This window comes from Scyliorhinus canicula, chromosome 7, assembly GCF_902713615.1.
Source record: "Scyliorhinus canicula chromosome 7, sScyCan1.1, whole genome shotgun sequence".
Lineage (NCBI taxonomy): Eukaryota > Metazoa > Chordata > Chondrichthyes > Carcharhiniformes > Scyliorhinidae > Scyliorhinus > Scyliorhinus canicula.
Window position 1 is genome coordinate 14,942,192 of NC_052152.1, and position 72,089 is coordinate 15,014,280.

The following is a 72,089-nucleotide window of genomic DNA, read 5'->3' on the forward strand; positions in this document are numbered from 1 at the left end:
CAAGCCCTTCATTCCAGGGATCATTTTTGTGAAACTTCTCTGGACCCCCTCCAAGGCCAGCACATCCTTAGATATGGGGCCGAAAACTGCTCACGCTATGCCAAATGGCATCTGACCAGAGCCATATACAACCTCAACAGTACATCCCTGCTCTGGTGCTCTAGCCCTCGCAAGAGAATCCTGAGCTAGTACTCCCAAGTCTCTTTGTGCTTCATATTTCCAAAGCATTTCCCCATTTAGAAAATATTCTTCCTACCAAAGTGCATAATCTCACATTTTTCCATATTGCATTCCATCTGCGACTTCTTTGCCCACTCTGTCCATGTCTTTCTGAAGCCTCTGTTTCCTCAACACTACCTGTCTCCTGACATATCTTTATCATCTGCAAACGTAGCAACAATGCCCTCAGTTCCTTCTTCCAGATCGTTCATGTATATCGTGAATAGCTCTGGTCCCAATACAGACTTCTGCGGAACACCACTAGTCACCAGCTGACATCGTGAAAAAGACCCCTTATCTCCACTCTTTGCTTCTGCCAACCCTCTATCCATGCCAGTACCGCACCCCAAGCACCATGGGCTCTTAGCTTATTTAGCAGTCACCTGTACAGCACCTTGTTAAACATCATCTGGAAATCCAATTAGATCACAGTCACTGGCTCTCCTTTGTCGAACTTCTATATTTCTAGCTAGCTAACACTCGTATGTCATCTTCTCCCCCCTTATTGTTTTTTTAGTTGTCCTCTGCTTGCTTTTAAAGATTTCTCAATCCTCTGGCTTCCCACTAATCCTTGCCAAATTGCATGCCTTTTATTTTGCTTTTTTGCTGTCCTTGACTTCCCTAGTCAGCCGTGGTTGCCGCGTCTTCCCCTTAGCATGTTTCCTCTTCTGTGGGGTGCATTTCTGTTTTGCCTCCTGAATAGCCCCCCCAAAACACCTGCCATTGCTGTTCCACGGTCTTTCCTGCTACACTTCCCTTCCAATCAACTCTGGCCAGTTCCTTCCTTATGTCTTTGTAGTTACCCTTATTTAATTGTAATACCGTTACATCTGATTGCAGCTTCTCCCTATCAAACTACAGGGTGAATTCTATCATATTGTGGTCACTGCCCCTAAGGGTTCCTTCACCTTAAGTTCCCTAATCAGGTCTGCCTCATTACACGTTGCTAAATCCAGTATTTTCTGTTCCCTGCGGGGTCTGTCACAAGGTGCTCAAAAAAATAACAGGCAACCCCATCTCCTCTGCCCAATAATACTGGCGCCTATGTCCCATGAATTCAACCCCATTTGTCCCACACCAACCCTTGAGCCATACATTTATCTCTTTCATCTTATTGATCCTGTGCCAATTAGCTCATGGCTCACGTAGTAATCCAGAGATTATTGCCTTTTTAATTCTGCTTTTTAAATTTAGCCCCAAGCTGCTCATATTCCTTTAGCAGAACCTCTATCCTTGTTCTACCTATGTTGGTGGTGCCTCTGGACCACGGCAACTGGATCTTTACGTTCCACTTCAGTTCCTCCGCAGTCCAGATGAGATATCCTTAAACCGAGCACCAGGTAGGCAACACAACCTTTGGCACTCTCAATCCTAGTCAGAGACCTGTCTATGCGGGTAACTATACTGTCCCCGATTAAAAATCTTTTCTCTCCCTCACTTGAATGGCTCCCTGTACCACGGTGCTGTGGTCAGTTTGTTTATCCGCCCCAGAGTCCCCGTTCTCATCCACACAGGGAACAAGAATCTCAAACTTATTGTACAACAGGGGCTGAGGTTCCTGCAACCCTACCTCCTGGATCCCTCTACCTCACTCATAATCACACCCTCCTTCCCCGATCACTGTCCAAATTCAAGGTAGTTAGTCTAAGGGGTGTGACAGCCTCTTGAAACACAGCGTTCAGCTAGCGCTCCACCTCCCAGATGTATATGAGTCTGAAGCTCAGACTCCACCTCATCAACTCTGAGCTGAAGTTCCTCAAGAAATCACCACTTGCTATAGTTATGTTCACTAGGAACCACAGTGGAGTTCACCAACTCCCACATCATGAGGCATATAATTTATAACTCATCCAGCATCGATACATTATGCTCTCAAAAGTTCCACCTTGATTTTAACCTGCTCTCTTCTTCCTTCATGACCCTTAACAAGACTAAGAACGAAGCAAATTCAATTATTGCCCTTTCATTGGTTGTGCACATGCACCATTGAAGATGAGCATTCTGAATACTCCAAGTGGAAGGTAAAATGCTGACATTTTCTCGAAAATGAACAAATTGCCCTCTTAGTGTCATGTGGAGTATTAGACACATTATTTCATGCATCAAGCAAAAGTCAACAGATGTGCGTGGGAGTCGCTGAAGCTTTGACATTTTCAATTTGCATAGCCATCCTGAGTAGGTAGTCAAGGTTCTGAAACCTCCACTGTAGGTTGGCAAACTGCCAACACTACTGGAGGGCCTCAGCCCAAATTCAGCCCTGGGGCCGAAGGGGCAAAAATTGACAGCAACACCAACTGCAAGTGCTGCATCGGATGGAATAGAAAAGTGATTATTAGTTACCACTTGGTCCCATACTGAATGCATGGAATTGAGTCTGGTGTCCAATGTTACCCTTACTGTGTGGAAATTTCAGATATAGGTTCAAGAGAACCAGCTAATGCACATGCTTAAAAGGGCAGCACGGTGACACAGTGAGTTAGCCCTGTTGCCTCACGGCGCTGAAGTCCCAGGTTCGATCCCGGCTCTGGGTCCGTGTGGACTTTGCACATTCTCCCCGTGTTTGCGTGGGTTTCGCCCTCACAACCCAAAAGATGTGCAGAGTAGGTGAATTGGCCACACTAAATTGCCCCTTAGTTGGAAAAAATGAATTGGGTACTCTAAATTTTTTTTTAATATGTATGTGCTTATTATCATGGCCAATCCACCTAACCTGCACATCTTTGGACTGTGGGAGGGAACCGGAGCACCCGGAGGAAACCCACACACACACGGGGAGGATGTGCAGACTCCGCATAGACAGTGATCCAAGCCGGAATTGAACCTGGGATCCTGGAGCTGTGAAGCCATTGTGCTATCCACAATGCTATCGTGCTGCCCCAAATGAAAATCGCTTATTGTCACGAGTAGGCTTCAATAATAATAAGAATGGGGATTGAGAGAAATACTGGAGGTCTTTCAGAAAGTGGTGAAAAGCGCTCTAATAATCAATGCTTTCAAGGGGCAAAACTCATTTAGAAAGGCAAGGTTGTCTTAGCTTAATACAACACGTACATTGAGCCAAAAATCCATGGCAGCACAGTGGTTAGCATTGTTGCTTCACAGCGTCAAGGTTCGATTCCTGGCTTGGGTCACATTCCGGCTGAGTCGGCACGTTCTCCCATGTCTGCGTGGGTTTCCTCCGGGTGCTCCAGTTTCCTCCCACAAGTCACAAAAGGTGTGCGGTTAGGTGAATTGCACATTCTGAATTCTCCCTCAAGTGTAACCGAACAGGCGCCGGAGTGTGGCGACTAGGGGCTTTTCACAGTGGCTTCATTGCAGTGTTAATGTAAGCCTACTTGTGACACTAATAAAGATTATTATTCAGAGACATCAACAACTGCTTGGCTGAATGGCGAAGACAACGGTTAAAAGACCATCTTGCCAAACTCACCAGGGGCTGGTTTAGCACACTGGGCTAAATCGCAGGCTTTTAAAGCAGACCAAGGCAGGCCAGCAGCACGGTTCAATTCCCGTACCAGCCTCCCCGAACAGGCACCGGAGTGTGGCGACTAGGGGCTTTTCACAGTAACTTCATTGAAGCCTACTCGTGACAATAAGCGATTTTCATTTCATTTCATTTTCAGATAGGGGCTGGTTTAGCATATTGGGTTGAGGAGCTGGCTTGTAATGCAGAACAAGGCAGCAGCGCGGGTTCAATGCCCGAACGGGCACTGGAATGTGGCGACTAGGGCTTTTCACAGTAACTTCATTGAAGCCTACGCATGACAATAAGCGATTATTATTATTATATAATGGAACACTACCAGGTACATCTATAGACCACCCAAAACTACACATTTCCTACCACGTGTACTTAATTTACATGAAATACTGCCCAGACTCACTGGGAGTAAGATCATACTTCGATAGGGATATAAAACAGAACTGAAGCACATTTTCCACTAGTCACACATCCTGTCCAAATTAAACATATTGCATGGGTGTGGATGCAAATTTGCCCATTTTGCAATCTCACCCTCGTTAAATTTCACCGCTACTCAATCTGCAAAACAATCCTGCAAACTCTCAAGTCCTATTTTTGCTGGTTTGTTCTTCTATTGAAGCCAGCCTTCCACACCGGACCACTTTTCACATTATTACTTCAAATCCTTCAGGCCTCTGTTACAGACGTGCCGTAATTCTTCAGGGACCAGCTGCACTTTAGCATCTCCCTCAGCTGGCCTACCTCCGTGTCTAGGTGGAGGCAGCATGTGCCATGAGGTCTTACCCTCACCAAACGTACTTACCAGCTCGGAATGTTGATTGAGGTCAGCGATCTGAAGGAAGAACCTAAATAATATCCCCTCCCCATTTTTATTCTCAACAGGACAGATCCAACTATAGCACCCTTACCTGTATTCTGACGAAGATCAACCGACAGCAGGTGTCAGGAATTAAATGTGACACTCTGGTCCGGAAACCTCCTGATTTGCACGATGGCACAGAAATATTTCAACGATAGCCTTTTATATGAATGGGAATTTTTGATTATGATAATAATCTTTATTGTCACAGGTAGGTGTACATCAACACCACAATGACATTACGGTGAAAAGCCCCTAGTCGCCACATTCCGACTCCTGTTCCACACAGTAACCCAAGCCGGGAATCGAACCTGGGACACTGGCGCTGTGAAGCAACAGTGCTAACCACTGTGCTACCATGCCGCCAACTAAAGATCTGATGTGGGAGCAGGTAAGATGAGGATCTTCTGAATTATGATTGGAAACACGAGAGGAGGTACACTGCGACAAACCATTAAATCAGTAGCAGGGATCAGACCGAGTACCTTGTATTCAAATAAGAATAGGGTGCCATGAAGGATCAGATAGATTCTTCTGTGCTGTAAATTCCTACAGCAAAGCTTTAAAGGGTGAAATAATCGATAAACTGCAATAGGCAAGCAATAGGGCCATTGCATCCGGAGGTGGGGAGCAGGTTGGAGTCAGATAACAGCATGACAAGAGTGACAATGATATTCTGCAAAAGAGAACTTCAACATTCAACTTTAGAAAGGTTGTTTCTCTTAAATCTTCCCAAGGGCAACAGTTCTGTTGGGAAAAGTGGATCATGTTAATAAATACAGCTTAAAACTGATGGATACCAGAAGAAAAATAGGAAGAAAGCAATTGCAGGCAACATTGCAAGTTAAGCAGGTGTGCGCACAAAAACAAAATGTTCCCATGTGCAGTTTTGGTCCTTTTCCCTTCGGAAGGATATTACTGGCAGCATGGTGGCACAGTGGGTAGCACTGCTGCCTCACGGCGCTGAGGCCCCAGGTTCGATCCCAGCTGGGTCACTGTCAGTGTGGAGTTTCCACATTCTCCCCCTGTTTGCGTGGGTTCCACTCCCGCAACCCAAAAATGTGCAGGGTAGGTGGACTGGCCACGCTAAATTGCCCCTTAATTGGAAAAATTGGGAAATTGGGTACTCTAAATTTATTTTTTAAAAACAGGAAGGAAATTATTGCCATAGAGGGAGCGCAACGAACGATCACCAGGATGGTGGAGCTGTCCTATGAAGAGATTGGGGAAAATGGATCTGTATTGGAAGAGCAATGTAAAGGTCCTTCCTCCTTATTTCCCCTTTCTTTCATTTAGCCTTTATTATTTTGATCCCTGGATGATTGATGAATATTAATCTTTAAGGCAAGCAGCAACATTCAGAAGTTAAAGGAGAGAACACTCTGCTAGTTTGAACAGGAGTGGCAGACTTGTCAGCACCAGAGAGAAATTGGGTAGGACTCAGTTTGATTGATTGGCTGGTGGCCAATGAATTGGCTTAAAAGGCCATACTCGGCCCGGTAACAGGTGGTGTTTGGATCCTATCCAATGGAATTAATTTCAGAGTCCCAAGGAGTTTCAGTGTGATCCTGGCAGCACAGAGAGAAGGTCCTGTTACCCTCTCTCCTCCGTGTTCTCTCCAGAAAAGCTGTGAGTGCTGTATTTCTGAACTTGCAGTGAACATGAATGAATCTATCTACAGGAAACTAATTACAAGCTGCAAACAAAGACCAGAACCTGCTATCTCTCTCCAGAAAGACTGAATGCTGTATGGTGGGGCAAATTAGAGTGGGGAATTAGGAATTAGATAATAGTTAACCAGTTGTATTTGCTACATCTTTCATTATAGTTCTTGCTATAAATAAACAACAACTGTGTTTACATTTACAAACCTGGTGACTGTAATGATTGGACAGCCAAGGGCCAAAAACCTGGTATATTTTTCTAAGAATTATTGGTTATTCGCTTGTGTTGGGACTCCGGGTCAAGTGGGGCTGGAATTGACCGCGCACAAGCCCAGGGTGGCACAACAACAGAAACAGGTATTTTGGCCGAAGAACATGCATTTAAAGATTTGATTAAGATGCTACCCAGGAAAAAGCAGAGCATGAAATTAGCAAAGCAAGGGAATATTAAAATAAATATAGTGTAATTCTAGGTCTTCACAACAATCAAGTAAAATAAAGAAATGGTGGGATCAAATGGTAAGGGATAGCAAACGTACTACTTTCTTTCTAGGCTGTGACACCAGTATAGCAGGTGAACTTCCAACACAGACGTGGGTACAAGTAGAGGAAGCACTGAAACAAACAAAATATTTGGATAAGCTGAGGGGTGTTAAAGAGAGAGAAGATCAAAACTTGGTGGACGTCACACAAAGGTTATTATCAGAGCCAGCAGAATAAATGAAGTCTTGGTTTCTAATCTTTAGGAAGTCATTAAAAATTTTCTGGTCTGGTAGAGGGCACCCAAGTGAGAAAGCAAAGAAGAACCAATGTCTAAGGAACCATGGCTCCGCAAGAGTTGACTCCTTCAGGACAGGAGGGGGGAAAGGTGGGTTTGAGATTCCCCTCCTTCCCATCATGGTGTAATGATAGAATATTTGTACTCTGACGGTTTATGTCATGAATTACAGTGGATATTATTTACTCTGGCCCAGAACGAAAGGCTTCAGCTTTGACCAAAGTCACATCAATATCAAACATGCCTGGAATATCATTTAGTCTCAAAATGTATTGTGTAATTACTGCAAATGTGTGAGGGTTACACTAAATCCTGTTTCCTGACTTATTTCTATTTCTACGCTTGCTTTATTCAACTCAAACAAAAACTTCTACCTAGCCTCGGGGAGTCTGGCAGCATACTATACAACATTAATATCCTGCAATCCCTCAGTTGGTAAATCAAACCAAAGGGCTTGGCATTTATATAGCACCTATCACATCACCTCAGGGCTCCAAATGACAATGGATAAATTGTTTTGAAGTGTGGTGACTTTTGGCATCAGCACCAAAATGGCAGCTATTTCACACAGCAAGAGGCTGAGGTTCTTTCTCCAATAAAGCAAATGTCAGCTTAAAGTTAAAGGGGTTTGACAGGGTAAACAGAGAAAAAAAAAATTCTCTTGTGGGGGAGCCCAAAACCAGGGGGCAATAAAATAGCCACTCGTAAATCCATAAGAATTTCAGGGAAAAATTCTTTAGACAGAGAATGGATCGAATGTGGAGCTTGCTACCACAAAGAACAGTTGAGATGAATTTCACAGGTGAATTTAAGTGAAAACTAAATAAATAGCTGAAGGAGAAGGAACATGAGGATATGGCGATAAGACAGTATTGTGGGAGGCTTATGCGGAACATAAACACTTTATTATAGGCCGGTTTTTGTAATTCCCCGGTCAGAAATGAGATGGACAACTAGTTAATATGGTGATGGTGCTGGTTGATAAGTAGCCTTTTTGGTATCTTCTTGAACGCTTTTTGGAAATCCATGTATATTACATCTACTGGTTCCCCTTCATCGGTCCTGCTCGATACCCCCTCAAAGAATTCTAATAATGTTGTTGGGCATGATTTCCCCTTCATGAAGCCATTCTGACTCTGCATGATTATATTATGCATTTCTAAATGCTCTGCTTTACATCCTGTATAATGGACTGGAACATTTCCTCAATGACAAATGTCAAGCTAACTGGCCTATAGTTACCATTTTTGTTGTCCAGCTGCCTTTCTGAATAAAGAAGTTGCAATGGCAGTTTTCTAATCCTCTAACTTTTCCAGAATTTTTTTTTTAAAATTTAGAGTAGCCAATTATTTTTTCCAATTAAGGGGCAATTTAGCGTGGCCAATTCACCTAATCTGCACATCTTTGGGTTGTGGGGGCGAAACCCACGCAGACACGGGGAGAATGTGCAAACTCCACACGGACAGTGACCCAGGGCCGGGATTCGAACCCGTGTCCTCAGCGCCGTAGGCAGCAATGCTAACCACTGTGCCACCGTGCTGCCCACTTTTCCAGAACTTAAGAATTATTCAAAGATTACTACCAGTGCATCCTGTATCTCTATAGCTACTTCCTTTCATATCCTGGAATGCAACCCATCAGGTGCAGGGGACGTATCGGCCCTTATCCTTTAGTTTCCCCAATGATTGTTATTGTATTTATTTCCCCTCCCCCCCCCTTCTGCCCCTTGATTATTTAACATTTTTGTAATGTTATTAGTGTCTTCCACTGAAAAGATTGACACAAAATATTTGGTTAACTCCTCTGTCATTTCCTGATTCCCCATTATTATTTCTCCACTCTCATTTTCTAAGTGGCCTAGGTTCACTTTGGCCCCTCACTTTTTATATATTTAACAATGGCCTGTTTTTATGTTACTGGCTAGTTTACCCTCCTACCCGAACAGGTGCCGGAATGTGGCGACTAGGGGCTTTTCACAGTAACGTAATTGTAGTGTTAATGTAAGCCTACTTGTGACGATAAAAATTATTATTATTGTTATTATTAGAAGAATGTTGCCCAGGGCAGGAGTTCTTGTTCAAATTACATTGTGACATCTTTAAGGGATAAGGGTGTAACACAGATTTACCAGAGTTATTCCTGAACTCCAAGGATGAAACTACAAGGAGGGACTACCTAACTGGTGATTTGATCGAAGTTTTCAAGATACTAAGGGAAACAGATAGGGTGGACAGAGAAAGTATTCCTGCTCGTTGGGGAGTTTAAAACAAAGGAGGTACAGTTTCAAAATCAGAGCCCATCCTTTTACAAGTCTAATCAGGAAACACCCCAATTCACAATTGGTGGTAGAACCTTGGAACACTTGCCTGCAAATGGTAATTGATGCTAGATCAGTTGTCAATTATTAACGGGGTTGAGATTTTTATCAACCAAAAGATATTGAGGAATATGGAACAGAGGCAGGCATATATAGTTACACCACAGAACTGGCTTAATAGAACAGGGCTTTAGGGGCTAAATGACCCACTCCTGTTTCCATCTTAACATCCACTTGAATCAAGAGAGCAGGTGGATAGGATGTCAGTTTAATGCCTCATGACCTCTTGACAATGTGGTGGTGTGCTTGGCATGCTGCACTGGTGAATCATCCTGGAACATATGCCGAAGTTCTGCTTAAATCCACTGAGTCAAGATGACAACTCTCACTATCAGTTAACCTAGGGGCAGAGACTGTCCCTGTAATGCTGCAACCATTCAGATCACAGGATATAGAACATCACATCTTCCCCGGGATTAATGGATTAAAAAGTCTATTTTTTTTTAAACTTTTGATTTAGCCAAAGCACCTGTGAAGAAATTAACTTTTCATAAATACCGAAAATAGGAGGATTAAAAAAAGCTCTGATGGCTTAATGGCAGATTTCTGTCTCTGACTCAGATTAACACAGGGTTGCTCGCGGTTACTTTTATGCCTTAAATAAAGATAAGGTCAGACCTGGCTATGATGCCTTCCTACGTTGAGCAGCCAGCTCACACATTCAGATTTTCCACCTTGGAGAGCACAGAGAGTTCACATCGGGCGATTTCACACTCAACGGCATGTGCTTTTTCAGGGCTGGGTACCCAAGAACTACCAGCCCCATGGAAACATAACCCAAAGGATCAGTGTCTTCAATAAAGTAGAGAAAACCTAATGCAGGCCTGACAGTTGTTGTCTTAATCATAGAATAACACAGGAGGCCATTCACCCCATTATGCATATGTCTGCTAACAAGTTAGTCCCAGTCTCTATTCTACCCCTGTAGCCTGCAAATTTCTCTCTTTTCAAATATATATCCGCTTTCCTTTTGAAACGCTACTATAGAATCTGCTTCCACCACTCTTTACACAGTGCATCCCAGATCACAACAACTTGCTGCATACAAACCTCTGTAACACAAGCTCATGAAGGGTATTTGATATTTTACTGTGTACATAATTAGCACATTTACTTATATTACAATCAATTTTTTTTTAAAAAGCAAGCTGGTTTATGTTCCCTGCCCCGTCTCTCTGTGCAATTTGCTCACGATGCTCTTGCTTTCACTGTCTCGCTTTGAACTTTGGTCTTCTGTAATCTGCGGGGCACAGAGAAAATGGGGAAATACAAAGTGTTTTTTCAACAGCACATCAAATAGCACCAACATAATAATAATTAACACTGCAATGAAGTTACTGTGAAAAGCCCCGAGTCGCCACATTCCGGCGCCTGTTCGGATACACTAAGGGAGAATTCAGAATGTCCAAATTACTTAACAGCACGTCTTTCGGGACTTGTGGGAGGAAACCGGAGCACCCGGAGGAAACCCAAGCAGACACGGGGAGAAGGTGCAGACTCCACACAGACAGTGACCCAAGCGGGAATCAAACCTGGCGCTGCAAAGCAACAGCACCAACCACCGTGCCACCTTGGTAAGGTTACAGGTATAGGGCGGAATGGATTGGTTCAGACTTGATGGGTCGGGTGGCCTCCTTCTGCACTGTAGAGATTCTATGATTCTAATTTTACGGGATGTGGGCGTCACCATCCCGAATGAATTGCGAACCAGTGTCTGCTTCAAATAAAAACAACTGCCTCAGTAATCCTGACAAAAGCCAATCAGGTTTACATTAGGTACAAAACAAACCCATCTATATTAATCAGCTGTGTGAAAGCTGAAAATAATACACAATTAAGGGAATTAATAGAATTTTTTCTAACTCACCAGTTTTTGGGATCTCTGCCTTAATCTTTCCCACACAGCGAAAAGGGCCTATGGAAAGGGATGGGAATAAAGAGTGATTGTTACATTGCAAGGAATTGAAGAGGAAATAAAGACCGATTCGTTTTTTTGACATTCAGCAAAGTGCAACTATCTACAATGAAGGACTGCTCAACAAAGAACTAATCCCTGCAGCTTTATCAGTATGTCATGTGAGAGTCCCTTTAAGAAATGGGTTTTTATAAATGGGCATGTATATAAATATCTGCAGTGAGAGAGTACCTTTAAAAAATGGGTGTTTACTACTGCAGCGATGTCAGGGTGTGGGTGGAGATGGGCTGTCTGTCAGCTTTTTACTTTTGTTTTAGGCTGTTTGCTGCAGGGTGTGTTTTAGTTTTGTTTTCAGTGTTGGAGCTGAAGCCAGACAGAGCAGATTTACTGCTGTTCTCTCAGCCATGAAAAGACTATCTCTTGATCATTTGATGAATTCAGAATTATAAATGTCCTCAGTAGTGAATGTAAACCTGATGTGCTTCTGTTAAAAGGTGTTTCTTTTCTCTTCTGGATGTTGTTTGGGAAGTTATTAAGCATTAAGTAGTGTTGCATTCTTTAGGGGTGTTTTTGAATTGATGGTTGCTAAGATGTATGTTTTAAAAGGTTAACTTGAGTTCATAGAATAACATTGTTTTGCTTCCAAAAATACTTTTCCACTTCTGCTGTACCACACTTGTAAAGTGGGCCGTGTGCTCCCCATACCACAATCTATTAAACGTTGTGGGTCAGGTGAACTCCATGATACACTTTGGGGTTCTCTAAACCCTGGCCCATAACAAGTAACACTGGAACGTAATAACTAGAGGGTTATTTATTGCCGATGAACCAAGTGCAGTTTAAAATCCATTTTACTGTCAACAGAGCTGTTCACCTTCTGTTGTAGAGGCCACTTGTTCCTTCCCCCCTATCACTGTCGCTCTGCAAGCTGTCCATGTGCGGACCAGGAGACTGACCCTTCTCCACTAGTCCCTAACGGGGATAGGGCCACCCTGCTCTTATCTCCCGAGTCAGCATGTAGCTAATACTGGGATGTTTCAGTCACTGACACCTCACCATTCTATAGATGAGCTGTCACTGATTTTACCTCCTTCCTTAGCGATTGGTGGCATCCAAATACCTGCCCTGATAAAGATCAAGTGAATCAGCAGAGACCAATTATTGAAGCTGGACATGCTAATCTACACGATTCAGAATACCAAACAAAGCCACAGCACCAGGAGAGAGGTCATATGACTAATCATAAGAGACTAAATAAGGTATAGTGCTCCCATTGAAATTGAGCTCTCATTTACGAGCGATTCAAACACCTTGCGTGTATTCGTGTCAGCTTACCTTCAGGTGAAGGGGCAGAGATATTCCCTGGAATCTCCGCACCAGTCCAGACTGGCTTGTGTCCAAGTTGTGGGTGGCAGTAATCTCGTACTGCGAGCAAACACTGGTCCTGGAAATGTGTGGTCCATTACTGATATCTACAAAGTCACCACACCTACAGAGACAGGTAGAGATTGAGAGGCTTATACTTGGGTCTCTGAAAAGTCTGTACCCATTCAAATGCAAGGTAAAGAATAGTCGACAAGATTTAGGCCATTCAAAATACATTGTCAGTAGGCTGCAAGGTGGCACAGTGGTTAGCACTGCTGTCTCACAGCACCGAGGTCCCAGGTTCGATCCCGGCTCTGGGTCACTGTCCGTGTGGAGTTTGCACATTCTCCCCGCGTATGTGTGGGTTTTGCCCCCACAATCTAAAGATGTGCAGGGTAGGTGGATTGGCCACGCTAAGTTACCCCTTAAATTGTAAAAAATGAATTGGGTGCTCTAAATTTATTTATTTTTAAACTACATTGCCAGTGTTATCACCAGGCTTATTTTGTGAACACCTATCAATACCACAAGTGGGTGGCACAGTGGCAGTGATTAGCACTGCTGTCTCACAACGCCAGGGACCCAGGTTCGATTCCGACCTGTGTGGAGTTTGCACTGTCTCCCCGTGTCTGCGTGGGTTACCTCCGGGTTTCCACCACAGTTCAAAGGTGTGCAGGCCATGTCGATTGGCCATGCTTAAAAAATGCCCCTCAGTGTCCAGGGATATGCAGGCTAAGCGTGGTTACAGGGATAGGGTGGGAGCCTGGTTAAGGTGCACTTTTAGTGGGTAGGTGCAGACTCGAAGGGCTGAATGGTCTCCTTCTGCAGGGGTGCTGTGATTCAATAAATTTTAAGCAAAAGCTCTTTTAAGCCTTTATTGCTGGGCACTTAGTCAGATCAAATCACTTGCACACTTCTACAGTAGGCTGATTAGTTTACATCCATGCACATGTTACACAATCTGTAATTGTTTTGTGGGTGGTTTTTCAGATCAAAATGTGAAAATGAGATGAAAATTTCACACCCATTAAACCTTACTGAAATCCTAATAATCGCATTGCACCTCATCATCCAATTCAACAGTTGGCTGTCCCGATAATAATAACCTACATAACGGTTCAACACAGGAATTACTGTAGTCCTAAATTAAATGTTAAACAACTGTGAGATTCCAGAATAATGTAACTCAGGAGCCCAAGAAAAAGGGAATCACAAGACACGTGTCAGGAGTGTGATAGAATGCTCCCCACTTGACTTGACTGATTACAGCTACAACAATGCTCGAGAAGCGAAGCATCATCTTGACTCACAACCCATCCCCCGGCTTGGCATGGCTGCAGCATGTAACACCTACAGGATGCACTGCAGCAACTCACCATTACATCTTCACCAGCACTTTCCATGTTCACAGTAGAAGGCATTATCACATTACAATCTATGGGGAACAAGGAATAGATAATAACTGCTGCCCGTGACCATAAGACCATAAGATATAGGAGCAGAATTAGGCCATGCGGCTCATAAAGTCAGCTCCGCCATTCAATCACGGCTGATATGATCGTCATCGTCATTCTCCTGTCTTCTCTCCATAACCCCTGATCTCCTTATTGATTAAGAAATCCCGTTATTAATCAGGATCCCCATATTTGTGCTCGAGATGCTGTTACCAACAAGACTACATACCAAGAACTGGAAGGTAGAATTATACAGAATAGTTCTTTCTAAGGAACATAAGAATGAGGAGCAGAGGTAGGCAATTTAGCCTCTCTAGCCTGATCCCCTGTTCATGGCTGATCTCATCATGGTCTCAACTACACCCATCCTGCGCATTCTCTGTATCCCTTCAACCCATTACTAATTTAAAAATCTAACTGCTCCTTAAATCTACTCACTGTCCCAGCATCCACCACACTCTGAGGTAGCGAATTCCACAGATTGAGGACTCTTTGGGAGATATAGTTTCTCCTCAACTCTGTTTTAAGTTTGCTACTCCTTCTCCTGAGACTATGACCTCTCGTTCTAGAATGGCCCACAAGAGGAAGCATCCACTCCACGTCTACTTTATCCGTACCTATCATCATCTTGTATACCTCAACTTGATCTCCACTCATTCTTCTAAACTCCAGCGAGTATAGGCCTAAACTGTTCAATCTCTCTTCACAAGACAAGCCCCTCATCTCTGGAATTAATCTAGCGAACATCCTCTGAACGTCCTCCAATACATCGAGGTGGGGTCTCACCAATGCCTTGTATAGTTGCAACAACACTTCCTTACCTTTATACTCAATTCCTTTAGTTATAAATACCAACATTCCATTCACTGCTGCACCTGCATGCTAGTTTTCTGCGACTCACAAGAATAATGTTTTCTAAATGAAGTATTATGCATGTATATAAAATTCACAAGCTGATGAGTGTCAGTGCAGGAGAATGGAGTCATTCTCCATAATTGACAGTAAGCTCTCACAGCTCACATTCGATGCAGAGGAAAGGGGGATTTAGGAGTGTCCAAATTGCAGCGACCTGGAGAGAAACAAAGGGACTTTTGTACACATCCTTATGAGAAAAGAAAATCCAAAATCATGCCTTTTAATTGAGAACATAATTGAGAACAAGAAATTAGAGTACAACAGGCCTTTGGCTCCTTGATCCTGCGCCACCAATTAATAAGATAACACATCTTTCCCACTCAATCCTCATATTCCTCGATTCCTTCATCATCCAAAACTCTTAACAATCTTGGCATCAACCTCAACGACAATGCATCCAGAGTCCTCTGGGTAGAAAATCCCAAAGATTCACAACCTTCTGAGTGTTGAAATTTCTGCTGACCACTGATCCTGAGATTACGGCCTCCATTTCTAGACTTTGCAACCAGGGGAATAACCTCATTTAATTAAATCGCTTCATGCTTCTCCCACCACCGGTGTTTTATCCTAGTTTAACAGCTCTAAATGCACAGTCCAGATCCAATATTCAAGTTCGGATGGGCAGACTCTATTACACCAACAACTCTTCAAAGATTTTGAGGACTTACTACAAGTGAATTCCTCACACTCACCTTTGCTGGGATTGTAGGGATACCTCAGAAGACTGTTCTCCCCATTCCCTATATGTTCCACAGTTGTATGAAACATATTATCACTGCACCGAGGTAGACATTAACTGGAATCCTCCTGCCGTTTGCTGCCGGCGGGATTCTCTGTTCCCACCAGCAGTGCACCCATCCCCGCCCAGGGGTTTCCCGGTGGAGTAGGGTCGCTTCAATGGGAATCCGTATCAACAGCGATGGGAGCAGAGAACGGCACACTGCCTCCTGCCACCTAGAAACACGTGGCTAGGAGGTTGGAGACTCACACCTAGTATCCTGCAGATTCCACATCTGTATAAAACAGTTTGATTACTGTACTGAGGTAGACAGTATCGCAGAATAATTGAAGCAATTCTCACCTGTACAGCTTTACAAGTTTATTAGGGTGAAGGGAAGCCTGCTCCTCAATCGCAGCTAACTTGTGCCTGTGAAGAGATTCAGGCATATTAAGCAGTCCGTGTACATTGGCGGTGCATACACACTGAAGTCACATCCATCACAATCTTACAAATTGTCATATATGCACATTCACACCCACGAAGCCACAGAGGCACAGAAATCGAGCATATTCGTTGACTCCTTGTGCACAGAGAGACAATCACTAAATGTACACACCAATACCAGTGTAGTGCAGAGGCATGAACCACAATTAATTAACTCATGAAAACCATCAGAAACATGAATATATCAACATACCTATACAATGCACAACAAAGTAGTTATCGCAGCTTCCCAATCACCATTCCAGAACCCAGTACCTAAGTCAGTAGGTGATCACACGTCCCAGCTGGCAGATGGAGCCCTCTCTGAATTGGAACACCAGGCATTTTGGGCAGCACAGTAGCAATGGGCAATGGTGGTTATCATAAATGCTTCACAGCTCCAGGGTCCCAGGTTCGATTCCCGGCTGGGTCACTGTCTGTGTGGAGTCTGCACGTCCTCCCCGTGTGTGCGTGGGTTTCCTCCGGGTGCTCCGGTTTCCTCCCACAGTCCAAAGATGTGCGGGTTAGGTGGATTGGCCATGCTAAATTGCCCGTAGTGTCCTAAAAAGTAAGGTTAAGGGGGGGGTTGTTGGGTTACGGGTATAGGGTGGATACGTGGGTTTGAGTAGGGTGATCATTGCTCGGCACAACATTGAGGGCCGAAGGGCCTGTTCTGTGCTGTACTGTTCTATGTTCTATGTTCTATTTCCTGAAAGCCAAGGTGCAAGAACACCTCTTTGGACTTCAATTCCCCAAAGTGAAACTGGGGATTCCTCAATGTGCACATGCCCCGGGACGATCTGACACACTGATAGCCTTCTTGGAAGGAGGAGCATTGAGCCAGCTTATTTATGGAACAGCAGGTGCACAGTTGAGCCCTAGAGGTCAGTCAGGGATGCTGAATGAAACCTGAACACATTTCAAACAGGCTGGTGAGGCTATCAGCCCAGACCAGAGGTCAAATGCTTCCCCACAATAAACATGGAAGTGTATTAAGTCTAAAAGTGAAGTGTAGTAGAATATCTGTGGGATACTGGGGTGCCTGCCTGAGCAGTTGGTCAAGACAGCACTTGGCCAACCTATAGGCCACTCCACCTTCCTTCCTCCACCTTGTGTGTAATGGAACTAAGTAATTTAGAAAATAAATGCACATTGAAAGCAGAAATATGAATGTTCTCTGACACGCAGTGAAATAAATTACTCCATCTCAAAGAATATACCAGATATGATCCCAGTTAATTTTAGCTATTCACACCAGAAGGCTAGTAGGGGTGTCACTAGTGGTGCTATGTCTTTTCGTCCGACATCATTTCGTCCAACGATACTTCGTCCACGTCTTTTGGTCCAACGTCTTTTTGTCCGCACGTCTTTTGGTCCAACGTCTTTTTGTCCAATGATTTCTTTCGTCAAAGACTTTTTGTGACTTGTTACGTTTTTTTGTCGGATGATTTTTTTTGTCAAAGACTTTTTGTAACTTGTCTTTTTGTAACTTGTAGCACTCCACTCCACTCCCCACATTAACTTTTTGTAAATAGAAATCTTCTCTAATGCACATAGCAAGGTATAATATGCAATAAAGGATTTTTATTACCGGTCTCTTTCCTTTAACGAGCCTCGTTAAAGGATAGTTATTATCGTTCTCTTTCCTTTAACGAGCCTCGTTAAAGGATAGATATTATCGTTCTCTTTCTTAATTCGCCCATCCCGAAATGGCAAAGTTCATTGTGTCAACGAAGAGTAAACGGAAAGTAGCTGATGGAAATAACTATATCTACGATTTTCTTTCGAGCAGTCCAAACCTAGGAAAAGAATACTGGAGATGTGAGAAAAGAAGCGTTCAGCAGGTGGAGCTCATTTGAATATCTGGAATTTAATCAAAACTCTGAAGGAAGAGGAAGGGTTCATAATAGGCAAAAAGGCTCAAATTCTTCAGGGAGATCAGTCGACTTCATGTACGCGATATAAGAAAATAACTGAACGCATCAAAAGATTGGTCGTTGAATATGATTCTACAACAAAAATTGATTTCTTGAGGAATGATGCTTAGAATTTACATCAATTTTAAGTAATTTCGGGAATTTTAAGTAATTAGTAAACTTTTAGATTTTTTAACTGCATTTTTAGATTTTTAAACTGCATTTTTCAACTTGCATTTTACTTGCATTTTATCAATTAATTTTAGATTTTTTAACTGCATTTTTAGATTTTTAAACTGCATTTTTCAACTTGCATTTTACTTGCATTTTATCAATTACTTGCATTTTAGCAATTAAATTCACTTGCTGTATTGTACTTGCATTTTATCAATTAAATGGTTTTATACGGAGCTAATTTGTAATTGGATAATTGGACGAAGTGACGTTGGACCAAAAGACGGGCGGACAAAAAGACGTTGGACCAAAAGACGTGGACGAAGTGTCGTTGGACGAAGTGATGTCGGACGAAAAGACGCGACACGGTCACTAGTGACCCATCTTGCTGGGTAGTGAAATCAGGGCTCCCACTCCTGATCAGTAACATTTGATGGAACGAGAGAGAAAGAAACTGTGTGGCTGAATAACACGTCGTTCTCTATCCAGAATTCACAAAGCAAAAGATGGCCATGGGCCACGGTGCTGTAAGACTGTCAGAACCAATAGAACTGATTCCCAACAACAATCTTCAGGGCAGGAGAGAAACTCAAGGATGCTGGTTGAGAGGGAGGGGAAATAGGGGCCAGTATTAAACTGTAATGCCGGGAGTACATGAACTGCAGTGTGAGACAGCAGCTGTCTAAGTTGTACAGACGCGGACGCTCAGATACCGTCATGCTTACTTGTTATCCGGAAATATTTCCACTGCAACCTTGGGTGCCACCTCCAAAGATTCAAAGGGCAAGTCTTTATGAATAAGCTGGTGAGCCTCTTTAGTGAGGGAACGCAAGTTCTCCTGCAACATATAAGACAGAAACACAAGGCTGAGAACACAGCTTACACACAAATAAATTCTATCCTTAACCACCTGTGGAGAAAGCTGGCAGGTCTGCATTCAAAGACATGATGTTGTACTCGCCAAGATATAGGAAAATACAAGGACGAGGGAAGTTTGCAACACAAGAGTGACGAGGCAGACGGCTATTTCCACATCCATTTTGCTTTTGTGCGACGAGAGATTTTTTAAAATATATTTATTTAGTGTGGGCAAAGAAAACCACGTATATCCAAGGTTAATTAAACAGGGTGAAGGTTACCATAGACAAGATAGAATCATAGACAGATTACAGCACTGAAGGAGGCCATTTGTCCATGTCAGCCCAAGGACACTAGGTGCCCTTTCTAATCCCACCTTCCTGCACCCGGTCCATAGCCCTGTAGCTTACAGCACTTAAGGTGCAGATCCAGGTACTTTTTGAAAAGAGTTTAGGGTATCTGCCGCCACCACAAACTCAGGCAGCGCAGTTGTCTGTGAGGGCTAAGAGATGAAAGATTAAAAATGTTAGGTTGATGCATTTGTAATGAGAGGTTACGGAGAGTTTGAGTTACAAGTAAATTAGTTGGACCTAAAGTTTACATTGTGGGTAAAAGTTTTTCAGCAGTTGAATTTCAAAAGGGAGATCAAGAGGTGTTTGATTGACCCAAAAGTAGGAGGCAAAATAGAAAACATGAAATATTTTTATATTCACAGAAGCCAATTTTAGAGGGGTGGTTGAGGACAATGAAACGAGATGAAAGGGGAAAAGGCATTTAAGGAAGGATGTTTAACTGAGTTCTGGCAGCTGTGGTGGGGTGGGAGGGGGGTAGCGCACTGAAGACCAGTTCCTTTATGCTGAGAAGCTGGGAAGGTTTTGAACTCGAGGCAGCCACCCAGTGCTAAAATTATTTGTTTCTAAACCTCCTTTTTTGTAATCCTATATCAGACTGGAAAATTTTGCGAAGTCACGCAGCATCTCTTTATTAAATGGCAACCATTTACTTGACTTGGGTAATATTACTGGATTCTTCTGGGTAAAAGTCTATATGGGGGTTGTTGAGCAAGCCTATTTGAACTGTGTAACTTTAATCTTGTGTGCTTATGTTTTTAAAAAAATAAAACTTTTTAATTTTCAAATTTCCAAAAGGTATTACTGGAGTGCTCTGCTTTTGGGGTCAGTTCGTCTTTCTCCTCCTAAAAATAAAGATGGTAAGTTCCCCACTGGCACTGAGCCACATTAACCAGAAGGCCTCAGCTCTGACTGCTGGTTGGTGTTGCATTTAAGCTGCTTTGAGCCAAAAAAAAAAAACAATTGAATCGGGTTTAGGGGGAGACTTACTTTACTGTTACAGAGTTTGAGAGACTCACACATTAGACCTGCACGCTCAGCACCAAGAGTTATGGAAATGGCCATTAGCTCATTACTATCTTCAGAAAAGCAAAAAGAGAGTGAAAAATGTTGGAAATTTTGCCTATTTCAAAACTTAACAAAGAGCCCCTGTGAAGAGAGACTCAATAATGGACTGGCATGCTCACATTTGGGCCTTGTTATAATCAAAGTCAGAGTGAAGGGATGAGAAATCTCTTTCTTTGTTGATTGTAAAAGTCTGAAATGCTGGGAGGAAATTCTGAACGAGTAATCAATCCTTCCCTTTTTATGATTCTGGCCCACCAACCCCAAATCATCCATTTCCATCCTCAAACTCAGAATCAGAAAGTACTGGCCCTTGTCTCAAAGTGGACACTTGGATGTGTACGAGACCAGTTGGGAGCAATCCTCGCAATAACGTTTGCTTGATTCCAAAATAATCAGTTAGACGAAGAAGTTTGGGATGTTTCAGGATTGTGTTATCAATGGAAGTGTATATTTTGTAGCGCATCTCCCTTGTATCCTTACCGCCATTCTAAATCAATAATGGGAACGCAACAGGAGTAAGCCATTCAGCCCATCACATCTGTTCAATTAGGTCATAGCTAACGTTTACTTTCTTTATTCCCCCTTAACTCCATATTCCTCAATATCCTTATCAAACCAAAATCTGTCTCAGTCTAGAAAAACTATAATTGTCCTTTTACAAAAGGAATTTGGAGCAGAAGTCAGCAATTCAGCCCTCCAAGCCTGCACTGCCATTCAATCAGACCATGGCTGATCTCTTCCTGGTCTCAAATCCACCTGTTCCCCTTGACTCTTTGACCAATTCTTTATCACGGAAACATCTATCTTCTTCTTAAAACCATTTGATGACTCCAATTCCACTGCACTATGGGGCAGCAAGTTCCACAAACTCACCACCCTCTACAAGTAGTTCCTCCTCATCTTTTGGAGGAATAGAATTCCAAGATTTCTAATGCCAGGACTCTTTATGTTCAGTCTTGCACATCTCCAAATGTTCCAAAGTACAGATACGAGGAGCATAAAAGCCTACAATTTTACAGCATCTGTGCTGTCGAATTCAATCCCACACCCCATTAATCTGCAAGTTAGTTCCCTTCAGATTCGTTGCGTGCAAATAAATATCCAGTTGCTTTTTGGAAGTTTCTATGGAATGTTTCCACCACCCCTACAGGTAGTGCGTTTCAGATAACAGGAGCCCAATGCATGAAGAAATTCCTCATCTTCCCTCTAGTTCCTTTGCCATTAAATGTTCCTCACACCCATTGTACGGACACAACTCTACCCAAGAATTCAACCCCCCCCCCCCCAGTCAAAACATAAAGATAAATACTCTAGCTAAAGCTACTTGTTAATCCTTTGTGACAAAGCAGCTGCCTTGGATCTTCACTCCTTACACGTTTCTCCAGGCCTGAACAGAGCTTTCCATTAGTTTACAGAGGTCTGCACTGTGGCTTTAGCTGAGATCACCGTTTGAAATAAAGGCATTAGCGTAAAGTTTGCAGCTCACTGCAGGACGAGTCTTCACTCTGCCTCCAGGCAATAAATCTGAGGTATTGCAGTGACAGAGGCTTCCTCTCATTCACACAGCTGTCAGGAAGTTCACGGCAGTCGGTGAGGAAGTGTGATGAGGGTGACACCATGTGGTCAGAACATTAAATAGCACTCAGGGGAAATGCAGCCTGCTTAATAACAAGGAAGGGAAAGAACCTTTTCCACTATTTTCTAAATCCCTGGGGAGTGCGATTTCCATGTTCTATCACCATTCTCTGCCAAATGATGGGTGTGATGCTTTCTTCCTCTTATGAAAATATTTTTTATTTAACTTCTAATATTTTCTGTCAAAAATTTACAAAGCAAAACAAAACAAAAACATATGAATCAACAAAAGAAAAAATTCCAACTAACCAAAAGTAACCCCACCCCTTAACAGAAATACAACCCAACCCCCGCCCCCCCACTCCCACAGCAAACAGTGAGCAATTCCTTAAAGTACTATATGATATGAAAGGCCACCATCTACTGTAGAACGCACTGATTGATCCCCTCACTATGGCTTTTGAGGTACAGAAACTCCATCAAGTCACCTAGCCACACTGAGGCACGAAACTGACCCGAGGAAGGAGCAGTGCTCCGAAAGCTAGTGTTTGAATCAAACCTGTTGGGACTTTAACCTGGTGTTGCCTGGTGGTAACCAGCCCGGGGCTGGTCTAGCTCACCAGGCTAAATCGCTGGCTTTTTAAGCAGGCCAGCAGCACGGTTCGATTCCCGTACCAGCCTTCCCGGACAGGCGCCGGAATGTGGCGACTAGGGGCTTTTCACAGTAACTTCATTGAAGCCTACTCGTGACAATAAGCGATTTTCATTTTCAAGACATCTTACTGTGCCCACCCCAGTCCAACGCCGGCATCTCCACATCGAGGCACGAAATGGCATCGCCTGCATCCAACTCAGCAGAATTCGCCTCCGAGCAATCAACGAGGCGACTGCCCCCTCACTCGTCCTCAACTCCAGCTGGTCCGACACCCCAAATATAGCTACTAACGGACAGGGCTCTGAATCAACATTTAGGATTGCCGATATGGTGCTGAAACGTTCAGGTACAGGACTTTGCTCTGCGGACATTTCCGAGATTCCCAGTGATCCCACTAACTTGGGACAGAACCAGAACATGTACATTTGGTTTGCGGGCCCTCTCGAACACGCTTCCACCTATCTTCAACCCCCGCAAAAAAAAAAAATCAACTCATTCTGGCCTTGGTATGGTGCACACTAAACACCAACTTGAGCTGGATCATGCTCAACCTCGCACAAGATGACGTAGCTTTCACCCTGCGGAGGGACTCACTCCACACCTCCCTCCTCCAAAATGGGTCTCAGCTCCTCCTCCCACCTGACCCTCACCTCTTCTACCAAGACCTGCTCTTCCCCCAAGGTCCGTCCACATATCCCAGACGTGCTGCCCACTTCCGACTCCACACAGGAGAATATCCTCTCCAATGAAGTGGACGCCGGCGTCACCGGGAATGTCGGAAATGTCCGCAGAGCAAAGTCCCGTACCTGAACATGTCCGCCAAACACTGCTCCGCCCCCCTCGCCAAGACCTGCTTTCTCCTTCCATTCCTCCAAGCTGGCAAACTGCCCCTCCAGAAACAAATCCCTCAGACTCTCCAGCCCCTTACCTTTCCATCCCCCAAATGTGGCATCCAATTTCGCCAGCTAAAACAAATTATTCCTACAGATAGGAGCCCACTTTGACACTTCCCCCATCTTAAAATTCTGGCAGAGTTGCCGCCATATTTTCAAAGTAGAGACGACCACGGGGTTTGAGGAATATTTCTCCGAAGCAAAAGGCAGAGACGCCGTCACAGCACCTCCAAGCTAGACCCTTTGCACGACCCCGACTCCATCCATACCTGGTGGTTTCCTGGTCGACACACCACCCAACACCTTCACCGCAATAATACAAACAACAAATTTGGCAGCGTCAGCCCCCCTCCCCTCCGCCTGCCTATCCCTCTGTAGGACCCCCCCTCCGAATCAGAGGAGTTCTCCCCGCCGATTTGAAACCCGCTATGAGCCGCTCCACCCCAGGAAGGTGACTTAGGTAGAAAAACTGGGAGGCATTGAAACAGAAACAAGAATCATGGCAAGATATTGATCTTACACAAGGCTAAAATAGCTGGCTTTTAAAGCAGACCAAGGCAGGCCAGCAGCACGGTTCAATTCCCGTACCGGCTTCCCCGAACAGGCGGCGGAATGTGGCGACTGGGGGCGTTTCACAGTAACTTCATTTGAAGTCTACTTATGACAATAAGTGATTTTCATTTCATTTCATTTACTGGACTAAGCCTGGCCCGCCAGCAATAACAGGCAAGATATTGATCTTGCACTGTCCCACCACTGTAGATCTGCCCTGAACCTGCTCGCAAGGCTAGTCTAAATTTGAGAAACCACATCCAACCCCGAGCCACCTGGACCCCCAGATACCAGAAACTAGTTCCAGCCAGACGGATCGACAGCCCCCCCACAACCGAGCTCCTTCCCCTGAAGGACAAACCACAAAATACTTGCTTTTCCCAAAGTTTAATTTATACCCCAAGAAAGAGCCGGACCTATTCAATATACCAATGTCCCCCATTACTGGCCCCGGATCCCTGACAATAGGTCTTCCGCATACAGGGACACCCTATGTTCCACTCCCACTCCCACCCCCTCAATTCCCTTCCACTTATAAGAGGTCCACAAAGCGATAGTTAATGGCTCGATTGCCAACGCAAACAAAGCAGGAGACATGGGACACCACTGCCTCGTTTCCCGATGCAGCCAAAACTACCCCAAACTCGTGGCACTCCAGCAGATGGGGCTTCGTATAAACAGCAGCACTCACAACACAAACCCAGGACCCAGCCCAAACATCTCCAGGACTGCAAAAAGATAGCTCCACTCAACCCAGTCAAATGCTTTTACTGCGTCCAGAGACACGATAACCTTCGGTTCTGGCCCCACCACCAGGCTAAGAACTACGTTGAGTACCAGCCTCACGTTAGACAACAGTTTTCTTTCCAATCTTCCCCCACTACCTCTACTTGAAGAGGGGAACAGAACCGCCCCCCAACCAGCGAAACGGAGACAACCAGCAAGCAAGGGGAAGGATCCCTACAATATCGGCACATATATGGGTAAATTGGGTGCAACTCCTACCGCTTGGCAGTAGGAGCCCCAGCAGGAACCCGTCAAAAAACTAAATTAACACTACTGTAAAACTGTAAGTTACTATTGGAGCCTCGGTCACTGTATGGTCACAGCAACCGGCTCATGTCTATTTTTGTTATGTATCATTACCATTGTTGTTGTATTGTCATTTATATGCAAAACCGTTTTTCTAACACCAAATGCCAATAAAAATAGTTTTTGAAAAGATATCACATGGCAAATTAGAAGTTTTGAAATGGCATATATATTCTTGTGCTTTCACAAAGAACGTCATACCGTGGGTGGCATCGTGGCTCCACAGCGGCAGGGACCTGGGTTCAATTCTGGCCTTAGGTAACTGTGTGTGGAATTTGCACGTTCTCCCCGTGTCTACGTGGGTTTCCTCAGGGTGCTCCGGTTTCCTCCCCAGTCCAAAGTTGTGCAGGTTAGGTGTATTTGCCATGCTAAATTGCCCCTTAGTGACCAACGGTTGCCTAAATTGCCTAAAGGTTTTGCAGGGTTATGGGATTGCAGGATGGGGCGGATGAGTGGGCCTAGTTGCTCTTTCAGAGGGTCGGTGTAGATTCGATGGACCAAATGGCCTCCTTCTGCACTGTAGATCACCGCACAAGATCAACTACTTGCATTTGTATCACGGCTCTAGCCTCGTAAAGTATCTGACAGTATTTCAAAGGAGCCTTTTCAAACAGAATTTTGACACCAAGCTACACAAGGTGATATTTGGGCAAATGACCAGAAGCTCGGTCCAGGAGGCAAGGTACGGTGAAGTTGCCATAGTTCCAGAAGACCAAAGGCTCCTTTCCCTTTTGAGGGGAAGAGCTGACTGGTGGAGATTTAACCTGAGGGTCACCACACCTCAGGCGAGGGGCAAGGCTGAGAAGGTGGGGCCTTCATGAATAACCTCAGCTGGTACGGGAATTGAACTCACGCTGCTGGCCTCGCTCTGCATCACAAACCAGCTGTTTAGCCAAGTGAGTTAAACCTGGCCCAGGTCCAGATCCAGGAGGTAGGAGTTTTAAGGCACATCCTAAAGGAGGAGGCGGGGATTCCAGAGTTTCGATCCAAGGCTGCTGGTGGCACAGGCAGTATTGGTGGGAGATTAAAGTTGGGATACGCAAGAGGTGAGAATTGGAGGAAGTTCAAGACTACAAGGAAAGTTAAGAAATTCACCAGAACCTGTAAATCTTCAAACTTCTCTCATCAATGGTAATTAACCTGTACTTATCTGTAGCAGCAATTAACCATTATTCGACATTGATGATCATGCTTATTTGCATTACATTTTGTGGCCTTAAATTGAGACACTGATTACACATGGCTCTACCTTCTCAGCAGAGTAATAGTGTGTGCAAGTGGTATATCATAACAGGATTATTATTTCATCCCACAATCGGTCTTATCAATGCCAGAGCTGGTATTTAAAGTTCTCTCAGCACTTGGGAACAATCTTTCTTTTGATCTGGACACAAACATTGGAAATTCATTCACATTCTGGTGTGTGCAGAGCAAAGGAAGATTGGGGGAGTGGGGAACCAACACAAGAAATTCAGAAGATGGAAACTCTAAGTGGGGTGGGCCAATTACACTTACCACCGAAGGTGTCCAGTCATCTAGCCGTCCATCCAGTATCACATCATAACAGAAAGCTCCAGAAATCACTACAACAAGAAAGGAAATCTTACACTGCAATAATCTCAAAATGGAAAACACAACGTTACTGGGGACAAGGGGCAGTGCCTTTTCCAAGTCCTTGAATCAATTACCGCTTTGGGCCATTGCATTCATGTTGGGGACAGTGAATATGTTCTGAGTAAAGATCAGGGGCATGCCCAACAGGAAGAGAAATATATCAAATATTACGCATCGCCTTTCAGCTTATTCCAAAATCACCAGTCAATAACTCTTAACACCTGCTCAGGAAGAGCAATAATGCCCCTGGGGAGCTGGTGAGTTCTCCCCATTTCCTACACTTCAACAGTTTTATGGTGCCCGGTGGTTGTGTAAAGTGTTATACAAGCAGAAATGTTTGTTCCACGCCATAGGACGTTATGTCAGGCTGAGCTTCCATAAGTATCAGCAGCCCCATATGTGACCACCATTCATGTCTGCCTGGGTAGAAAATCCCAAGTAGGCTATTCAAGTACAAGGGCATCGCAGAATGTCCACAGACATGCACGTTCCAGCCATACTAAAAGGGAAGGAAAAAGCCCAAGCGGATTGCCCCACGTTGACCCAAGGAACTTTGCTCCCTTCACCCTCCTAGCTGAAATCAGCCAATTAAAAACCGGCCAGAGGTCAAATAAGGGATCTTGCTGCTGTACAGCTCGATGCCACATCAGGCTGAGGTTACCCATTGCCCCATTACTGGATCACACAGAATGTACAGCACTGAAAGAGGCCATTCAGCCCAACATGACAATATTAATACACAAACCCCTTCCCATCACTCTTCATGTAACCACACCAGCGTATCCTTCTATTTCTTTTGCCCTCATGTTCATCTAGTTCCCCTTTAAAAGGTGCCTATGCTATTCTCTTCAAGGACTCCCAAGTGATAGTGAAGTTCCACATTCTTACCACTTCTTGGAAGCTAAGAGAATGTTAAATTGGTGGTTGGATTAATCGGATCATAACTCAGAAAATAGGGCAATATTAAACATTTTCCTTGACAAACTAGTACCTGGTACATCTGGTGCTCTGATCAGTTCAACACTGTACTCATCTTTAAATGCTGTTTCAAGGACGTACCCCATCATCATAGCACATGACCTCCAGTAAGCCTATTAATACGAAAAATGGAGAACAAACATTAAATCACATCTTCACAAGCAAAACTAAGAGTGGTGGGAGTGGCTTGTACAAAATCTTCAATCTGCCCTAAAAATAAATGAAATAAACTGTGATTCTTTTTAATCCTGTCCATTTCATTTTTCCTTGTGTTTGCCCAACTCATTGGAATTGTTTTTGATCCCACATTTCTGCTGCCTGCTCTCGAATCTCAGAAGAAGATGCTCCATAATGAAGGGCAACACGGACAGTTTAATCGGATATCATTGTTATCATTGTTTCTGGGACTTTGCAGGCACAGAACTGCTTTTGCACTTTCCCCCACATAACTGCTAAGGGTGTGACATTTTGTTGACAAAGTAAGGTAAAAGGTATGGTGAAGTCACCATAGTCCCAGGTGACCATAGGCGGCTTTCTCCTTTGAGGGGAGAGATGACTGGTGGTGATTTAACCTGAGAATCACCACATCTCAGGCAAGGGGCAAGGTGGGAGAGGGGTACAACATAAATGAAAGTCAGTTTTTTAAACTCTGTTTACTGATAATCAGGAGGCTTCCCCAAAGGGAGAAGCTTAAAGGAGATGGGGGAGAAAAGTTGAATTCTGGAGAAGTACCGGATGATTGGAAAAGTTGCCAATGTGATACCCCTCTTCAAAAAGGAAGGAGGCAAAAAAGCAGGTAACTATTGGCCGATTAGCCCGACATCTATTGTTGGAAAAACATGAGAAACAATTATTAAGTAATAATAGTAGCACATTTTGAAAATAATAATCTAATCAAGCAGAGTCAGCATGGCTTCAAGGAAGGGAAATAGTGTCTGACTAACATTTTTGCAGAAGTCATTTTGGAAGAGAGAACAAAAAAAATAGTATTATTTAAATGAAGAAAAACAGCAGAAAGCTGCGACACAAAGGGACTTGGGTGTACTTGTGAATGAAACACACAAAGCTAGCACACGGGTGCAGCAGGTAAATAGGAAGGCTAATGGAATGTTGGCCCTTATTTCGAGGGGGTTGGAGCACCAAGAGGAGTGAAGTCTTGGTGCAACTGTACAAGGTACGGGTGAGACTACATCTGGGAGTACTGTGGTCCCCTTATTTAAAGGAAAGATATCATGGCATTGGAGGCAGTTCAGAGAAGGTTCACCAGGATGCTCCCCAATATGAAGGGATTGTCTTACGAACAAAGGTTAAACAGGTTGGGACTCTAATCTTTGGAATTTAGAAGAATGAGAGGTGGTCTCATTGAAACATATAGATTGTTAAGGGGCTTCACAGGGTAAATGCCAAGATAATGTTTCCCCTCAAGGGAGTCAAGGACTATAGAATTCCAGCAATGCAGAAGGAGGCCATTCGGCCCATCACGTCTGCACCGAACCTCTAAAAGAGCTCCCTACCTAGGCTCACACCCCCACCTCATCCCCGGAACCCCACACCTATGGACACGGAGGGGTAACATAGCATGGCCAATCCACGTAACTTGCATATCTTTGGACAAGAGGGCATAGTGACAGAATAAAGGGGTGTCAATTTGAGACGGAGATGAAGATGAATTTCTTCTCTCAAAGGTGGAGTGTTTCTGGAACTCCTTGTCACCGAGAGCTGTGGGGGGGCAGTGTCCTTGTGTATATTTACGGCTGGGTTAGATAACAATCTTGGTCAGTAAGGGAATCAAGTGTTACGGTGAACAGGCAAGAAAGTAGAAGTGAGGAATGTCGTATCAGCCATGATCCTATTTGAATGGCGGAGCAGGCTCAAGGAGCTGAATGGCCTACTTCTTTCTTATAGTCTTTCCACGCTTTCCTTGCAAATTATCAGAAAAAGTATTGCAAGGCAATACCCTATCAGTGCAGCAGATTAGTGGTGAAGGGATTTTGTCTTTTAGTGTTAATAAATGAGACTTCTGGGAGTTACTTTATAAAATCGAGATACTTTGATGAAGACAAAGTGTGAGAAAATCTGCAGTTGCCCCCAGCTAAACATTAGGAAACCAAAGCCAGCATCGTTCACCACTAACCAACCCCCCCTCCCCAATATCAACTCTGTATCTTTTCCATAATTACTCCCCTTGGCCCTGACTCAGGATGTTTGCAACCTGAACAACGTAAAAACTATGTTTGCGAACCTATATCCTCCTCCATCATCATAAAGACTGTTGTCTCCCATATCATCCACCTTTCACCCAATCACAGTCAATCAGTTGATGAAACCCTCAGCCAGTGCTTTATCAACTGTTCCGATGCTCTCCATTCTGCTCCATCCACACATCTTTAGCTTTTCCTTAATTCAGAATCATGTAATCTGTCAAGCACCAAGTATCACTTGCCCGACTCCCTTGGTCTTGTTGATCTACATTGGCTCCCACTCCCACAATAAGAGCACTTGAAACACAATAGCATACAAGTCGACGGACCAAGTGATGGAAAATGGGATTGAAATAGATACGTGATAGATGGCCAGCACAGACACGGATGGGCCAAAGGGCCTTCCTTTGTGCTGTATAACGATGATTCTAGGAGACCACAAATTTGACATTTTTGCATGTGCGTGGGAATCCCAGGGCTTCACCACTCCCTTTCTCTGTACCTTCCTCCGGTCCGACAAACTCTCACCACAACCCCGCTAACAAGCGCTGTCATCTGCATCAGATTAACGGAGCCAACATAAACCCACTCTCTCTCTAAACTGCAGTACCATCACTATCTCTTTCTTTGCCTTCTTAAGATCAACCTTAAATCACACATTGAACCTCCCAAAATTGCTTTCTAAGCTTGGCAACCAGTTTCTGATTACACTTCTGTGAAAGCATTTTGAACCATGCTCCTCATTTTAAACGTTCTATGTAATTGCCAGTGGCTGTTGTCGCAATAGAGATATCCTCAATAATGCAGAATAAGATTGAAAACAGCCGGCGAGAGGACCAGGTAAATCAAGGAGCAGTGATTTGTTAGCACCTGAGGGAGGTGAGAAATTCCAGTTTCAGCATCTTGTGAAAGAAGGTTGCAAATAGACAAAGGTGTGAAGGTCGATGTGGTGACGTTGAACAGTGGAAGAGGATGCTACATTCAGAGCTCTGAATGAACAAGAGCAAAAAGTTCCCAACGGTAATTATCAATGTGGACAAATAGACATCAAAGTGTAGCAGTGGAACAAATATAATATGCGCAAGGAGAGGATATGGGCAATGAACAACTAGAAAGACGTCTTCACAAGTACTCACTTGTTTGAATAAGAACATAAACTGGGTACGTGGTTAGAAGCATCTGTGTAAAATGGTGACACTACAAGAGGAAGGTTTAGTGGATAACTAAAGTTTATGGACATGAAAAATATTTTTAAGTACAGCAAGAATATTACTTTTTCATATTTTGTTCATTGCAACTGTGGAAACAAAATGTAGATATATTATTTCCCGACAGCTAGGTTTATCTACAGAGGAGGCATTTTGGTCTGTACTTGTAGTTACAAGTTTGTTACAGGTGGTGGCTGTAGTGAGAACTATTTGGCATGATGAATTAACAGCAATGTGTGAGAATTGGCAGAATGTTTCAGCGGCCTTCTTTTATTAAACTCCCTATTTCCTCACAAAAGAAACTGATGGGTTCACTATAGAAAGGGACGGGGTGCAGAGCGGCAAACAAACATCTTCTCCATCGTCTTCTTCTGACAAAACACATCTTAAAATTACATAAATTGCAGTTGGACAATTTCGTTTTGTGGCAACAGCATTCCCCAAGCAGCTGCCTAAAGCAGAAGAAAACATTCCACAATGACACAATTCAGAAAAGCAGCCACGAGTATGGGATTGAGCCAGGAAGATCCCGAGTTCAATTCCTGCCTGAGGAGCTGGGTTGAGGAAAGAAAAATGATAACGCTGTAAATCATTCCGTTCCTTCTCCCTGCTTCATCACCCCTATCCACATCACCCCAATGGAAAGTAGGGTCTTTACCTTATTAACCTCTTCTGGGTTCTCATCCTTGAAAGTCAGGAACTGGATGTCACAGGATTTGTTGAGGGGTTTATACATGTCCCAGATTTCCCCATCCACCAGTGCAAGTATAGAACGCTTTACACACCATTCGCTCATATCTGTGCACAGGGACAAGAAACGGTTGGAGAGGGTTACAGAATCCAGCAGCTCACATTTATGAAAGCACAGAGGGTTCATTTGACAAACACCTTTCGGGTGGCAAAACATTCCAAGACACTTCTCAGGACTTAACCAAGCCATTTAACAATATATTTGGACGGCTAAACAAAGGCGAGAGAGAGAGAGAAATGATGCAGCAATGAGAAAGTTACAGAAGTTACAACAGGCCGATGCCATGGATGAATTTGAAAAGAAGATTTTAAAATTGAGGCATTGCTTGATAAAGTTAATGTCTCTCTGCTGCCATTGACTCAATCAACATAAATCCCCCTCTAACAGGACTGCTCCATCGTCCAGTTCAGTGGACAGCTCTTAATTCCACACTCACCCCTCAAAGCAAAGTCCAAGAACTTCTCACCAAGCCCCCACACTGTGACCTCTGCTGTCTATACTGAACCCCCTTCTCTTCCACAACTAGATGACTCATGGCATCATTAGGTATGGAAACAGGTTGCAGATGTACAATGGCAATATTTGGCTCTATCTCTCCATCATCCTTGTCCCATTCACTCTTTGCTGTCAGACGAATGAGGGGTCTCACATTAAAAACCCATAAAATTCTAACAGGACTATGCAGGAAAGATGTTCCTGAAGGCAGGGGAATACAGAACCAGGTGTCACAATCTAAGGATATGGGGTAGACCATTTAGGACTGAATGAGGAGTAATTTCTTCACCCAGGGAGTGGTGAGCCTGTGGAATTCACGACCAGTCTGAGATAAGCCATAATTGCCTCCAATTGAGCAAAAAGACTGAAACAGTTGGCTTCAGCCCCGTCAAAATCTTAATTCCAAAGACAGCATGATGGTACAGTAGTTAGCATTGCTGCCTCACAGCACCGAGGACCCAGGTTCGATCCTGCTCTGGGTCACTGTCCGTGTGGAGTTTGCACATCCTCCCAGTGCCTGCGTGGGTCTCACACCCACAACTCAAAAGATGTGGCGGGTAGGTGGATTGGCCATGCTAAATTACCCCTAAATTGGAAAGATTTCTTTTTTTTAAATCTTCATTTTCTGGCCAATGATGTCAAGCCCCTCATCAACATTCTCCGACTCAACAAACTGGTTCACAACCTGTGACCTATTTAACATAGAGCTAATTTTAACCATCTCTACCTCCCCATAATAAAGAAACTTCCAGTATCCGTCCCCATAATAGAGACCACCTCTGATAGAAACAGAAAAAATTGGCAGGCCATTCGAGACACCTCTGTCATTCATTATGAACATGGGATCGTCCAACTCAGTAACTTGTTGCCACTTTCCCCATCCATATCCTTTGATCCCTTTAGCCCCAAGAACTACATCAAGCTCCTTCTTGAAAATTAACAATATTTTGGCCTCAACTGTTTACTATGGTCGCAAATTCCACAGGCTCACCACTCCCTGGATGAAGAAATTACTCCTCATTCATCCTAAATGGTTTATCCCATATCCTTAGACTGTGACACCTGGTTCTGCACTCCACTGCCATCAGGAACATCCTTCCTGCATAGTCCTGTTAGAATTTTATGGGTTTCTATGCAAGCCCCCTCATCCGTCTGAACTCCAGCGAATATAATCCTAACCAACTCAAACTCTCCTCATACGTCAGTCCCGCCATCCCAGGAGTCAGTCTGGTAAACCTTTGTTGCACTCCCATCCTTCCTCAGGCAAGACCAAAACTGCACACAATATTCCAGGTGTGGCCTCACCAAGGCCCTGTATAATTGCAGCAAGACATCCCGGATCCTGTACTCTAATCCTCTCACCAGGAAGGCCAACATACCATTTGCCTTCTACACCTGCATGCTTGCTTCAGTGACTGGTGTACAAGGACACGGGTCTTGTTGCACATTCCCAACTCCCAATGCATTGCCATTCAGATAATAATCTGCCTTCCTGTTTTTGCTACCAAAGTGGATAACCTCACTTTTATCCACATTACACTGCAGCTGCCATGCATTTGCCCACTCACTCAGCTTGTCCAAACCACACTGCTTCCACCTCACAGCTCACCCTCCCACCCAGCTTTGTGTCACCTGCAAATTCGGAGATATTAAATTCAGTTCCCTCAATTAATTCATTATTAATAGCTGGGGTCCTGGCACTGATCCTTGCTGTACCCCACTAGTTACTGCCTGCCACTTGGAAAAAGATCCATTTTTTCCTATTCTTTGTTTCCTTTTGTTGCCTACCAACCAGTTTTCTATCCAGTTCAACACACTACCACCAATCCTATGTGCTTTAATTTTACGCGCTAATCTCTTATGTGGGACCTTGTCAAAAGTCTTCTGAAAGTCCAAATAAACCACATCCACTGGCTCCCCCTCATCAACTCTACTAATTACATCCTCGAAGAATTCCAGTAGATTTGTCAAGCATGATTTCCCTTTTGTAAATCCATGCTGACTCTGTCCAATCCTGCCACTGTTTTCCTAGTGCTCTGCCATTGAAACTTTTAGAATGGAGGTCAGCATTTTCCCAACTACCGTCAGCTGGCGAGTTTATAATTCTAGGCACGCTACAGCCTTCCGGCCTGAACATCGAATTCAACAACTTCAGATGATCAGCCCCACCTCAAGCCATTTGTTTTCATTTCATTTTACCTGTCTTTTACCATTTCTTTCTTTATATACATTTAATTTTCCCCCCAATCTTATCCACCTTTCCCCTCTTTGTTCCCCCCTTCCCCTCCCCCCACATCTACAGTTCATCCTCTGATGTTAGTTTCTCTGCTGTTGGCCTTTCACATCTTTTGTTCTCTCTGGGGACTGCCATTAGCACTCTTTCCCCTTGGTTTCTGTGGCCATTAGCACCCGGGTTTCCCTGGGTTTCTGTGGATATGACTCATCTTTCATTCTCACTCCACAGTATAAATAGTTCCCACTTTCTCTGTCTGTTAGCTTTGACAAAGAGTCATCGGACTCGAAACATTAGCTCCTTTCTCTCCCTACAGATGCTGCCAGACCTGCTGAGATTTTCCAGCATTTTCTCTTTCGAGTTTATAATTCTGTTTTCTCTCTACCTCCCTTTTTAAATACTGGTGGTGCAATCCATCGGAACTGTTCCCAGAGTCTATAGAATTTTGGAGGATGACCACCAAAACATCCACTATGTCTAGGGCCAGTTCCTCAAGTACTCTAATGTAGCTTTTCAGGCCCTAGGGATTCATTGGCTCCCAATCCTATCACCTTCCCCAACACCATTTCTCCACTAATACTGATTTCCTTCAGTTCCTCCCTCTCCTACATCCGGTATTCCTCAACATTTCTGGTACGTTATTCATGTCCTCCTTTGTGAAGACAGAATTTAATACCCCTATTTTGACTGTAAGGGACCTACATTTGTTTTCACAAACGTTATCACTTCACTTACCTGTAGGACCTTATACAGACAGGTTTTATGATCCCCACAAGCTTACTCTCACACTCTATTATCCTCATCTTAATCAATGCCTTTGTCTGCTGTTTTATTGGGCCTATTAAATGCCTTGGATCTAATACCATCTCCAATTTCCCTTGACAGCCATGGTTTGGCCATCTTTCCTATTTTATTTTTCCGCCAGGCAGGAATGGAAAATCGTTGCCATTCACCCCATGCACTTTGAATGTTTGCCATTGCCTAACCACCATCATCGCGTCAGGTAATGTTCCCCAATCCATCATTGCCAACTCGCGCCTCACACATTCATAGTTTCCGTTATTAAGATTCAGCACCCTAGTCTCAGAATTAACTACATGCTCTCCTTCTTGCTCAACCCAAGGGGCCTTGCACAATTAGATTGCCAATTATTCCTTTCTCATACCACAGTACTCAGTCCAGGATGGCCTGTTCTCTAGCTGGTTGCCTGCCCAGGTGTAACTTGTCCAGTATGTACTGATCTCACCCAACTAGAACTGGTCCCAACATCCCAGGAATCTGAAACCCTCTCCCACGCACCATCTCTTCAGCCTCGTATTAATTTGATATATCCTGTTATTTCTGCTCTGACTAGCATGTGGCATTAGTAGTAACCTGAGATCATTAGCTTTGAGCTCCTACTTTTCAACTTATTTTTCGACTCCATATATTCTTTTAGGACCTCATCCCTTTTTTTTTACTCATGTCGTTTGTATCAATGTGTATCACGACCACTGGCGGTTCAGCCTCCGCCTCCAGAATGTCCTGTAGCTGCTCTGGAGTGCCCCTCTCACACTCCACTCCGCCTGCCGCTGGTTGCCTGTCCCGGTATCCCCCTTCAGCTGCCGCTGGATGCCTACCCAGGCAGCCCCCTCTCATGTCCGCTCCCGTAACAGAGGCCGCCTCTCATGCCCGCCCCATAATAACAATTGTTTACTTCCATTTTCATAGCATTGCCCACCTACAATATCAGCTGGTAAGACTCTCATCAATGCATTATCACCTTCAGTCTTGATTATTCCAATGCACTCCCGAGTGGATCTTATCCTGCACTCCCTGTAAACATCAGCATATTTAAAACTCTCTGTTCAACCACTATCTCATAACAAATTCTGCTCAACTATCACGCATCTCCTAGCCGACCTGCGTTCCATGCCTCCAATATAAAATTCACATCATTTCATTTAAATTAATGACCCCGCCGCTCCCTCTCTGCAACAACGTAGTGGGAACTCTCAAAGCGTAAACTGCTTACTAATTTATCGAGCACCTACTTACGCATGGCACAGTTGAAGGGTGTGGAAAGGCCCTTGTTCATGATGAAGACTGTTCCAGTATCAGGTGCTCCCACATGTTTAACTTCAATTTTCTCAATCCGTGGGACCAAGGCTCGCTGTCTAACTTTCTCCTGGTCAAACAGCTCACTACGTCTCAGTAGCCGCTCCGTGCTCACCAAGTGCGATTCTGCAGACGTCGAAAGAAATTCTAGAGAGGAAAACAACATAAAAGGCTCGTCACTGAAGCCTACAGCATAGAGAGAGGTCATATGTTCCATCAGGGGTCATCCAATTAGTTCCACTCTCTCACTCATTCCCCCCTGCAAATTCCTCCTCTCCAAGTACATTTCCAATTCTCCTTTGAAAGTTCCTACTAAATATGCTTCTACCACCCTACCAAGCAGTGCATTCCAGTGCTTAAAAAGGACTCATCTCCCCACTGGTTCTTTTGCCAATTATCTTAAAGTTGTACTCTCTCGTTTCTAAGCAGCGAGAACAGCTTTTCACCATTTACCAACTATCAAAAGGGCCACCCTTTTATTGCCATGGCCTCCTCACTGTTACATTAAATGGGGTAAATCAGGAACAGAATGGGTTAAATGCAAGGAAAATTACTTTCTACATTGTCACATCAAGATTTGTAGTGCAACAGGAGAAATGGCCACAGAATTCTCTGGCTACCTTCCCAATGTTAACCACAACTCAGGAAAGAAACCCCTACAGCACCAGAATGCACAATTTAAAATTACACCTGCATGGCCTCGTTCAATTAACTCCCACTCCCTGGCCTTACTTTTCCATCCCCATTATATAAATTCACATTTTGACATTTAATTTGGAAGTTGTCTATGTAGACTTGTCACACTAAAATTACACAATCTGCCTGCAGCGGCCCTACAACAGCTGCACTAGCAGGAAGGTGTAACGGCTACAAAGGAAACAGAGATTCAATTAAACAGGAAAAGCAGGTTAATGACAAATGTCAGGTCCGGACACACTAGAAAACCAGACAGAGTAAGCAGAGTGCAGGGAGAAATATCAGCAGGCAACATCAAATGAAAAAAATCTTTTAGAAAGATATAAAGACTAATGGTGGGAACGTGTAGGGACAAGAATGTAAACCGCTTGAGGAGGCAGAATATACAATGGAGATACTGAAGCACTGCTTTGTATCTATACGCACAAAAGAAAAGTATGATTTAATGTCATGGTAGGAGCGAAGTAGTTATATTAGATAGCATCTTTTAATTTATTTTTATCCAACGTAGGTTGTTACCATTCAAACTTCATAAGTCATCTTGTCGAAATGGGATGCATCCAAGGTTGCTGAAAGCAGTTGAGATGGAAGTCAGATGCTTCAACCACAATCTTTCAGTCTTCCTTAGGTATGGGAGTGATGCCAGAGGACTGGAGAATTGCAAATGTTATACTCCTTTTCAAATATAGGAGGTACGTTAGCCAGTCAGTTTGACATGAGCGATGGGTGAAATAATCGACATAGACACCAGCGTCGACAAAATTAACTCTCCTTTAGAGAAGTATCAGTTAACATGGTTTGAGAAAGGCAAATTGTGCTTGAGAAACCTGACTGAATTTCTTTGATGAAATAATAGAGTGGGTTGATGAAGGTATTGCATTTGATGATGTACCACATTGCGGATTTATTTGAAAAAAGCAAATGCGGTGGAGTAAAGAGTGATACGTTGATTATGTAATTGACTATGGGACTGGAGGCACAGATTTGGCAAGGTTAGGTGGTTTCCTAACAGGATGAAGTAATGCAGTGGGATGCCCAGGGCCTTTATTATGACCATTGCTTTTGTTGTTATGTAAAAGTAGCCCAGAGTTGGGTATAGGAACTCCAGTTCAAAGTTTGTGGATGAGATAAAATTTGTCAACATAAAAAAGTGTGGAGAATTGGAGCAAACTTCAGAACGCAGACAGGGTGGGCAAACCAACTTAATGGGGATAAATTTAAGGTAATGTACTTTTGGAGGTAAAACATGGAGAACCAGTCTGACAACCATGATGTGCATTTATAGAGCACCTTCAACAAACCATCCAAAGTCACTTTACAGGGGTGTACACCAGGTGACGCATAGAGATATTAGAACAGGTAACAAAGAATAGGTAGTTTAAATAGCAGCTTATAGGAGGCGAGATGGAGATGCTAAGTGCCCCCTCCAGAGGTTAGGGCCCAGGCAGCTCAAGACACAGTTGCCAATAGCGTAGCAATTAATATCAGGGATGTGGAAGACACCAGAACCGGAGGAGCTCAGAGGTCTTGGAATGTTGTAGGACAAGGTTACAAAGATAGGAATAATCTTAGCATTACAATTTTGAGGGAGCTGCAAGAGGGACCTGGGTGTGCAGATTAACAAATCTTTAAAGATAATAGGGCAAGTTGATAAGGCAGTTAAAAAAACCTGTTTAGCTTGATAAACAGGGCACCAAATATAAAAACTAGGAAGTTATCCTAAACTGTTAGAAAGTTTACTCAGTTGGATTATTGAGTACAATTCTGGGCAACACATTTCAAGGCAGTTGTCAAGGCCTTGGGTGAATACAAAAATGATTTATTAACGTGATACTGAGGGGCAGGGAATTGTTAGGTGTAGATTGTCGATCGGCACGGTTAGCACAGTTGCTTCTCAGCACCAGGTTCGATTCCTGGCTTGGGTCACTGTCTGTGTGGGTTTCCTCCCGGTGCTCCGGTTTCCTCCCACAAGTCCCGAAAGACGTGCTGTTAGGTAATTTGGACATTCTGAATTTTTCCTCTGTGTACCCGAACAGGCACCAGAATGTGATGACATGGGGCTTTTCTCAGTAACTTCATTGCAGTGTTAATGTAAGCCTACTTGTGACAATAAAGATTATTATCGATGGATAGGAGGCTGGGATGATTCTCCTTAAAGCAGAACAGGTTAGGAGAGGCCTAATTGAGTATTATGAAAATTATATTGCGTGTATTAATAGTTTCTCCCTACTTGCTCATTTGTTCCCCTCAAGCAAGAGGGTCAATTCCAGAGGTCAGGTTTAAATAATCAGCAGAAGAACTGGATGGATGAGGAGACTCTTTCCACATTGTGCGGTTATGACCTGAAATACACTTGAAAGATCAGTGCAAACGATTTCCTTGAGAACTTTCAAGAAGCAACTTGGTCCGCAGCACCGGCTGAGCACCGCCTTCTCAACCTTGCCCCTCACCGGAGGTGTGGTGATCTTCAAGTTAAATAATCACTGCCAGTCTGCTCTCGCCCTCAAAGGGTTTATAGCAGGCTATGGTCATCTGGGACTAAGGCAACTTTACCTTACCTGAAGGGAACTAAGTTTAGAGGGTCGAGGGAAAAAGAGAAAGACACTATAGAACAGAACTAAATTGGACAGCTCTTTGAAAGAACTGGCAGGGGCAGATCTCCACCTGTTTCTATGATTGTTCTGTTTTGTGGATTATGTTGTGGGATAGATTTTTCGCACGCCGATTGCATCGTACTGCACATCATAGCTGGCACCGCACATTACAGATTGAATTGCCTTTGGTGGTTTGTCTAAAGCGTCAGCAGGATAGAACAGCAGGCGGAACCGAATGTCAGATACTCACTATCACACGGACCCAAAACCCGACGAACGCAACGGGCAGTCATGGTGATGAAGTTGGGGGAAGGGCAACGCCAATTACCACCCACCGATTCTCGTAACAGACACACAATAATATTAGCGGCGGACCGCGATAAAAAAAAACAACACAAGATGCCGCGACCAAACCGCACGTCTGTCACCGGCCGAGCTGACGGCGGGAAACGTTGTTTAACCCCCCCGGCCTTTCACGTCGGCCTGGCTAGCGCGGCGACTAACGTCATGTGGACGTAGACGTGCGGCTGACGTCACGAGGACCGCCCATTGTGCATGTCCCGCTCCCTCTGGGCGGGGCCTATTAGCCCTGACAGTATCATTCAACTCAGCTTCAATCAACAGGGAGATTATAGACTTCCTTTGGAAGTAAATCTTACCCCCCCCCCCCCCCCTCCTCCTCCTCCACCCGCATCTCCTGAATGTATAATTTGAAATAAGGCCACACCAAAGGTGAACCCACCAATGAAAGATCAGTCAGTTTTACATTGGTGGTGGTGAAGCTTCTCAAAATGTTAATTCAGGGCAAAAATTGATAGTCACTCGGGCACATGTGGGTTAATTATGGAAAGCCAGCACGAATATGTCAAGGGAAAACCATGTTTAACAAACTTACTTCAGTTTTTCGATGAGGTAACAGGTTAGACTTAGAGCCATCGAGGTCTACAGCACAGAAGCACTTTGTCCCATCACTTCTGCACTGGTCAAAAACAGCCACCAAAGTACTCTAATCCTGTTTTTCAGCACTTGGCCCATAGCCTTGTTTGCCTTGGCATCGCAAAGCACATCTAAATACTTCCTAAATGTTATCAGCATCTCTGCCTCCATCACCCTTTCTGGCACCCTTTGGGTGAAAAAGCTTAACCTCACTTTCCCTCTAAACCTCCTGCCTCTTACCATAAACCTATGCTCCCTGGTCATTTATCCCTCTACCAAGGGGAAAAAAATATTCCGGTCTACTCCATCTATGCCCCTCATAATTTTATATATCTCAATCATGTTTCAACTCAGCCTCCTCTGCTCCAAGAAAATCAACCCAAATCTATCCAATCTCTGTTCATAACTAAAAATCTCCAGCCCAGGAAATATCCTGGCAAATCACTTCTGCACCCTTTTCAGTACTATTGCATCCTTTCTATAATGTGGATTCCAGAACTGCACACAAACTCTAGTTATGGCCTAACCAATGTTTTATACAGTTCCAGCATAAGTTCTCCGCTCTTAAACTTTATGTATCAGCTAATAAAGGCAATTATGCCATCTGCTTTCTTAACCAATTCATCCACATGCCTTGATACCGGAAGGGTCCAGTGTACATGCACACCAAGGTCCCTCTGATCCTCGGTGCTTCCCAACATCCTGCCATTCATCATGTATTGCCTGGCCTTGTTTATCCTGCCTAAGTGCATCACCTCACCCTTATCCAGATTGAATTCCATTTGCCACTCATCAGCCCATCTGGCCAGCCCATCTACATCCTCCTGTAATGTAAGACTATCCTCACTATTTATCACCCTACAAATTTTTGTATCATCCGCAAACGTACTGATCAACTCTCCCACATTGAAGTCAATCATTTATATAAACCACAAACAGCAAGGGCCCCAACACTGATCCATAGGGGACCCCACTGGCCACTCGTTTCCACTCGAACATCACCCTCTGATTCCTGCCACTCAGCCAATTCTGGATCCAATATGCCAAATTTCTTTGGACTCCATGGGTTTTTATCTTCGCTATCAGTCTCCCATGTGAGACCGTCAAAAACCTTGCTGAAGGTCAAGGAGACTTTGTCAAATGTATTTTCCTCACCTCCACACCTGGTTACCTCTTTGAAAACATCAATCACGTTGATCAGATATGACCTCCTCATGACAAAATCACACTGACTGTTCTTGATTAATCTCTGCCTCTCCAAATGCAGTTTAATAGCTTATTGTCACAAGTAGGCTTCAATGAAGTTACTGTGAAAAGCCCCTAGTCGCCACATTCCGGCGCCTGTTCGGGGAGGCCAGTCCGGGAACTGAATCCACGCTGCTGGCATTATTTTGCATTGCAAGCCAGCTATTTAGCCCACTGTGTTAAACCAGCCCCTGATTAATTCTGCCTCTCACAATTGCTTTTAGTAGTTTCCCCACCATTGAGATTAGACTGACTGGCCTGGAGTTTCGTGGTTTATCCCTGCCTCCATTCTTGAATAAAGGTACCACATTGACTATCCTCCAATCCTCCGGCACCTCTCCTGTGGCCTGAGAGGAATTGAAAATTATTGCCAACACCCCTGCTATTTCTTCCCTTGCTTCACTCAGTAGCCTGGGATATATTTCATCCAGCACTGGGGATTTATCTACTTTTAAGCCTGCCAGATCACTCAGAACCTCCTCTCTGTCTATGTTATTTTCTTTAATATTATTACAGTCATTCTCTCCGATTTCTGTACCCACACCCTCCCTCTCATCAGTGCACACCAACAAATGTATTCATTTAGAACCCTACCTACGTCCTCTGGCTCCACACACAAATTACCACTGTGGTTCACAATGGACCCTACTCTTTCTCTAGTTATCCTTTTGCCCTCAATGCACTTGTAAAGCAATTTAGGATTTTCCTTTATTTTACACACCAGTTTACCTAAAATTAAGTGCAGGACCACCCCTTCTCTTGTAGGATTTTCTCCATACTGGCTTAAAGCGTTCTCATGGATGCATTTTAAGAATTCCACTCCCTCTAAATCTTTCACACTATGACTACCCCAGTTAATATTGGGGAAGTTTAAATCCCCCACTATCATTACTTTTTTACTTTTACACTTCTCTGAAATTTGTCTATATATCTGCTCTGTTCATGTCCTTTTTTTTGTTCTCCTAATTTCCTTTTTAAATTCCCTCTTGCATATCTATTCACCTCTACGGGCTTCTATTTTGAGCCCTCGATATCTGCCATCAAGATTCCCTTTTTCTTTTTATCCAATGTTGTATATCCCTTGATATCCAGGATTCACTGGATTTGTTGGTCGCAACTTTTCTCTTTATTGGAACATGTTGGCCCTGTACTCGATCTATTTTCTTCTTGAATGTGTCCTCTATTCTGTCACAGATTTACCTAAAAGTGTCTGCGCCTAGTCCACTCTGTCCAAAACAGCCCAAATCATATCTGCACCCAAATACCCCACTATCATTACTTTTTTACTTTTACACTTCTCTGAAATTTGTCTACATATCTGCTCTTCTATTTCTCTTGGACAGTTAATGGGGCTATAGAACACTCCCAGCAATGTGATTGATCCTTTTTTATTTTTAAATTCTATCCATATGGGTTCATTTGAAGAGCCTTTTTAGATGTCATCCATCCTTACTGCTGCAGTTGATTCCCTGATCAAAACTGTGACACCCCCTCCTCTTTTACCTCCTTCCCTGTCTCACCTGAGGATCCTATATCCTGGAATATTGAGCTGCCAATCCTGCCCCTCTCTCAGCCATGTCTCAGTGATAGCAATGATGTAATTCCCCCATGTTTTAATTTGTTCCCTTAACTCATGTGCCTTGTTCGCAGACTTCTTGCATTAAAATAAATACTATCCAATCTTGCCAAACTCCCTTGTGACTTAACTGGCCCATAACTCTATGCCTTTCTGAATCACTTGCTTTCTCTTCTAATTTTGGCTGTGCATCTACCCCTGCTGGTCTTTGTAGGTGATGTTTTCTCCAAAAGAAAGGTATTGCATACCATCGGTTGCTTTGGATTGTTTAGGATCGACCTTCAGTTAGAACTCTCAGGCTGTAAGATTTCCTCCAGAGTCACCTTCACTTCCATTGACCTGGGCTTTCACAGAGAAGATTCCCCTCAGGTCTGTGCAATTCTAACTTGTGTCCACCAGATGGGCTACCCGCCTTACTGAGTCAATCAAAAATTCTTAATATGAGAATTTACAAGAGGGTTTTTAAACCATTGGCCTTGCCTGCAGCTGCTGCTGGATTGACCTTCCTTTGCTCCACTGAATGTAGAGAGAGAAAGGTCTTTACTTTGCACCTTCAGATAGAGACCTATCAGAACTGAGAGATAAGGACTCGTACTTGCCAGCTTCTTGATCCAACCGAAAACTAACTTGGAAAACAATCTCACATAGAATATCTCCCAGCTCAGCTGAGGAGAAAACTGAGCTTCCTACTGGGGGTTTTGAGAGAGATCCACCCCTTTCAGGGAGCGAGAACTTACAACCTTCTTCACCTCTACCCCAAAAATGAAGCTAAAACCTGAGAACCAGCCTGCCTTTCTTTGCAGAACTTTCTGGAAGCTTCTGAAGGGCTTCACCAATTACAATCGAGAATCGAACAAAAACCGGAATTTCTGAAGAGTTGATTGGCTTCTAGCCAAGTACATCAAAATGATATCGCTGGACTATGCCACACAGCACACTGCACGGAGGGGAATCCCCTTGGGCCAGTTCACATAGCAGCTTGCAGCGAGGAGGGCGTGTTCAAAAGTCTGTAGTTTAAAAGCAGCCAGCAAAACAGGAATTAAAAAGGGCACAAGAATTAGATAAGGATTTAAAAGAAGTTCCTTACAAGCACTAGCAAACCTCCCGACAAGGGCGCTGGTCCTATTTTGATTCAGGTGCAACCCATCCACCTTGATCAGGTCCCACCATCTCCAAAACCGGTCCCAATGTCTCAGAAATCTAAAGTCCTCCCTCCTGTACCTTCTCCCTAGGAACACATTCATCTGGACTAGCCTCCTATTTTTACACTCGTTAGCACGTGGCACTGGAAATAATCCAAAGACTTGGGTTCTGTTTTTTAACCTACTTCCTAGCTCCCTAAATTCGCTTGGAAGAACTCATCCCTTTTTCTATCTGTATCATTGGTACATAGGAACATAGGAATATGGAACAGAAGGAGGTAATTCAGGCCTTCGAGCCTGCTCCACCATTCAATCAGATCATGGTTGATCTCTTCCTGTTGATACCTGTTGATACCAATATGTACCATGATATCTGTCTGTTAGTCCTCCCCCTTCAGAATGGAAACATCAGCTGCCCCTGGTGACCACATGTGCAGGAACTGCAGTTACTAACTAACCACATTGTGTTGTCCGCAAACTTACTAATCGGACCTGCTACATTTTCCTCCAAACCATTTAGATATGCGACAAACAACAAAGGTCCCACCATTGATCCCTGCGGAACACCACGAGTCACAGCTTTCCATTCAGAAAAGTACCCTTCCACCGCTACTTTCTGTCTTCTATGATCAAGCCAGTTCTGCATCCATCTTGTCAGCTCATCTCTGATTCCGTGTGATTTCACCTTTTGTACAATCTGCCATGAGGGACCTTGTCAAAGGCTTTACTAAAATCCATGTCGGCAACATCCACTGCCCTTCCTTTATCAATCATCTTCGTCACTTCCCTAAGAATCTTTTCCAATAATTTCCCTACTCCTGACGTAAGGTTGACCGGCCTATAATTTCCTGGATTATCCCTACTACCCTTCTTAAACAAAGGAACAACATTGGTTATTCTCCAGTTCTCTGGGGCACGTGAGGATACAAAAATTTCTGTCAAGGCCCCGTCATTTCCTCTCTTGCCTCCCTCAGTATTCTGGAGTAGATCCCATCAGGCCCTAGGGACTTATCTACATTAATGCTTTTTAAGATGTACAACACCTGCTCCTTTATGATATTGACATGATCCCCAGAATACCTACACATGCTCCCTAGACTCATCGTCCACCAAGTCCTTCTCTTCGATGAATACTGATGCAAAGTACTCATTTAGTGCCTCACCCATTTCCTCTGCTCCACGCATAGATTCCTTCCTCTGTCCTTGAGTGGGCCAACCCTTTCCGTGGCTACCTTCTTGCCCTTTATGTATGTATACCATGCCTTGGAATTCTCCTTAATCCTGGTTGCCAAGGACTTTTCATGACCCCTTTTAGCCCTCCTAACTTCTTGCAAAAGTTTCTTCCTACTTTCTTTATACACTTCAAGGGTTTTGTCTGTTCTCAGCCTTCTAGACCTCATGAATGCTTCCTTTTTATTTTTGACTGGGCTCACAATATCTCCCGTTATCCAAGGTTCTCAAAACTTGTCATACTTATCCTTCATCTTCACAGGAACATGCCAGACCTGAATTCTAATTAACTGACATTTAAAAGACTCCCACATGTCAGATGTTGATTTACCCTCAAACAGCCACCCCCGTTTTAATTCCTCAATAATATTGTCATAATTAGCCTTCCCCCAATTTCATACCTTCACCCAAGAACTATTCTTATCTTTATTCACAAGTATCTTAAAACTTACGGAATTATGGTCACTGTTCCTGAAATGCTCCCCTATTGAAACTTCGATCACCATGCTGGGCTCATTCTCCAATACCTGGTCCAGGATGGCCCCTTACCAAGTTTGACTATTTACATATTGTTTCAAGAAACCCTCCTGAATGGTCCTTACAAATTCTGCCCCACCCAAGCCTCTAGCACTAAGTGAATCCCAATCACTATCGGGGAAGTTAAATCCACTGCCCTTCTTTTATCAATCATCTTTAACAACCCTGTTGCTTTTACATCTTTCCAAAATCTGTCTACATATCTGCTCCTCTATCTCCCGCTGGCTGTTGGGAGGTCTGTAGTAAACCCCCAACATTGTTCCAGGGCTCCCAGGGTCCCAGGTTCGATTCCCGGCTGGGTCACTGTCTGTGTGGAGTCTGCACGTCCTCCCCGTGTGTGCGTGGGTTTCCTCCAGGTGCTCCGGTTTCCTCCCACAGTCCAAAGATGTGCGGGTTAGGTGGATTGGCCATGCTAAAATTGCCCGTAGTGTAAGGTTAATGGGGGGATTGTTTGGTTACGGGTATAGGGTGGATACGTGGGTTTGAGAAGGGTGATCATTGCTCGGCACAACATCGAGGGCCGAAGGGCCTGTTCTGTGCTGTACTGTTCTATGTTCTATGTTCTATTGTGACTGCACTCTTCCCATTCCTGAGCTCTACCCATATTGCCTCGCTGCATGAGCCCTCTGAGATGTCCTCCCGCAGTACAGTTGTGATATTCTCCCTAACCAGTAGTACAACTCCCCCACCCCTTTTACTCCTGCTCTATCCCCCCTGAAGCATCTACATTTTGGAACATTTAGCTGCCAATCCTGTCCCTCTATCAACCAATCCTGTCCCTCTATCAACCAAGTTTCCAAAATAGCAACAGCATCATAGTTCCAAGTGCTAATCCAATATCTAAGTTCATCTGCCTTACCTGTTATACTCCTCGCATTGAAACAAATGCACTTCAGACCACCAGTTCCACTGTGTTCAGCAACTTCTCCCTGTCTGCTCTTCCTCTTAGTCTTACTGGCCTTAGTGTCTTTCTGGCCTTAGCATATGGCATGCTCGCCTTCATTGGCTGGGGCATTGAGTATAAAAATTGGCAAGTCATGTTGCAGCTGTACAGAACCTTAATTCGGCCACACTTGGAGTATAGTGTTCAATTCTGATCGCCACACTACCAGAAGGATGTGGAGCTTTAGAGAGGGTGCAGAAGAGATTTACCAGGATGTTGCCTGGTATGGAGGGCATTAGCTATGAGGAGATTGAATAAACATGGTTTGTTCTCACTGGAATGGCGGAGGGTTGAGGGGGCGACCTAATAGAGGTCTACAAAATTATGAGGGGCATAGACAGGGTGGATAGTCAGAGACTTTTTCCAAGGGTAGAGGGGTCAATTCCTAGGGGGCATTGGTTTAAGGTGCGAGGGGCAAGGTTTAGAGGAGATGTACGAGGCAGGCTTTTCACACAGAGAGTAGTGGGTGCCTGGAACCCGCTGCCGAAGGAGGTGGTGGAAGCAGGGACGATAGTGACATTGAAGGGGCACCTTGACAAATACATGAATAGGATGGGAATAGAGGGATACGGACCCCGGAAGTGTAGAAGATTTTAGTTTAGACGGGCAGCATGGTCGGCACAGGCTTGGAGGGCTGAAGGGCCTGATCCTGTGCTGTACTTTTCTTTCTTTCTTCTTTCTTTCTACTCCAGTTCTTTAGCCATGTGTTTAGCTGCACTATCCTCCTGTTCCCAGCCTCACTGGCATATGGCACAGGGAGTAATCCCAAGATTACAACCCTCGAGGTCCTGTTTTTTAACTTCCTACCAAACTCCCTGAACTCCTGCTGCGGGGCCCCGTCCTCTTCCTGCCTGTGTCATTAGTACCAATGTGTACTACGACCTCTGGCTGTTCACCCTCTCCGTTCAGAATGCCCCATGCCCATTCAGAGACATCCTCAACCCTGGCACCAGGGAGACAACACACCCTCTTGGAGTCTCTTTCACGGCCCCTGACTTTACCTTAAATCTGTGCTTCCCATTTTTATTCTTGTTACAAGTTGGGAATAGTTTTCCTTCTTACTCTGTTCAGACCGGCATGATTTTGAAAACCTCCATCAAACCTTTTCGAAGGAAAACAATCCCAATCTTTCTGTCTTCATAACTGAAGTTCCTCACCCCTGGAATCATTCATGTGAATCTTTTCTGCACTGTCTCCAATGCCTTTGCAAGTGTGGAATCTGGAACTGGACACAGTTTTTGGTTTTTAGAAATCTACTAAAGAGATGTGGGCATCACTCACTAGGCCAACATTTATTGCACATCCCTAATTGCCCTTGAAGGTGGTGGTGAGCTGCCTTCTTGTGGTGTAGGTACACCCACAATGCTGTTAGGGAGGGGGTTCCAGGATTTTGACCACACGAAGGAATGGAGATATATTTCCCAAGTCAGGATGGTGAATGGCTTGAAGGGAACCTCCAGGTGGTGGGGTTCCCATGCACCGGCTGCCCTTCTAGATGGTAATGGTTGTGGGTTTGGAAGGTGCTGTCTCAGGAATCTTGGTGGGTTCCAGCAATACTCTAGTTGAGGCTAAACCAGTGTTTTTTTACAACTTTAATGTAACTTCCTTGCTCTTGTATAAAAGCAAAATACTGCAGATGTGGAAATCTGAAATAAAAACTGAAAGTGCTGGAAAAACCCAGCATCTATGGAGAGGAAAACAGAGCTAACATTTTGAATCCAATATGACTCTTCTTCGGAACTCCTTTCTATTACACTCTATTCTCCTTTTAATCAATCTAGGATTCTGTATGCTTTATTAACTGCTCTCTTAACCTGTTCTGCCACCTTCAATGACAAATGCACATTTGCACAAAGGTCCCTCTGCACCTGCAACTCCTTCAGAAATGTATCCTCTATATTGTCTCTCCATGTTCTTCCTACCAAAACGAATCAATTCACTGCCACTAGTCTGCCCAATCCACCAACTTATCTCATTCCCTTTTGCAGTTCAACACGATCCTCCTCAATCTTAACAATGCTTCCATGTTTCGAACTTTTGTGAGGGCCACGAAGAATCCAGCACGAGTTTTCAGGATACAAAGAAATAACATTTATTTACAATAACATATATATATACAACAGTAGCAACTTCCCTTGCTGCTCACTCCTCTCTCTCTGCTGGTTCCAAACTGGCCAGCTCTATTTATGCCGGGAGTCTGCTAATGATTTCTCTCCCCCCCCCCCCCCCCCCCCCCGTCATTGGGGAAGCTCATACTCCCAGAGGATTGTGGGATTGTCATTAGTCCCCAGCCAGTGGTAAGCAGGCAGATTATAACATCCCTCCCCCCCAAAGTCCAAGGAATCCAGCGAAGACCCTGGCGAAGGAGGGCGTCGGACTCGTTTTGCCGCAGGCCGGACACCATTTGCACAAGGCGCTGGATCGGGCGGCGTGTAACGAGATGGAGACCGGCGCTTCCGTGATGAACGGCGTAACGGTTGTACATCCACGGCCCGTGGGCCCGAGGATTCCCCCTCTGAGACATCCTGTGTCTCCATCTCGGCGTCGGAGTCTGCTGCCTCCGTCATCTCGGCATCTCTATCTCCACGCGGTTCTGCCACGACCTGCGCAGGATTTGAGTGCGGCACCAGAGGAAGATTGTGAGAAATACTTTCCATTGTGCCTGGTCTCTGCGGCTGTAGGAATGAACTCCAGGGGCGGGGAATCTTTGGAAGGGATGGTCTTCTGGACCGAACGTGGTCCACATGTTTGCGCTGGAGATGACCCTGGGCTTGTACCTGGTAAGAGATAGGGTCCGTTTGGCGAAAGATTACGCCAGGGACTCACTGGGCACCACCAGCAAAATTCCGAACGAACACTGGGTCACCGGGCGTAAACTGTCGAATCGGCCGATGCCGAGAAAAACCATGTTCCTGCCGTTCTTGTGTGCGGCGTATGTTTGCGCCAATGTCCAGGAAAACCATGCTAAGGCGGGTGCGATGTCTCCGGCCCATTAGGAGTTCTGTGGGAGATACCCCAGTCACCGCATGGGGGGTGGTCCTATATGAAAACAAAAACCGAGCCAGTCTTGTTTCCATTGACCCGGAAGACTGCTTCTTTAGGCCTCGTTTGAATGTCTGCACTGCGCGCTCCGCCAACCCACTTGAAGCCGGGTGGTAAGGGGCAGTGCGGATGGCGTATGCCGTTCATCTTCATGAACCTTGCAAACTTTTCACTTGTGAACGGATTGCCGTTGTCCATGACCAGCACCTCGGGGAGGTCATGCGTGTGAAAGACAAATGCATCTTCTCGATTGTTGCGCAGGATGTTGTGCCCACCATCTTATGCACCTCTAGCCATTTAGACTGGGCGTCGATTAATAGCAGGAACATGGATCCATGAAAAGGGCCGGCGAAATCCGCATGCAGCGTGCCCAAGGCCGCCCTGGCCATTCCCAGTGATGTAGGGGCGCAGCCGGCGGAAGCTTCTGATGCTCCTGGCAAATGGAGCAGTTTTTGGTCACCTTCTCAATGTCGGTGTCGAGGCCTGGCCACCAGACATAACTCCGGGCCAACATTTTAATTTTGGTCACACCTGGATGCCCATTGTGCAAGTCTCTCAGTATCAGCTCCTGTCCTTTTTCCGGGACAATCACAGCCGTCCCCCACAAAAGGATGCCGTCTTCCATGTTGAATTTGGACAGCTTAGAGGAAAATGCCCGCAACTTGCCTGGGAGCTGTCTATGCTGCCCACCATACAAGACTATGTGCCGAACCTTTGACAGGACTGGCTCCGTCTGGGTCCACTCACGGATCTGTGATGCCGTGACAGGCAAGGTGTCCATAAAATGTAGGGTTGCAACCACCTCACCGGTCGTGGGGGTCGACATGGGGCCAGTCGATAAAGGCAATCGGCTCAGTGCGTCGGCATTCCCTATCTGGGTTCCTGGTTTGTGCTCCAGAGAATACTCGCGTGCAGCGAGCAACAAACCCCGGCGTTGGATCCGTGCGGAAGCAATGGGCGGTATTGGCTTATCCTCTCTGAAAAGCCCCAGCAGAGGCTTATGATCAGTCACGATAGTGAAGTGGCGGCCATATACGTACTGGTGGAAACGTTTCACCGCAAAGACCATTGCCAGCCCTCCTTCTCGATCTGCGCGTACTTTTTTTCTGCTGCAGTCAATGAGCTAAATCGCTGGCTTTTAAAGCAGACCAAGCAGGCCAGCAGCACGGTTCGATTCCCGTACCAGCCTCCCCGGACAGGCGCCGGAATGTGGCGACTAGGGGCTTTTCACAGTAACTTCATTGAAGCCTACTCGTGACAATAAGCGATTTTCATTTCATTTTCATTTCAATGTGCGGGAGGCGAAAGCTATCGGCCGCTCGACCCCATTCTCCATCTTGTGGGACAGGACAGACCCAATACCATATGGGGATGCATCACATGTGACGAACAAAGGCTTTCCATTATCATAGTGGGTTAGTAACCCAGACTACGACAATTGTTGTTTAACGCGCCGGAAAGCGGTTTCCTGCGGCTGACCCCAAACCCAGGTGTGATTCTTCTTTACCAGAAGGTGTAACGGGGCCAGCGTAGTTGCCAGATTGGGGGGGAACTTCCTGTAATAGTTTACGAGGCCGAGAAACGAACGAAGATGCAAAGTGTCAGTCAGGGCGGGGGCCTGTTGAATCGCACACACCTTCTCTGCAACGGGGTGCAAACCTTCGCTGTCCAGCCGATAACCCAGGTAGACTAATTCCTTCGCCTAAAAGACGCACTTTGTGCGACGTAAACGGACTCCAGCCTCTGAAAAGCGTCTAAGGACAGCCTCCAGATTTTCCCAAGTTCCTGCTCCGATGTCCCTGTGATCAAAACGCCATCTAAGTTAACAGCAACACACGGTAAACCTCTCAAAATGCCCTCCATAACGCGTTGAAAAATAACGCAGGCAGAGGATGAAATGAAAAATGAAAATGAAAATCGCTTATTGTCACGAGTAGGCTTCAATGAAGTTACTGTGAAAAGCCCCTAGTCGCCACATTCCGGCGCCTGTCCGGGGAGGCTGGTACGGGAATCGAACCGTGCTGCTGGCCTGCTTGAAAAGGCAGCGATTTAGCCCAGTGAGCTAAACCAGCCCCTCCAAAGATACTCAAATACCAGATACTCCAAAGGGCAAAAGTGCATATTCATACAGGTCCCGGTGTGTATTAATCATTACATATGGCCGGGAGGCAGGGTCCAGCTCCAACTGTAGGTAGGCGTGACTCATATCTAATTTTGTGAACGAGAGTCCGCCTGCAAGCTTCATGTATCCTCTATGCGAGGCATTGGGTATCAGTCGAGTCGGGAAGCTGTATTCACTGTAAGTTTATAGTCACCGCACAAGTGAACTGTGGCATCTGGCTTCATTACAGGTACAATTGGTGCTGCCCAGTCAGCGAAACGGACGGGCCTGGTAATACCCAAAATCTCCAAAAGAATGAGCTCCCCTTCTTCTACCTTCTCGAGCAAGGCATTGGGAGCGCCCGGAAATAGCACAGCGTGGCTCCTGGTTCAACTTGGATACGGGCTACGGCCCCTTTTATTTTCCCCAAACCAGGCTGGAATACATCTGGGTATCGTCCTAGCACCTCAGTCAACCCTCCAGAAACTGTTTGGAGGACGTGCTGCCACTGCAACTGCAAATGGCGCAACCAGTCCCAACCCAACAGGCTGGGCCCATGGCCGCGCACCACGATAAGTGGGAAACGCCCCTCCATCAAAGATGAGTTTGGCCTCCCACCAGGCATAGATGAAGTAGAAGCCGCCATTGAACAATGAAGAATGGAAAAGCCACAGAGGTATTGAGATTCCTGCAGAGATTTTCAAACTTGGAGGAGAAGAAAATCTGGAAATCCCTGCCGACCTCAAGGATGCCGCCATCACCACCATCTTCAAGAGATGAGACAATGCAGGCGGTGGGAACTGCCGAGGAATCTCTGGTTAGATGAAATGGTTTCAAGAAGGAGATAGTTATATTTATGATTTTAAAGAAACAGGTTAAAGGGATATGGGGAACAGGTGGGAAGGTGGATTTGAGATCAGGAAGAGATCAGCCATGATCTGCTTGAATGGCAGAGCAGGCTCGAAGGGCTGAATGGCCGACTTCTGCTCCTAATTCCTATGTTCCTTTGTTCCTATGTAGATCTTGTGAGGCATAATGGCTGTCGGGAAGCACAAGGGAGGCCGCCACAGACATCTACCTGTCCATCCTGCTCCAATTCCGGTGGGACACGGCCGGTAGATCGCATACTATGGGTGTGTAATGAACTCCAATTGGCTTTATTGGTTGGCCAATTGGAGTATGCGCTCCCTCAATGATAGCTCATTGAGGGGGCCCATATAATCACCTGTGTAGGCTTTGTAAGCCAGTCTTAAGTTGACTGGACTGCTAGCAGCGCTGCTTGTAGCTGCTCCTGTAATATCGTTATTGTAAATAAATATTGGTGTGGTGACGGAACTCCTGCCTCCCGTGGATTACTACAGTGGAGACGAGGATGGGATACTGTAGTAATCCACGGGAGGCAGGAGTTCCGTCACCACACCAATATTTATTTACAATAACGATATTACAGGAGCAGCTACAAGCAGCGCTGCTAGCAGTCCAGTCAACTTAAGACTGGCTCACAAAGCCTACACAGGTGATTATATGGACCCCCTCAATGAGCTATCATTGAGGGAGCTCATACTGCAATTGGCCAACTAATAAAGCCAATTGGAGTTAATTACAGGGTGAAATTGCTATTAGGATAGATAAATAGCGATGAAATTAATGGCAGTCGGGTGGGTAGAAGCTCACATGGAACATAAACACTGGAATAGAATATTGGGGTAAATGGCCTGTTCCTGCTAATTTTGGTACCCGCTTGGTATAGTTCCTAGTTTAGCACAAGTCGCTGTTATATTTTCTGCATCACGACAATAAGCACGCTTGAAAGATACTTCATTGGCCATAAAATAACTTTGGAATATGTGAGGGTTGTGGAAGCTGTTATATTAATGCAAATCCTTTTTCTTTTTAACAGGATATCAATCGGTTATCTGGAGGCTAATGCTAAGAGTTAAGAGGAAGCAATTGAAAGTGTTTCTGCATAGATTTCATGCAGTGACAGAATTTGTTTGATGAGGAGGTCATCTGGGAGGGAGGGAAGAAGATCTGTATTCATCTGAGTGCAGAGAACTGCTTCTCATTCTCTTCAATGCAGTCAGTCCTTATGATACCTGAGAGACATTTTGCCAAAATATGACTGCTTGGTGCCGAGGGAGCGATGACACAATTTTACCCTTTTTAGCGAGTTGCATCATAAAATAATAGAAACTTGCTGCTCAATAAGAGGCCATTTGACCCATAATGTCTATGCTGGCTCTTTGAAAGAACAGGCAGATAGTCCTGCTTTTTGTCCAAAATTTAGTCAGTTCTTCATCGTCTGATTCCTGCTCTTCTCCCTTTTAAAATTATTTATAGCATCAACTTGCACAATCTTTTCAGGCAGTGTTCCATATCCCCACCACCTCCCTCCGTGAAAAAATTCTCACTTCTATTTCAGATCTTCAACCAATGATTAACAAAAGAGGACCGACTTCCTAATGCCTCCACCTGAGTTGCATTTATTGGTGTCCTCTTTTGAAAAGTCTAAAATCTTAATGTGCTTAACACAATGTATTACTTTTCAGAAGGACTGGGTTATGTAAATTTGTTAACAATTCCTTACCTGTGTTGTTCTGTTTAAAGCAATGAAATGTCAGCTTAAATTTTTTTTTTACTGATCTTTGTTGTCACAAGTAGGCTTACAGTAACACTGCAATGAAGTTACTTTGAAGATCCCCTAGTCGCCACATTCCGGCGCCTGTTCGTGTACACTGAGGGAGAATTCAGAATGTCAAAATTACCTAACAAGCACGTCTTTCAGGACTTGTGAGAGGAAATCAAAACGCCTGGGGGAAACCCACGCAGACACGGGAGAACGTGCAGACTCTGCAGAGGCAGTGACCCAAGCCGGGATTTGAACCTGGGACCCTGGTGCTGTGAAGCAACAGTGCTAACCACTATGCACCAAGCAACAATGAGAGGAATGGATATGAAAAATTAAATGAAATGAAAATCACTTATTGTCACAAGTAGGCTTCAATGAAGTTACTGTGAAAAGCCCCTAGTTGCCACATTCCGGCGCCTGTCCGTGGAGGCTGGTACGGGAATCGAACCGTGCTGCTGGCCTGCTTGGTCTGCTTTAAAAGCCAGCGATTTAGCCTTGTGAGCTAAACCAGCATTTAGGTCTTTACAACTTGAGGGCTGAGTGGCCTGCTTCTGCTCCAAAGTCCTGTGGGGTTGGTCAGGGCACCCACAGCAGCTGGCGAAATGGCTGCTGAATGAGGACACGCGTGTTTGCCTTGACACGCATTTCTCCTTGTTGTAGGTGAGGTTGACAAAATAGAGACGACCGTCCGATTTACGAATAGGGAGCTGGTGGTAGGCGGATTTGAGGTCTACCGTTGAGAAGACCTGGTACTGTGCAATCTGATTGACCATATCAGATATGCGTGGGAGGGGGTACACGTTGAGCTGCGAATACCGATTGATGGTCCACAACCATTCTGTGTTTCTCCCCAGTTTTAACGACTACCACTTGGGCTCTCCAGGGGCTGTTGCTGGCCTTGATAATGCCCTCCCGAAGCAGTCGCTGGACCTCGGACATGATGATGTTCCTGTCCTGGGTGCTGTACCATCTGCTCCTGGTGGCGACGGGTTTGCAATCCGGGGTTAGATTGGCGAAAGAGAAAAGGTGGATCGACCTTTAGAGTCGCGAGGCCGCACACAGTGAGGGGTGGCAGGGGCCCGCCGAATTTGAGGGTTAGGCTCTGGAGATTGCACTGGAATTCCAGGCCTCGGAGCAGGGCAGGGCAGAGGTTAGGGAGGGCGTAGAGGCGGAAGCCGCTGAATTCTACGCCCTGGACTGTAAGTGTGACCGTGCAGAACCCCCGGATCGTGACGAAATGGGATCCGAAGGCCAGGGAAATTCTTTGGTTGGCGGGGTGGGCCGTGAGGGAGCAGCGCCTTACCATATCCGGGTGTATGAAGCTTTCGGTGCTCCGGGAGTCCAGCAGGCAAGAGGTCACATGGCCGTTGATTTTCACACTGGTCGATGCGGTGGCCAGGTTGTGCGGACGAGACTGGTTGATCATCACTGGGGCGAGTCGTGGTCGGTCGTCGCTGATGTCGGATGATGGGGAGCCTGGGGGCCCAGGTCCTGGAATGCTGTCGGTGTCCATGATCCATGGTGGGGACAAGATGACGGCGCCTGAAGTTCCTGCGGCGGACAAAATGGCGGCACACGGGCTGCACGTTGTGGGGGTTGGACAAGATGGCGGCGCCCATGAGCCGCACATGGACTGGGGGGGAGAAGATGGCAGCGCCAACTGGCTGCGTGTGGCCCCTGGAGGTGAAGATGGCGGCGCCCACTGGCCGCTGTGGTCCGGGGAGATGAAGATGGTGACACCCATTGTGTATAGACTAGAGGGGTGGGGCCGATAGCGGCAACTGCGCGGGCCTGGCACACCGCAGCGAAGTGCCCCTTTTTGCCGCAGGCCTTGCAAAGGGCAACGCGGGCCGGGCAGCGTTGGCAAGGGTGCTTCTGCTGGCCGCAGACGTAGCATCAGGGACCGCCGCAGTGCATGGGCTGGCACGTGGCGCAGATGTACTTGCTGGGGCGGCCGTCTGTGGGATCCACGAGGGATAGGAGGGGTGGCCGCGCAGCTGGTGGGGTAGGCCTGGATGTTACGTGAGGCGACCGTCATGGAGAGCGCGAGCTTCTTTGTTTCAGCTGGGTCGAGTATGACCCCTTCCAACAGTCTTTGCCGTATGAGGTCTGACCTAATCCCTGTTACGAACGCGTCCCGCATAAGAAGGTTGGAATGTTCGGTGGCCATAACGGCCTGACAGTCACAATTCCAGACGAGTGAGATTAGGGCCTGCCAGAAGTCTTCTATGGACTCACCAGGGAGTTGAGAGCGAGTGGCGAGTACGTGCCTGGCGAAGAGCATGTTCGTTTTCTGTGCGTAGTTTTCTTTGAGGAGTGCCATGGCTTCGGCATAGTTCAGGGCGTCCTGGATCAGCGGAAACGCATTGGAGCTCAACCTTGAGTACAGGATCTGTATCTTCTGAGCCTCCGGAACAGGGGTGGTCGCTGAGTTGATATACGCCTCGAAACCAGCTAGCCAGTGATTAAAGTCTTTTTTGGCGTCGCTTGATTGTTTGATTCGAAGGTCCATCTTTTAGAAAATCTTAGAGCAATAAATTGATGCACGATCAATTGTACAAAGACTAGAGGCTTTATGGCTCTAAGACGTGTGGCCTCCCACAGCAGCTGGCAAAATGGCTGCTGAATGGAGGACACGCATATTTATACTCCGCCTACTGGGCGGAGCCAGCAGGCACGGACAACCAGCGAACCTGTAGTACAGGTCCTACCTTACATCACCTAATACATGTGTAACAGTGGTTTACCACACAGGATTACTGTGAAGTGTCTATTCTGGCCCAGTTAGGAGCACTCACAACCAGAAGGTTTTATGTTCAAGTCCCATTCCAGATCTTCAACATCAAAATCTAGGCTGATGCTCCAGGGCAATATTGAGGTAGTGATTCACTGTTGGAGATGTTGGTTTTTAGATGAGACAGTAAACCAAGGCACCATCCACTCTCTTGTGAAATATCCCATATTACTGTTTAGAAGAAGAGTAGGAAAGTTCTCCTAGGTGTCATTTTTTATATTCTTCTGATGGGATGCAGACATCAATGGTAAGACCAGTATTTGTTTCCCATGCCCCAATGCTCGGCCATTTCAGAGGGCAGTTCAGAGCCAACCATATTACTGTGGACTTGGAGTCACATGTCGGCCAGACTGGGTAAGGATGGCAAATGTCCTTACTTAAAGGGCGTTAGTGAACCAGGTGAGTTTTAACAACAACTGATGACAGTTTCATGGTCACTATCACTGAGACTAGCTTGCAATTCCAGATTATTATTAATTGAATTTATATTCTCCAAGCATTCAGCATAAGATTTGAAACTGCGACCCCAGATAATTAGCCTGTGCTTCTGAACTCATAGTTTAGGAATGACCACTTACAGTTTCCCAGCTGACATTTTCTCCTTAAGTTCCTAATGTCCAAAGTAAGGGTTCAACCAAAAGAACTTTTTAAGACAATCAAAAATATGTACATTACACAGTTATCAATTGGATTGTCTTTTATGTGCTTTGTTCATTCATGTTTTTACTTGTAACAATCTCCGGCGAGACTGATCGTTTTAAATACGAATTTCAACCTTCCAGTTAATAACCGAAAAGATGGCACAACAAGGGGATGGATTCTCTATCCCGTGAAACTGAAACAGGCTGATTCCTGGGATGGCGGGACTGTCATCTGAGGATAGATTAAATCGGTTAGGATCATATTCATTGGATTCTAGAAGAGTGATAGGGAATCTCACAACAGCTGATAAAACTCTAACAGGTTTCGATAGAGTACATTCATAAAGGATGTTCCCAATGCTCGGGTGTCCAAAACTAGGGGTCATAGTTTGAGGATAAGGGGCAAGCCTTTTAGGACTGAGGTGAGGAGAAATTTCTTCACCGAGAGAGAGTGGTGAATCTGTGTAATTCACTACCACAGAAAGTAGTTGAGACAAATTGTGTAATTTCAAGAAAGAATTAGATATAGGTCTTGGGGTTAAAGGAATCAAGGGACGGGGGAAGGCGGGATCATGGTATCGAACTTGATGATCGCCATCATCATAACGAATGGCGGAACAGGCTCAAAGGGCCGAATGGCCTCCTCCTACTTCTATTTTCTATGTATGTTTCTATGTATGAAACATGGATCGTGAGCGGGCAGAGAATAGGGCATCTGCCGAAAATGGAGGTTGGCACCGAGCACCAAACCGACCGCCATGATCCGGGCGCGGGTCGCTACAGGTATTTTAAAACGTGGACCAGACAGCGTGGCTGCTGAGCAAGAAATTCGCAATAGTGTACTGACAGTTGTGCCAGCCCCTGGCGGCATCTGCTAGGGCCGGGGGAGTGGGGGGCTGTAAAGCGGGGGCCGACTCTGAAATGGGCTGTGGATGTTCCCCCAGGATCGGGGTGGCCGGGCATGGACCGCCATTGCCGCAGTCTCCAAGGCAGCTGTTGTGTACGGGACTCTGGCAGCGCACATCGCTGACTTCCACTGTGTCCTGTAAATGGTGAAAGTAAATGGTGCCCCCAGGCCACCCCTGTGAGAACCCTCCGACTGCAGCTGATCCATTAATGGGACGGGCATTGTCAAGTGCAACCAATGGCCCACCAGGTGTTGGCACTCCTCAGTGCACCCATCAGAAGCTCAGCCCCACTGCAGGGGAGTGCAGAGCGCACCCTGAACAGAGGATGCATGTACCTTTGGCACGCTTCATGGCATACTGTCGCTCTCGGGGCAGAGGCCTCACCAGTCACACTATCAGCTAGCCCACTCCACAGGATCACTGGCTGTCTCCAAACTCTGCCTGCCCGCCGCGCCCCTACTCCCATCCATCCTGTCCCTGGACTGGTTGCCGGTGTCCGTGTGATACACCCAGGACCCACAGCACCCACAGCTACCATCCCAACAGATGTCCACCTCCCCTCGCCCAGCCCCATCTGTGGGCCCTGCGCACGCATGCCACCAAGCATTAGAGCGGTCGGTGCCACACTGCAATCCCCCCACATCACAACCTGGTGCTACCCTATTGCTGGGCTATCACACAGCACACCCACGGGTAATACCGACAGTAAACGCCACCCAAGGGGGCGGGAAAGGGGCCCCAGAGCCTATCGCTGACATGGGTTGTGGCAGCCACCGGTACCCTTGCCGACAGGCACGGGTATCGGGGTTAGAGGCCCCCGATGCCAGTCATGGATGAGGCCGGGGTGCAGTGTGGAAGGAAGGTGTCAGGAGAGAACAGCCGAGGGGTGGGGGTAGGTCTGGAATTGGGGGGGGGGGGGGGACATGTGGAGGCTGGAGCTGCAGTACAACCCAGGGCCCCCGTGTAGTCCGTTGGACCTGGATGGGTACGGAACTATTCACAATGCTAATATTTCACCCTGCAGAGAATGAACTTCAGAGTATAGCCAGGAATGGGAAGATAGGAATTAGGAGCAGAAGTAGGCAATTCAGCCTTTCGAGCCTGCTCCGCCATTCAATCAGAACATGGCTGATCTCTTCTTGGTCTCGAATCCACCTCTCCACCTGCTGCCCATATCCCTTTAACCCATTTTTTAAAATCCAAAATATATCTATCTCTTTCTTGAAACCATTTAATGACTCAGATTCTGCCGCACTGTGGGGGCAGCGAGTTGCACAAATTCACCACCCTCTGTGGGAAGCAGCTCCTCCTCACTCATCTCAGTTCTAAATCCTGCCCCTCAACCTGTATCTCTGACCTCTCATTCCAGATTGCCCCACAAGTGGGACATTTGGTCTACGTTTACTTTATCAATCCTAGTTAGTATTTTATACACCTCAATCAGATCCCCTCTCATCCTTCTAAACGCCAGCGAGTATAAGCCCAAACTTTTCAATCTCTCCTCATACGTCAACCCTTTCATCCCCAGAATCAATCTGCGAAACCTCCTCTGACCTGCCTCCAATGCCACCACATCCTTCCTCAAATAAGGAGAACAAAACTGGATACAATACTCCAGATGTGGTCTCACCAATTGCAACAACACTTCTCTACTTTTATACTCCAGTCCTTTTGCAACAAACGCTAACATTCCATTTGCCTTTTTAATTACATGGTTGCCTTCTGCCTGGCCCCAGCAGCCCTTACGGACGCCCTGAGACGGCAGGCACAGGGGCTGCTCAGGGAGGACCCCGCACAACACCAACCTGCACCTGAGGAGCAGGGGCCAGCTGGTGAGGCTGAAGAGCCAGCCATCCAATAGGCTGAGGATGAGGTGCAAAGCAGGCAGCGAATTAAGCCACGTGTATACCATGTCGGTGCCTGTCCTTCAAGGGCCTGCCAGACCGAGCATGTCGCCGAAGACTTTGGCTGATCAGAGAGACTGTGCAACATCTGTGCCAGATGACGGTACACCTGGACCTGCAGGGGTCTGGAGGAGGACACCCGCTCCCAGTGGCCATTTAGGGGCAGCATGGTAGCATGGTGGTTAGCATCAATGCTTCACAGCTCCAGGGTCCCAGGTTCGATTCCCGGCTGGGTCACTGTCTGTGTGGAGTCTGCACGTCCTCCCCGTGTGTGTGTGGGTTTCCTCCGGGTGCTCCGGTTTCCTCCCACAGTCCAAAGATGTGCGGGTTAGGTGGAATGGCCATGCTAAATTGCCCGTAGTGTCCTAATAGTAAGGTTAATGGGGGGGGGGGGGAGTTGTTGGGTTGCGGGTATAGGGTGGATACGTGGATTTGAGTAGGGTGATCATTGCTCGGCACAACATCGAAGTTCTTTCAGGAGCCAAGCGGGGTGTGTCTGGAATATCGCAGGCATCCGCACTGTCACGTGATTCCCGGCCGCGGGGACCAGAGAATCATGGGAGGCCAGGGTATAGGGCACTGGGCCCGCTAAATAGATGCAAATGGTAATTAAGATCTATTTGCATTTATTTCCATACGCCCGCTGGAATGCGGCATGGACCTCGTTCCCACCACCTGCGGGGTGGGGGGGGGGGGGGGGGGGGGGGTGGGGGGGGGGGGGGGGGTGGGGGGGGGGGGATGGTGGGGGGGGGGGGGGGGATGGTGGGGGGGGGGGGGATGGTGGGGGGGGGGGGGGGGATGGTGGGGGGGGGGGGGGGGATGGTGGGGGGGGGGGGGGGGGATGGTGGGGGGGGGGGGGGGGGGGATGGTGGGGGGGGGGGGGGGGGATGGTGGGGGGGGGGTCAGAGCAATGCATTCGGGCGGCAATTCCGATTTTGCCCCAACGCCCCATTTTCCGTCCCATCAGGGAATGCGATCCGGGCGTCCGGGGACAGAGAATCCCCCCTTCGTCTTTCAAATGGAGAATCTTGCACTAGATTTTATGTTTTAAACCATTTACTGAGAAGTCTAAAAGCACTATTCACTAAATACTATTCTTGTAGGTAATTTATACTCTAAACGACAGAATAAAACTTTTAACACAACCGAAGAAAATATTCTTCACAGGTAAACTTTGCACTGTGCTGTACATAGACATTCAATTCTCCCAGCATCAGTTCAAAATAATTCTTAGCTCCTGAAGATTTACTTACAATATTTTCCTTTCCAAACTTGAAAATGTCCTTCTCGGTGAGTGTTCCCTGGGAGGCATCTGCCTCTGGCTAAAATATTCCGTCTCGTTTAACTCCTGGTGAAATTAGTCTTTCTGCTAGAAACACAAGCTCTCAACTACACTTCTGCATGATGAACCATGGAGACGTGTAGTGTTTAACAGCTTTCTCTCACTTTCCCTCTCTCTCGAGTCCAAGCAGACGTGCTGCATCTGTAGTTTTCAAGACATCTTAGAAACCTTTTCCCTCTCAAAGCCCATTTTCGTGGTAACATAAATCATATGGGCCTTGCATCCAGGTAGAAATGCCGATGGGTTGTTGTAGGTTCATTTCTGCCACAAGAGTAATTTTAGTTTAGTGTAATAATCAATCAACGTACAATTATATGATTCTGATTAAACTTGTAGTGAATTTTAGTTTCAGCATTATGTGACTATTCTTAGCTTCACCTGACAGGACGTTGCATCTTGGGGTTTTAGATAGAATAAAGCTAACTATGGGTGAGCTAATTACAGATAATGCCTTCAAGGTTGAACGGGCGGCTAACATTTGTTATCAGCAAAAGGAAGGCCAGCATTAACTTATGGGTGAAAGGGAGGGAAGTATAAAGGCAAATGGTCCTTACATTAGTTTACCTCATAGGTTTTAAGAAGTATCAATTAACTTTAACTTTTAGAGCAGCACGGTGGAACAGTGGTTAGCATTGCTGCCTACGGCGCTGAGGACCTGGGTTCGAATCCCGGCCCTGGGTCACTGTCCGTGTGGAGTTTGCACATTCTCCCCCTATCTGCGTGGGTTTCACCCCCACATCCCAAAGATGTGCAGGATAGGCGGATTGGCCACACTAAATTGCCCCTTAATTGGAAACAATTATTGGGTACTCTAAATTTTATTTTAAAAATTAACTTTAACTTTCTATTAGAGTTAAACATTGTGACAGTATGTGATTAGTTGTAATAGAACAATTTTTTAGATCATTATTATTCAACACTATGTATTAACTAAATGTAGGGAGACTGGTTTAGAACGCCACATTTTAAACAGGGACTATTGGTGTGTACTTGTATAACTTAAGTACAATTGGATTGACTTAATTGGATTTACAATTAACTTTTTGTATTAGTACTTTGCAGTATTCTGTATTAGATGTACATAGTTTTAAGTTGTAAGCGACTTTACCACTTTATTCTTTGTTCTAACTTTGAAGTGACTCAGTTCAAGCCCCAACACCCCAACACCTACAGAGTAAAGGACAGGGCCCCTGATAAGGATTTGATTGAATGGGGAGCTTGCACCAATTAAGCAAATCCCAAGATGATGCACTTAAGGCACCATTCATAAGGATTAAACAGCATATTTTCTCCATTCTAACAATGGGCAAGGAAGATACCATAAAACATCCTTTGAACTTAGCAAGAATTGCAAAAAGTGCTACAGTTTAGGTGAATTGGCAACGCTAAATTGCCCCTTAGTGTCCAAAGGTTAAGTGGGGTTACTGAGTTACAGGGATAGTGTGGAGGCGTGGGCTTAAGTAGGGTGCGCTCTCAAGGGACAGTGTAGCCTCGAAGGCCTGAATGGCCTCCATCTGCACTGTAGATGATATGATTCTAAGAGTTGACAGGGACAAACTTTAATGAGAGGGATGGACCTGCAAGTAACTCTCGAAGGGCTAGCCGGGGGACTATGGGAAATGACATCAGTAGATGACCATCACCCTCGAAAAACAATTGGAAACTGATCATGCCTATCTAGACCAATCACAGATTGATCATGCATCCCCCGTTAAGCCAATTAAAAATTAACCTCGCCTCATTCAGGCTAATCAGAAAACAATAACATCATTGATCACGCTGTGGATTATGGCTTGGAAAGGGTTAATGAACATCAGCTTCCAGTGAGCAAAGCGTGCACCAAGTTTGAAAGTGAAGTTTGAAGAGCGTGTTGTCCACAGGGGAGTAGAAAATCCAAAGAGGATATGGGGAGAGACTGGAAGCCAAGTGTCACCTTGCGACCTAATCCAAACCAGAAAGCAAGAGCTGTAGTACGCTTGTGAATTCGCTACCCTGCTTTGTTAAGTATTAATTCATAACTTTAACATTTCCTGTGTTAATTCACCGGTACTTCCTGTTGCCTTTTTTAGCTAAGTTTCAAAATGAGCAAAATTGAATTTTAGTTCAAATAATTTCCAGAACTAACACTGTCCTTGAGAGCCCAAATCTCTTTCATCTTGGAACTAAATAGACAGTTTAAAACATAACTTTTTATAACCTGACATTCTCATCACTTCTTTCTTTTCCTGGGGCTTTGGAAACACTATCCACTGTTAGCACACAGCCTTCTACCATTATCTCCAAACCTAACACTTTGCACCTTCTTCCCAGTAAAACAATCTGGACTCCTTTAATGTCCAAAAATAAAACCACTCAGGCTGACGGCACTAGATGCTGAAAAGGCTCTGGGCCCTGACAATATTCCGGCAATAGTACTGAAGACTTGTGCCCCAGAACCTGTCCGTAGCCAAGCTGTTCCAGTACAACTGTAACACTGGCATCTAACTGGCAATGTGGGAAATTGCCCAGGTGTGTCATGGACACAAAGAGCAGGACATGTAGGGGTGGCATGGTGGCACAGTGGCTAGCAGGTTCAATTCCAGCCTTTTGTGACTGTGTGGAGTTTGCACCTTCTCCCCATGGCTGTGTGGGTTTCCTCTGGTGCTCCTGTTTCCGCCCACAGTCCAAAGATGTGCAGTTTGGGTTGATTGGCCATGCTAAATTGTCGCCTAGTGTCAAAGGATGTAGGTGAGGTGGGATAGGGCGGGGGAGTGGGCTTAGGTAGGGTGCTCTTTCAGTGGTTTGGTGCAGACCCGATGGGTCGAATGGCCTCTTTTTGCGCTGCAGGAATTCTTTGATTCTATATCCAACCTGGCCAATTACCATCCCCTCGGTCTACTCTCGATCATCAATAAAATTATGTAAGGGATCGTCAACCGTGCTATCAAGTGGCACTTGCTTAGCAATAACCTGGACACTCAGTTTTGTTTTTGCCAGGGCCATTAAACTCCTGACCTCATTACAGCCTTGGTTCAAACGTGAACACAAGATCTGAAGTCCAGAGGTGAGGTGAGATTGACTGCCATTGACATCAAGGCTGCATTTGACCGAGTGTGCCATCACGATCCCTCACAAAACTGGAGTCAATGGGGATTAGGGGGAAAACTCTCTGTTGGCTGAAGTCATAGCTGGCACAAAGGAAGATGGTTGTTGGAGGTCATTCATATCAGCTCCAGGACATCTCTGCAGGCATGATTGACGAGGGAAGGGCTGTGGATGTTGTGTACATGGATTTTAGTAAAGCATTTGATAAGGTCCTTCCTGGCAGGCTGGTGCAAAAGATTAAGTCACATGGGGTCAGGGGTGAAATAGCTGGATGGATTCAGAACTGGCTTGGCCTCCACAGCATTCTGCGGCAAAGAGTTCCACAGATTCACCACCCTCTGGCTGAAGAAATTCCTCTTCATTTCTGTTTTAAAGGATTATCCCTTTAGTCTGAGATTGTGTCCTCTGCTTCTAGTTTTTCCTATAAGTGGAAACAACCTCTCCACGTCCACTCTATCCAGGCCTCGCAGTATCCTGTAAGTTTCAATAAGATCCCCCCTCATCCTTCTAAACTCCAACGACTACAGACCCAGAGTCCTCAACCGTTCCTCATACAACAAACTTTTCATTCCAGGGATCATTCTTGTGAACCTCCTCTGGACCCTTTCCTAGGCCAGCACATCCTTCCTAAGATGCAAGGCCCAAAACTGCTCCCAATACTCCAAATGGGGTCTGACCAGAGCCTTATACAGCCTCAGAAGTACATCCCTGCTCTTGTATTCTAGCCCTGTCGACATGACTGCAAACATTGCATTTGCCTTCCTAACTGCCGACTGAACCTGCACTTTAACCTTAAGAGAATCATGAACAAGGATTCCCAAGTCCCTTTGTGCTTTTGATTTCCTAAGCATCTCCCCATTTAGAAAATAGTCTATGCTTCCCTCCATTTCTCCTTCCAAAGTGCATAAACTCAGACTATTCCACATTTTATTCCATCTGCCACTTCTTTGTAAATAGTGGTGTTCCATGGGGAAGGTACTGAGACCTCTGCTCTTTGTAATATATATAAATGACTTGGATGAAAACGTAGCAGATCTAATTAGCAAGTTGCGGATGATACTAAGATTGCAGGAGTTGGGGCAGCACGGTGGCGCACTGTGGCCTCACGGCGTTGAGGTCCCAGGTTCGATCCCGGCTCTGGGTCACTGTCCGTGTGGAGTTTGCACATTCTCCCCATGTTTGCGTGGGTTTCGGCCCCACAACCCAAAAGATGTGCAGGGTAGGTGGATTGGGAACGCTATATTGCCCCTTAATTGGGAAAAAAATGAATTAGTTACTCTAAATTTAAAAAAAGATTGCAGGAGTTGTGGATAGTGATGAAGATTGTCAGAGAATACAACAGGATAGGCTGCAAAATTGGGCAGGAAAATGTCAGATGGAATTAAACCAGGCCAAATGAGAGGTGATGCATTTTGATAGGTCCAATTCAGATGGGAGCTATAAAATAAATGGCAGAACCATCAGGAGCATAGAGAGAGACATCTAAGCGTGCAGGTCCACAGATCCTTAAAAGTGGCAGCACAGTTGGAAACGGTGGTAAAGAAAGCATATGGCATATTTGCCTTCATAGGACAGCGTATCGAGTATAAAAGCTCGAAAATTATGTTACAGTTATATAGAATGTTGGTTAGGCCACATTTGGAACACTGTGTCCAATTCTGGTCACCACACGACCAGAGGAATGTGGAGGCTTTGGAGAGGAAAGGTTTATTAGGATGTTGCCTGGTATGTGTCATAATACACACACAAGTATATGGTAGTGCACAGACAGGCATTGATTGACACACCGGATGACCAATGAACACACAGAACACAGCAGCCAATCACCAGACAGGACACAACCACTATAAAGCCAGAGGGCACTAGTTTTCCCGCTCCCTTGGGATCCAGCCTCTGAGACAGTCAGAGCCCATGAGCAACAACTAGATCATACACCATGTGGCAGTCAGTTAGTCTGGTCAGGTTAGCCTCAGGTCTCCAGTCAATTCAGCATAGTGTCAACCCACAGTTCAAGTATGTATGATAGTTAAGAGCTCAATAAAATAGAGTTGCATTTCTTCAAGTGTTGGAAGCCCGTCTCTCTCACTGCTGCAGTAAACACAGTCCTCGCAGACCCAGTTTACCCAGCACATCAGTATGGAGGGTATTAGCTATGTGGAGAGATTGAATAAACAGGGATTGTTCTGCCTAGAGCGAAGGAGGCTGAGAGGCGACTTGATAGAAGTTTATAAACTTATTAGGAGTATAGATATGGTGAACAGTTGGAGGCTTTTTCCCAGGGCGGAATTGAAAATTACAAGGGGGTACAAGTTCAAGGTGAGGGGGGAAAGGTTCAGTGGAGATGTGTGGGGGAAGTTTTTTTACACAGAGGATGGTGGTAGCCTGGAATGCACTGCCAAGTGAGGTGGTTGAGGCAGGTACGTTAGCGACCTTTAAGACTTATCTGGATAGACACATGAACAGACGGGGTAGAGAAGGATACAGGCAATTGGTCTAGATAGGACACATGATCGGTGTAGGATTGGAGGGCTGAAGGGCCTGTTTCTGTGCTGTATTGTTCTTTGTTTTTTGTTCTTTGAGTGTGTCCTAGGCCCAACTATCTTCAGCTGCTTCATTAATGACCATCCTTCCAAAATAAGGTCAGAGGTGGGGATGTTTGCTGATGATTGTTCAATATAGTGTTCAATTCTGGTCGCCACACTATCAGAAGGATGTGGAGGTTTTAGAGAGGGTGCAGAAGAGATTTACCAGGATGTTACCTGGTATGAGGGCATTAGCTATGAGGAGAGGTTGAATAAACTTGGTTTGTTCTCACTGGAGCAAAGGAGGTTGAGGGGCGACCTGATAGAGGTTTACAAGATTATGAGGGGCATAGAGAGACTGGATAGTCAGAGACTTTTCCCCAGGGTAGAGGGGTCAATTACTAGGGGGCATAGGTTTAAGGTGCGAGGGGCAAGGTTTAGATGAGATGTACTAGGTACGTTTTTTTACACAGAGGGTAGTGGGTGCCTGGAACTCGCTGCCGGAGGAGGTGGTGGAAGCTGGGATGATAGTGGCGTTTAAGGGGCATCTTGACAAATACATGAATAGGATGGGAATAGAGGGATACAGACCCCGGAAGTGTAGAAGGTTTTAGTTTAGACGGGCAGCATGGTCGGTGCAGGCTTGGAGGACTGAAGGGCCTGTTCCTGTGCTGTACTTTTCTTTGTTCTTTGTTCTTTGATTGCACTATGTTCAGTTGCATTCGTGGCTCCCCAGGTAATGTAGCAATCCATGTCCACATGCAGTAAAACCTGGACAACATCCAGGCTTGGGCTCATAAGTGGCGAGTTACATTCGCGCCACACGAATCCCAGGCAATGACCATTTACAACAAGAAAGAACCTAACCATTGCCTCTTGACATGGCGACAGCACAGTGGCATGGTGGTTAGCACTGCTGCCTTGCAGTGCCAGGGATCCGGGTTCAATTCCAGCCTTGAATGACTGGATGTGTGGAGTTTGCACGTTCTCCCCATGTCTGCATGGGTTTCCTTTGGATGCTCTGGTTTCCTCCTGCAGTCCAAAGATGTTTAGGTGAATTGACCATGATAAATTGTCCTTCTTGTTCAAAAGGTTATGTGGGGTTACTGAGTTACGGGGATTGGGCCTCCTTCTGCACTGCAGTAATTCTATGAGTCATCCCATGCTTCTAACCTTGGCCTGTGCTCAGTGAGCTGCTGCCAAATAGGGGAATATTGGAGGGGGCATAATTAGCCTGAGTGCCCGCTCCCTTCGCCCAACCAAGCTAGGGAAGAACAATTAGCATCTTTGGTTCCCGGTGGCAAGTATGTACTTTTGGGTGTCGCGAGGTGTGATCAGCATTGGTGCACCTCCCCTACATTTACCTTTAAAGATTCAGACGTGCAGGGTAGGTGGATTGGCTATGCTAAATTGCCCTTAGTGACCAAAAAGGTTAGGAGAGGTTACTGAGTTACGGGGATAGGGTGGAAGTGAGTGCTTAAGTGGGTCGGTGCAGACTCGATGGGCCGAATGGCCTCCTTCTGCACTGTATACTCTATGATCTATGTTCTATGATTCTTATAAATGGTGCGCAGTGCGTTTAAACTTAAGGAACATTCAACAGGATAAAACATATTTTCCAAACAAGATGTTGACTGGCCTGTTGTTTATCTTGAGCATCTTCTCTTTTTATTTCAGATATTGGATTGGATTTGTTTATTGTCACGTGTACCGAGGTACAGTGAAAAGTATTTTTCTGCAAGCAGCTCAAAAGATCATTCAGTACATGGGAAGAAAAGGGAATTAAACAAAATTCAAGAAAATACAAGAAAATACATAATAGGACAATACAAGATATACAATGTAACTACATAAGCATTGGAATCGGATGAAGCATAAAGGGTGTAGTGTTAATGAGGTCAGTCAATAAGAGGGTCATTTAGGAGTCTGGTGACGGTGGGGAAAAAGCTGTTTTTGAGTCTGTTCATGCGTGTTCTCAGACTTCTGTATCTCCTGCCCGATGGAAGAAGTTGGAAAAGTGAGTAAGCCGGGTGGGAGGGATCCTTGATTACGCTGCCTGCTTTCTCCAGGCAGCGGGAGGTGTAGATGGAGTCCATGGATGGGAGGCAGGTTTGTGTGATGGACTGGGCGGTATTCACGACTCTCTGAAGTTCCTTGCGGTCCTGGGCCGAGCAGTTGCCATGCCAGGCTGTGATGCAGCCCGATAGGATGCTTTCTATGGTGCATCTGTAAAAGTTGGTAAGGGTTAATGTGGACATGCCGAATTTCCTTAGTTTCCTGAAGGCGCTGTTGTGCTTTCTTGGTGATAGCGTCGATGTGAGTGGGCCAGGACAGGTTTTTGGTGAAGTGCACCCCAAGGAATTTTAAACTGCTAACCATCTCCACCTTGGCCCCGTTGATGCTGACAGGGGTGTGTACAGTACTTTGCTTCCTGAAGTCAATGACCAGCTCTTTAGTTTTGCTGGCATTGAGGGAGAGATTGTTGTTGTTACACCACTCCACCAGGTTCTCTATCTCCCTCCTGTATTCTGACTCGTCGTTATTCGAGATCTGGCCCACTATGGTCGTATCATCAGCAAACTTGTAGATGGAGTTGGAACCAAGTTTTGCCGCGCAGTCGTGTGTGTACAGGGAGTAGAGTAGGGGGCTAAGTACGCAGCCTTGCGGGGCACCAGTATTGAGGATCCAGTTGCAGAGTGGAGAGCCAAGTCCTAGGTTTTGAAGCTTTGATATGAGCTTGGCTGGGATTATGGTGTTGAAGGCGGAGCTGTAGTCAATAAATAGGAGTATCTGTTTGGGAGAGCTTGCAGAGAGTCGCTTCGCTCCGGCGCCATCTTGAAAGCATACACAGATTTCCTTCTTAACAACAGCTGTGTAACAGGGAAGGAAGTAACAAATGATTAGAGTAATATTCTATCACTGACCTAGTTAGTTTTGGTGGGCCTGAAGTGTCACTCTTCAGCAGAATGTGTGACCAAGTATAAATGAGCTGATCACAACAAGGTGCCAATAGTCAGGATGTGTCTCTGCTGCTTTCCTGTTGCTTGAAGAAAGACTTCCTGGCATTCTTAATTGTGCTTTCTGGCTAATTTTCAAGCTTTTTCATAAGGCTGTGGTAATGTCGCTGGAATAATAATTCTCTGGGGACCTGAGTTCGAATCTCGCCAAGGCAGCTGGTGAAATTTGAATTCAAGTTAAAAAACTAAGAACTAAAAGTCTGAAGGTGACCATGAAACTCATGTCGGAAAAATCCAACAGGTTCACTAATGTCCTTTAGGG

The 72,089-nt window shown here is 45.5% G+C and overlaps 1 protein-coding gene across 2 annotated transcripts; it reads right to left on the bottom strand.

Moving 5' to 3' along the window:
* Positions 1 to 10,446: 10,446 nt before the first annotated feature.
* On the bottom strand, positions 10,447 to 40,750 carry mrpl39 (mitochondrial ribosomal protein L39). 2 transcript variants are annotated; one of them, XM_038801393.1, is made up of 10 exons: positions 40,485 to 40,750; positions 36,885 to 37,091; positions 32,027 to 32,166; positions 27,973 to 28,072; positions 26,883 to 26,950; positions 19,050 to 19,162; positions 16,112 to 16,177; positions 12,635 to 12,785; positions 11,249 to 11,298; positions 10,447 to 10,621 (listed from the first exon to the last, which is right to left on the bottom strand). In XM_038801393.1, the coding sequence occupies exons 1-9, from the start codon at positions 40,525 to 40,527 to the stop codon at positions 11,269 to 11,271; spliced, it is 918 nt and encodes a 305-aa protein (XP_038657321.1). In that variant the 5' UTR covers positions 40,528 to 40,750; the 3' UTR covers positions 10,447 to 10,621; positions 11,249 to 11,268. The 2 variants fall into 2 exon arrangements, with proteins under 2 accessions (XP_038657321.1, XP_038657320.1); XM_038801392.1 differs by having other exon boundaries at positions 11,249 to 11,296; positions 12,632 to 12,785; positions 40,485 to 40,749.
* Between the last annotated feature and the right edge of the window lie 31,339 nt (positions 40,751 to 72,089).

Excerpts from the sequence above, each read along its gene's own strand:
- mrpl39 (XM_038801392.1), bottom strand. The coding sequence starts at position 40,527 with ATGACTGCCCGTTGCGTTCGTCGGGTTTTGGGTCCGTGTGATA. Across the intron at positions 32,167-36,884 it reads ACCCTTCAACTGTGCCATGC|ATATGAGCGAATGGTGTGTA; the intron begins GTAAGTAGGTGC and ends CCCTGTGCACAG. Across the intron at positions 19,163-26,882 it reads ATGACTGGACACCTTCGGTG|GAGAACTTGCGTTCCCTCAC; the intron begins GTAAGTGTAATT and ends TATATGTTGCAG.